A 72089-nucleotide genomic window follows, 5' to 3' on the forward strand; every position below is an offset into this window, starting at 1 on the left:
AATTCTACCCAACAAAATTATTCTACTGTAAAAAAAGAACTTCTTGCAATTGTACATTGTGTTACCAAATTCCAAAGTGATATTTTAAATACTCATTTTCTCATTCGCACTGATTGTAAAACTGCAAAAGATATACTTGAAAAAGATGTGCAAAACTTGGTTTCGAAACAAATTTTTGCCTGTTGGCAAGCCATTTTGTCATCCTTTGATTTTTCTATTGAACATCTTAAAGGTTCTACTAATCACCTTCCTGATTTTCTCACCCGTGAATTTTGCAGGGAGGGCTACACTGATAGGTTTGATCCATCTGAGTTATCATTACTTTTAATATTATTCAATAAGAATAGAGCAATTGAAAATCAAATAATGAATACCAATACCATACAATCCAAAGGAAAGGCTCCTATGGAAACATCCCTAGATATTGTTCCAATACAATCCCCTGACAAAAGCTTGACTCCATATTCACCTAGTATCCCAAATAGTCCATTAAACTATCCTCAGCACTCTAGCCAAATACCATCATTTCCACAAACTCCATTGTTCATACAATCTCCAACCATACGAAAGCCTACAAATTCAAACAGATCTCCATTTGAAAATATTCCTTTTATAGTTGATGCTATCATTGAAAATGAACACGCTTCAAAAGACCCAAATACAGTAGCTAAATATTACTTATGCAATAATTTTAACCCCTCTAATGGTATGAAAACCAGAGAGTGGTTTGAAATGATTTTACTTAAAACTGGTTCTATATATCTCACTCATTATTTTCATAAAAATTCAAAGATCATATCATATTCAAAGATGCAAATACGGAAGATACTCAATTTCAGTGAATGGGGCTCAGACCCTTCGCGATTTAGAAATTACAATCTCCCGATTTTCGAAATAAACATTACGATACTCTGACTATATTGATGCTTGGCATCGCGTTCTGACCATCCAGAACCAATATAATTCAGACACCTGGTTCCTCCAGTTTAAAATGGTGGTAACCGAACCAGTTCCTAATTGGTTCCTAAACTGGTTTATAGTTTGGGGATCTCTCTCCCAAATAATGCCGGAAACCCTCAAAGCCTCTCAAAAAATTCTTTATAGGAATACTTAAGAAGCATTACAAAAAGAAGAGATACAAAGCCAAATTAAACAAATCAAACAAAAGATTGAACACGAAATTTGTAGTGAAATTTCAAATGCTTTTTGGAATATGAAAAAACATATTGTAGGATTGCCATATGAAATTGAATTTTAAGAATAAAAAATACCAACCAAAGCAAGACCTGTTCAAATGAATTCTACTTTACTAGAAACATGTCAAAAAGAAATAAAAGAATTATTGGCCAAAAATTTAATAAGACCAAGTACATCTCCTTGGAGTTGTGCTGCATTTTATGTCAATAAAAATGCTGAAAAAGAAAGAGGTGTGCCCAGGTAAGTAATAAATTATAAACCATTAAATAAAGTTCTTCAATGGATACGATATCCAATCCCAAATAAAAAAGATTTATTAGATAGATTAGCAAAAGCCACAATTTTTTCCAAATTTGATTTAAAATCAGGAACTGGCAAATACAAATAAAAGAAGAAGATAAATATAAAGCTGCATTCAATGTACTGTTCGGACAATACGAATGGAATGTAATGCCATTTGGCCTAAAAAATACTCCATCAGAATTTCAGAAAATTATGAATGAAGTATTTAATCCATATTACAAATTCATGATTGTATATATTGATATATATATGTATATATATAGAGTAATGATTCAATGCAACGGTTGTATTATAGTATAATGCAACAACACTTCTAGATACCATGTTTGTGGTATTTGTATCTCTTCATCTCAATAATCAATCCCCAAAAAAAAAAGTTCAATTTGAACCCTAGATATGGCCAAGATGAGTCCCCTCCAAAAACGAATCTAAACCATTTATTTTGTGAATTTCACTATTTTAGTCTTTATAAACTCAAAATCATTTTTTTATTTTTTAACATTGTTCATCTAATGATAATAAAACCATCCAAACAAATTGGAAATAAAAAAATCCTTCTAAGGCTTAGATCTAAGCATCTCACAAAAATGAATGGCCTATATTAGTTGGGCTAAAAACATACTTTTTAAGTTGTGTTTTCAATTTTTTATTTTTTTATTATTATTTATTAGAATGAAAAGAGTGTATATTTCAAATTTTGGATCAAACAAATGGGCATAAGATGGTGTTTTAAGGTTATTGCATCATATTGCTATATAACGGTTGCATGAAATCATTGCCATATATATATATATATATATATATATATATATATATATATATATATATATATATAATGGAAAAAGTTAGGATTAGCCCCCACCAGCTAGTATGAACATATGAGTCAAACGTTCCAGATTGATTCTGGGCAGATCTAACAATCGTGGATGTCCAATAGTGTTTGAATTTTATTTTTTTTATAAATATCTACATCACTTAAAATTTTAAGAATATGTTCATTAAAAATAGTTGAATCTTCAAAAAATATCAAAAAAATATTTTACGTGAATAAATTGACCAAACTACCTTGAAAAGTTTCGAGTGCATTTGGTCGTTTTATTTTTCGCGAATAATGTTTTTATATTTTTATTAGGTGCACCTTGATGAGAAGAACAACCACCTAAAACTTCAAGTAATTTTAATTTGTAGAAAATAAATTAAAATTAATACACGAAATGAGGTCGTGACCGTCAGATCGGCCCAGATTCAATTTAGCCCATTGGCTGACACTATAGCAGTCAGCCTGTGGGCTGACAGCATCCATTCCCACACATACACACACACACACACACACACACACACACATATATATTTATGGATGAAACATGTTGAGATTAGTCCACTAGCTCATATGAACATATAAATCCAATGGCCAAGATTAAATATGGGCCGATCAGACGGTAACAATCTCATTTCGTGTTTGAATTTTAATTTTTTTTTATACAAGTCCAAATAACTTACAATTTTCGGCGTGTATTTTTTTCATCAAGGCACATATAATAAAAATATTTTAAAAATAATTCATAAAAATAAATTGATCAAAATACCCCTGAAATATTTAAAGGGTATTTTTTGTGAATTTATTTCTCGTAAATTAGTTTTTTGATATTTCATTATATTATAATATTTTTTAGTAACGCACGCCTAAAATTTCATGTTCTTTAGATATTTAGAAAAAACATGAAATTTCAAATATGAAATGAGGTCGTGACCGTCAGATCGGCCCAGATTCAATCTAGGCCATTGGGTTTATATGAACTCATATGTTTATATGAGTTAGTGGGTGAATTTCAGCATTTTTCATATAAAATGTTGGGATTAGCCCATTAGCTCATATGAACATATGAGCCGAACGGCTCAGATTGATCGATCTAACAGTCACCACCTCATTTCGTATTTGAATTTTATTTATTTATCTTAAAATCCGAATAACTTGAAATTTTAGACTTCAATTCTTCTCATCATTGTACACCTAATGAAAATATTTGAAAAATAATTCATAATAAACAAATTAACCAAAATACTCCAAAACATTTTAGGGGTAATTTGCTCAATTTATTTATTGCAAATTATTTTTTTGATATTTTTATTAGATTCTTCTATTCTTTAAAGATACGCGCGTAAAATTTCAAATTATTTGGAACCATATAAAAAACATTAAAATTCAAATACAAAATAAGGTCTTGACCGTCAGATCGGCCCATATTCAATGTGGGTCGTTGGGCTCATATAAATACATATGTTCATATGAGCTAGTGGGCTAATCTTAGTATTATATATATATATATATATATATGGAAAAACTAATATTCAAACATTACTGGACATTCGTGATCGTCGGCCCAGATTCAATCTGGGACGTTGGGCTCATATGTTCATATGAGCTAGTGGGCTAATCCCATTTTTTCCCTATATGGAAAAAGCTGGGATTAGCCCACTAGCTCATATGAAGATATGAGCACAACGACCCAGATTGAATCTGGGCCGATCTGACGATCACGGATGTCTGGTAGTGTTTGAATTTTATTTATTTTTATAAAAATCCAAATCACTTAAAATTTTAGACGTGTGTTTATCAAAAGTATGTGAATCGTTAAAAATTATCAAATAAATATTTTACATGAAATAAATTGACCAAAATCCCCCAAAAAGTTTTAGGGGTATTTTGGTTATTTTATTTTTTACGAATAAATTTTTTTATATTTTTATTAGGTGCACCTTCATGAAAAAAATGTACACCTAAAATTTTAAGTGATTTGGATTTGTAGAAAAAAAAAATAGAATTCAAGCACTACCAAAATTATGTGATCATTAGATCTGCCCAAATTCAATCTGGACCGTTAGACTCATATGTTCATAGGAACTAGTGGGCTAATCCCAACATTTTTCATATATATATATATATATATATGTATATATATATATATATATGTGTGTGTATGTGTGTGTGTGGATATGTCTTTATATATATATATATATATATATAGATATATGTGTATATATATATATCCACATATATGTACATATAGGGATTTTCTAGTTAGAATCTTTTGTGAATCTCTTTTTACCCCCATTACCCTCATATTAAACGAACTCAAAGCCTATATAAAAGGGCATTTCTGACTTTTAATTCAAAATTTTAAAAACAAATACAAAAACGATGGAATTTTGAATTTTGGCACATCCCCTCTCTCTCATACGTCTCTCCTCTCTCTCTCTCCCTCCCTCCCTCCTTGCCTTCCCCATCCTCTCTGCGTCTCTAACCATTACGCCTTGCCCTCCCCCATACTATCTCTATTGGGTACTTTCTTATGTTTCTTAGGCAATTGACATAGTATCGGCGAGGGAAAGGCGTGACAGTTAGAGGAGAGAGGATGGGCAAGGCAATGAGATAGAGAAAGGAGAGAGACATGTAAGAGAGGGGGGATGGGCCAAAATCTTTGAATTCTCTCGTTTTTTTATTTGTTTTTTAAATTTTGAACTAAAAGCTCAGAAATGCCTTTTTTATTTGTTTTTTAAATTTTGAACTAAAAACTCAGAAATGCCCTTTTATATAGGCTTTTGGGTTTTTTTAATATAAGGGTAATATAGGTAAAAAAGAGGTCCATAAGGGATTTTAACATGAACTTATAGTTTTTGGGGGTTGTTAACTTAAAAAATCCCTCTATATATATATATATATATATATCAAATTGTTAATTGAAGGGATTCATTGATATTGAAGTTAATGTCCAATGAAAGAGATCGAAGTTAATATATAATGAGAGATATGAGATAATATAAATGATTCAACTAAACATCACTATCATCACCATCCAAGCTTTATTACAATTAATTTGGGAGATGATTCAACTATACATTAAAAAAAATAAGCTACGCAACTTTCTTTTTTTGAGTAATTCAGTGCGGAAGACTTACCTGTTTTTTCAAATAGTTTAGTAGTTAGTTTTTTTAAAGCGGTAGTAGGGTGGTGTCTGTGGGAATAGAAACCACAACGTGGTGACTGATGTGTAGCGGTGTTACCTCCACGACCCCGCTCCCTTTCCCAGCTAAGCTCTCATAGCAAGGCGTGCTTGAAAACAATTAACCAAAACTATCTTCCACCTCTAACAACCAACAAGAGCATTTGTTTCATGGAAAGCGCTTCTCATATTTGTTATCGAGAAATATGATGTTGTTTTGGAAGTTATTGTTTCTAATAATTCTAAAAATAATGTTAAATGCCCTTAATTTAGAGAAATTATTTAGAAGAGACTACTTTGGCGGCTGGCTCTTACACCAATCAACACGCCTAAAAGTAATGGAACTTATGACGATGCAATTGACATCCATATTACGATTGCACTTAAAACTAAATTCCATCCAAACCGCAACATTATTTTGATTGTTTAGCCAAAATTCGCCATTTTAAAATGGACATCCATCGATGATCTTATAGCTTATGTAAGCAAACAATAAATCAACAGCTTTCTCGAGTATTTTGCTTTGGTGAGAGGAGTCAAATTTGAGATGTAGCGTTGCTAACTCGATTCCTAATTGAGAATGGGGTTGTGTAACACCATTTGTGTCCCAGTTAAGATATAGGTTTTTATTCTCACCTAACGTATTAAAAAACCATTAACGATTTAAAAAAACGAGTAGAGACTCATCATCCCCACTGAATTACCTAAAAAAAAAAAAACTCAATTGCTAACCACTCAAGCCTAAGTCCAATTCCTAAGTTTCCTGGGTACTAATTAGATCTTATTTGTTTTATAAATGGTGGGCATGAAAATTCGATGTTCGAATGGAATTTATTCTTTTATAGAAAATTCTGATTCTTTCTCCCAGATTTTGAAATGTCCAAGCCTGATTTACTAGAAATTAAGATATTATAATTTTAAATAGCAATCTATCGTAGGGGTAAATCTAGGATATGTTCGATAGCATATAAATCTTTTGGCTATAGAAATGGGGCAAAGAAAAATAAAGCTGCCCCCGTGAATCCAAACTTGATACTGAAATTTCTCTGTAATACTTATTGATAAAACGCCTCATATCGGCTAACCAAATCACAAATTGTTTCCCGGAAACTTTCTTCAATCGCTGCACATTGTTAAAAATAAAGGATATTTATCAAAATATGCTTAAGGGCCAGTTTGGATGCAATCAAAATTGCAATATTATTTTCAAACGATAAGAAAAAAAAAAGAAAAGAAATTGAGATAGCAATTGAGAACCGTTTGGATAACCTATTTTATTCCCCAACAAAAACGCTAAGCCAAATTTGCCCAAAAAATGTCAGCGAGAAAAAGTTGAGGGCTCAATTTTTTTTTTTCTTCCATCTTCGCGCACCTTCCCATTCTAAGTCGCTTCCCACTTAAAAAAGCCCTTCTCCCACTTTCAAGCAGCTTCTCCTTCCAGCTCTAAGTCACACTTAAAAAAAAAGCCTCTCCCACTTTCAAGCAGCTTCTCCTTCTCACTCTAAGTCACACTTAAAAAAGCCTTTCTCCCACTCTCAAGCAGCTTCTCTTCTCTCATCTTCAACTATGCAGATCCTATCTATCGAGTTCGACTTTTTCTCTCTCTAAAAATTGAACCTTTTTATCTTTCTCTTTCTAGAAAGCCGCACCCTAATTTCATAGAGCATTTCACAGAGCTATTTCACAGAGTTCTCCTTACCGGTACTAGCTCGACTTTTTCTCTCTCTAAACATGAACATTTCCATCTTTCTCTCTAGAAAGCCATTTCACAAAGCTCACCCTACCATTTCATACGGTTGCTAAGCAGTTGTACTGTTAGATTCCCTTCTCTTACTCTCTCTAAAAATTCAGGGTTTTGCTCCATATCTATAGAAACTGTGATTTTTTGAGTCTTTCGATATCTCTAGGAATGGTTTTTTGAGTATACAGATGGAGATGTTTTACAACCTCAAAGCATTTGCATAGGAAGGTTTGTAAAGGACATGTCACCTCTTTTATCCATCTATCAACTTTTTCTCTCTAATAATAATATTTACTCTCTCTATTGATAATATTGAACTTCTCCCTGCTGCTATTTTTTTGTTTATAATAATATTTACTCTCTCTATTAATAATATTGAACTTCTTTTTTGTTTATAGACATCCAAACAGTCTACCAGCATAATAAAATAAAAAGATAATGTTTCTAAAGGAAAAAAATTACATTTTTTTTCGATGTGTGAGTATTTGTTTTTTTTGACATCCAAACTGGGCATAAATGTTGACCTATTTAACATTCCAACCCCCCGGTTTAATTTGATAAACTTTAAAACTGATTTTGATGCATCATTTGATGGGCTATTTAATATTTGACAATTGATGACTTGAAATCAGATTTAAGAAATATTACATAAACCCCACAACCTTTACCGTTATACGTAGACACATCCCACCCCTGGGCAGGTATGAATTTTCTTTGATCATTTCATATGAAAATGCTCCTCTCAATCAAACACAAAATTTTAAGTTTAAGGCAACCTAGGGGAAAGTTCTTGGAGTCGACGATGGTCTTACCTTCCAAAAGTCTAACTGGCCTTACACTTAGATTTATTTGTTCATTATTGAAATGGGTATTTTCGTCCAAAATGACATCAAGAAACTCACCCAGGAGGCAATGCAAAAGAAAACAGTAACAATGTTTATAAGGTGAATAAAAAACTATTGGTGGGTCCATGGACAAGAAATTTGTTGAAAAGGGGATTCATGTAATTTTTCCTTGATTAAAAAACATGGATCGAATGTTAAATGGTTGAAATCTTCCGTGTAGCTTAATAGATTATTCTAAACAAATATCATGACCATAGTCTCTCACGTGTTTTATCTAGACTCTAGAGGCATCTGCCATATTCGACACCATAGAAGTGTAGATTCTTTTTTGTATACATATGTATAAAGCACATTGGATTGCTTCTAATTTTTTCTTTCTAATTTTGAGTGGAGGATTAACAAATCCTACTGTCCCATTTGAAATCTGAGAAATGATGTTAATGTAAGTTTTTCTACTGAACCTTTACTGCACTCATGGAATACATTCATGCCCTCATTCAATATATTTTTTAATTCTTCAGGAAACAGAATTTATACCTTGTATATCACCCTATTATGGAAAGTCCTTCCCTTCATGTGTTTAAATTTAAAAGCCAAGTGGTCTTTGTCAAGTTTCAATGAATTGAGCCTAAATTAAATAAAGTTAGCCCCCCCCACCCCTGCCCCCAACACCACACACACACACTTATACACATTCATATAATCCTTTATTTGATTGCTGTACAGTAGAGGACTATAGCACAAAATCCATAGCTTGTCCATGTTAATCAAACCAACAAAGCAGTACCTAAATTAACTACCACTTACAACACATGTTTAAAACCAAAGAAATAGAACAACACAATAGTGAAAGTCACAGTGGCCTCTGTGCATATTGTCCCTTGGTATCTTTGCTAATGATGGCCAAAACAATCCATGATCCTCTCCACCAGCTCCCCTGTTGCTTTCCAATACTTAATCCTCCATGTTTTTTTGAGAGCCAGACCACAAAAACTCCCCAAAAGCCTATGAAATAACTCGAAAACAGCATGCCATACCAAGCCTACCTACTCCACTTTGCTTCTCTCTCCTCCCCAACCTCAACCTCAACCTCCTCTTGAGGATCAGAAATGCAATTCTTTCCTGTTGATCCCCCACACAAGAATGGGTTCCCAGCAAATACAAAAGGAGCCAATGCAAGTGTGTCAAAATGTGGAGAGGATGGTATTTTCCCACTAAGATTGTTATAATACACATTTATCCAACTCAAAGAGTCTATTGTAGTGAGGCTCAAGGGGATCTGTCCTGATAATTGGTTGTGGCTGAGGTCCAAAGATCCAAGGCTCAGATTCCCAATACTCTCTGAAATTTGCCCATCCAAATGGTTTCTTGAGAGGTTCAACATGGATAATACTTTTAACGACCCCATTTGTTCAGGAATCACACCATCAAGCCCATTATTAGATAGGTCAATTCCTGTGCGATATGAGTATACAGAGGTCAAATTATAATGTATTCCTTTCATAGCAAACTCCAGTTCCATATTCAAAAGCACAAGATCAATCAAGTACCCAAGAAGAATTGCAGGTGTTTGTTTGATCAGGCCTTCAAAATTTTTGAGATTTGATGGAATGGGTCCCTCCTGTGTATTGTTTGATAAGTCCATGAACTGAAGCCCGTGCAATTGGGTTATCTCAGTAGGAATACTTCCACTAAAACGGTTAGATGTTAATACGAGGACACGCAATTCTGAGAGATTACCAATGAAAGGAGGGATAATCCCATTGAAAAAACTGTATCCCAAATCCAAAAACTCCAAATCTTTTAGGTCTTGTATAACTTTTGGGAATGACCCATGTAAGTAATTCTTGCCCAAACGAAGCGCTTTAAGTTTCCTTGCATATCCAAGTTCGAAAGGAACCTCTCCTGTTAAGTTGTTCTCTGCCAGGTTTAAAGCAATGAGGGAGGTGCAATTTCCAAAAGTTGAAGGTATGGTGCCACTCAAAAAGTTCTGCAACCAGTCTAGGTTCATGATACCATTGTTTTTAGAACAAAGGGAGTGGGGAATTGCTCCAGTGAGTTTGTTTCCTGAAAAGGAGACATACTTGGCATTCATTAGTTTCTCACCCATTTGGACAGGGATTGAACCACTAAACTGATTGTGAGATAGATCAAAAACCTCTATGTTATTGGGAGGCAGCGGAAGGTTTCCATGGAAACTATTATGTGCAAGATTCAGATTTGAAGGTATGTATGGCATTGCAAGACTGAAAGAAAGTGGAAGGGTTCCATAGAGATTATTGTTCGAGAGGTCCAAACTGGACAGTCGTGGAAGTAGCCATAACCAAGAAGGAATGTTCCCAGTCAGGTTATTGTTTGACAAGAACAACACTTGGATGTTTTTCATATTGAGAGATGAAGTCTGGAATTTTTCCTCGTAGATTGCATGAAGATAACCACAACACACTTTGCTTACTTGGCTGAAAGGATTTTGGCATCTCCATATGATCTGTGCTTACTGTTAAACCATTAAAAGCCATCCCAACTTGTGTAGGACTAGAATTGACGAACAAAGATTGGAGAGAAACATTACCTTCTAAGGAGTTGCGAGAGACATCAAAGGCTTCTAGCCTTGTGAGGTTACCCATGCAACTAGGAATTTTCCACTAAATTTGTTGTGTGTAAGTACTAATGTTTGCAAAGAAGACAGATCACATATAGTCTAGGGAATTTGGCCTTCAAGGCTATTCTGATATAAGTTTAGTGCTTGCAGGTTCCCAATATGGGAAATAGAGGAAGGAATTACTCCCGTTAAGCTATTAAAGGAGAGGTCTATGTACTCTAAGTTTGAGAGGTTTGTCAGGTATGGAGGCATGGGTCCTTCAATGTTGTTGTTTGCTAGTATAGTACCACTAGAGAAGAAATATTTCCCATATTGTTTGACAATCCCACTAGTATTGCAGAATTGAAGGCTAAGGAATTGCAAAAATGGTCATGGATGATCAAAGAAGTGAGGAAGAGCTATTGACAGATCATGATTACCACCAGCATTGAGCATATGTATTTGAGGAAGGTGTTGAATGGAACCTCGAACATGAGAATTGCTAATATCCAGATCTGATAGAAAAGTGAGGTTCACAAGCCGAGGTGGGATAGTGGAGAAAAACAAGTTGAAACCAAGATATAGAGATGAGAGAGATGCGATGTTGAGGAGATGATTAATAGGAATTGGACCTGAAATCGAACAATTAGAAAGACTCAGTACTTTGAGCTTCGACAAAAGTGATATGGGCACAGCCCAGTCTTTACACTTTGCAGATGACGCAATGGAAAGATTAGCCCCATTCAGTGCAAGAAACCTAAGATCAGTAAGCCTTTCCAACCAAAACAATCCATGACTCGAGCAAGCCAGAAGAGACATAAGAATAAGGATAATCATGAATTATCTTGTAGGTTGACAAGTTCACTGAAATCGATGACCTACATCAACAAAAAAAGCGCAAGAAAGATCTAGTGTGTGCAAGGAAGATAAATTACTCAGGCGGTTTGGAATTGCACCGGAAAAACCAGCATTCGATAAATTCAGATACTTAAGGCCAAGGAGGTCTCCCAGCTGATCCGGTATCTTAAACTGGTGAAAGTTATTCCAACTAAGATCAAGATACTCCAGGTACTTGAGGCCAGAGAAAAGCAAAGGAGAGATGCTCCCACTGAGGTCCCAAGTATCATCAGTAAGGGCAAGAAGCTTACCATTGGTCCGACGAACAAGGATTTGCGGATTCGGGTTTCTAAGATTAAATTCTGTGACATGGGTGGAATTATATCTTTGTGCACACCCGATTCCTTTCCAAGTACAACAGTCTCCATTTCCTTACCATGAAGCTAAGCGACCCCGATGATCTGTTGGGCCAGCTTTGAGGCTTAGTAGAGCCCTTCTTTCATTTGGGGTGCAAGCCCAACAACAGAGGAAGTGTAGTATTATGACTACAGCTAGTGTTGTTGGGCGTTGGATTTGCATGGTTGTTTAGACAAACACTCACTGTGAAGGCTTTCTTTCTCGGAATTCCTTATACATGGGGTTTGGATTTTTTCGAGTTTTATGCCCCACAGGCTTAGGAATTTAGATTGGAGAACTCTGTCTACCACTAAGCATTGGATTCATGTTTTAGCTACACAATACTAGGAGAAAGGCAACTGAGGGTTAGATCCAAGTTTCATGACATATTCCTCCAAGGATCATTTAATATATGCAAGTCAAGTGTTGAACAAGTGAACATACGGAAAATGGAAAAAAAGATATGATGTATGCTTACTGGTAGAAGTGTTCTTGTTGTCTGAGCAACCAGAGCTAGAAAAGAATTCAAAACTCGAATTTAGAAACACTTATGGAAAGTACAATAGAAGCTACCAATTTAAGAGTAGTGCACATAACATACTCCCACATGAGCACACTATACATCTAGTCTCAGGCAAAAGACTTTTTTAGGAGGATCTTTTCAGTTGGAAATTTTGAGATCCACCTTAGAATCCTCAAATGTATGTTAAAAAAAACACAAAAAGGGGAAATTAAAAAAAAAAGGATCTTGAGTTCTTCGTCACTTAGATCTGGCCATCAAAAATTAAATGGTCGGTCTTTATTCAGTTTTAGGGCCTTATTTTTCCCAGGCACAAAAGGAATGGCTGTGTGTAATATAATGCCACATAAGAAGCCTCCCCAACCATCATGAATAAAATGAGTCATCTGTACTGTGTGGTCCTTTTCATAAGAGTTGAAGTTTGACTTACTGTTCATTATTTTGGCACTAACTCAAATATGATACACTTAGTTAACGTTATCTCATTGTTATGGTCCTTTTCATAGGAGTTGAATTTTGTCTTATAATCCATCTGTTACTCGTCTGAGTGGCTGGCATTATACTCCCGCAGGAGTATATTGTCTATTTAGTCCTTCACTCGCATATCACCCCGAGTAGAAGTAATTTTAGGATTCTAAATTATGGGGAAGTAACCTCTTCAACCCATAGATTAAAATTGGCTACTGTCCGGTTCTGGTTTTGGTGAATCAGTTGGATATTTAAAAAAAAAAAAAAAAAAAAAAATTATATAAAAACCTAAAAAATAAGGGATTTTGTTTGTAATGCATTTTTTTAATGTTTTTTTATCATTTTGATAAAGATTGGAAATTGTTTTTGCTATTAATACTCCTTTGTTTGTAATGCGATTCTTTAAAATCTATTTTCTTCATTAATTTTCAACTTCATTTAGATATGTTTTGTTTAATCGTGCTTTAAATATACTTTTCAAATTTTTTTAGATTTTTTTATAATTATTAACACTTTTTTGACTACCTGTTACTTATCCAATTAGGCCGGTAGACCGGCCCGCATACCGATCAAGGTGGTTGAACTGCTTCTGGCCCCATGTCCTCCTACACTGTTTTGAAGAACCGAGTTGGTCTTAGACAAACCCACGCTGGGCCCGAGTTAGCCGGCCAAGTCCAAGTCAACTCAACCCGGTCCAGACGAGAGCCATTCGGCAGCCACGTGTTGCGCTTCTTCGATGTTATCCTGTTTCTAAATCCAGTTCTTAAAGCGAGCAAGTGGGTCAGTTTCTTGATGTGATTTTCCGCAACTTCTTGTGTCCTTTATTTTGGTTTTTCTTCAACTTCTTCAACCCCAGAAGAATGCTCATCTTTACCAAGAGATTCTGAGCGCTCCTCTCTCTCTCTCTCCTCCTTTTATGGAAATATGATGGAAATTCTCTCCCTCTCTCTCCCCATCTTTTCCAGGAAAGTATCACGAAATTTGGGCCTCACGTTATAAAATTTGGGAAAATACTGCAGTTGTTAGTGAGCCGGTGTACCTGAAATAATGTAAGCCCAACGGGTCACATAAAATTTGGGCCTCAGATCATGTTCCATGTTTGAATTTTATTTACGTTTTTAAGCTGCCAAGTCAATTGAAAAATTGGGCATAACCTTAAAAAAAAAGAAGTAAAGTTGCTGCTTAAAAAAATTTAAATAACCTTTTGGCAAAAAAAAAGCATATTGTAGCTAAGAGAAATTTATCCAAATATATGTGAGGGTTAAACTATTTAACATTCAATTCATTCGCAACTACTCGACGTAGGGCCAGTAATGGGATGGGCTTGGGCAGGCCTACTTCTAGCCCAGCCCTAGTGCCTATAGAGCTGGCCTAGGCCCCGTTGGCCCGAATCGAACCAAGGAGACCCTGGCCTTGGGTTAGGCTCGTCCCATCCCTAGCCTGCCCAAGCTAAATGAAATAATGAAAAATACTAAAGAAGAAAATTGAAAAAAAATGACCATGCTCGCCCAACCCATTGCTAGCCCTAATTCCAACTCAAGACCATGCATATTTTTATAGGTATACTTTAAAAAAAACAAATCAAACATTTGGGTAGTTTGTTAAATTGTGCATCTCTCATAGCTCATTTAGTTATTCTTTCACATCTTCAAATCACTTGAAATTTTAATAATGATAATGGTAGCATATTGTACATATTAGACAATACTTTGGAGGATTTTTTCAATTTAAAATTTTGAAATCCACTTTAAAATTAACGAAGAGCCTTTTTTTTCAAAAGAAAAGAAAAATAGATTTTAAGTTCCTCAACACTTAGATGTGACTGTCCGAAAAATGGACAGTCCCAATTGAATCTTAAAACATTATTTTTTTATAATTTTATTGTTATTTTTATTTTTTTATTTATTTTTAAGGTTGGCCACTTGGTCAAGGAGTTTACATCCAAAAATACTTTTAAATAGCATTTCATCCCCTCTCTTTCTATATATATATATATATATATATATTGAGAGAGAGAAAGAGAGAGGCATACTATAGTACCAATAGGATATAAGCCCTTCCATGGCCAGCATCGTTGAGTATTCTCTTAGTTTATTTTGTTTTATTGTGATTTCTACAAGGTTTGTTAGTCTGTCTGTTTCTAGTGTGAGCATTACATCTAATAAAACATGATTACTCTCTCTCTCTCTCTCAAAAGACTTTGAAAACCCCAAAACCAAATTGATAAAGAAAGAGCTATCAACATACAATCATAAAAATTTTTAGTAACTCATCACTTCAGTTGGAGATTGCAAGATATATAGTACTTTATTTGATTGCTGTACAGTGGAGGGTTGTAGCACAAAGTACATTGCCTGTCCATGTTAATTAACCGAACAAAGCACTACCAAAATTAATTACCACTTACAAAACAAGTTTAAAACCATAGGAAGTGAACAACGCAATAGTGAAACTCACAGTGGCCTCTGTGCATATTTTCCCTTAGCATTTTACTAATGATGGCCAAAACAACTCATGATCCTTTCCACCAGCTCCTCCATTGCATTCCAATACTTAACCCACCATGTTTCTTTGAGAGCCAAAACCCCAAAAACTCCCCAAAAGCCAATGAATTAACTCAAAAACAGCATGCCATACTAAGCCCACCTACTCCACTTTGCTTCTCTCTCCTCCCCAAACTCAACCTCCTCTTGAGGATGAGAGCTGCAATTCTTTACTGTTGATCCCCCACACAAGAATGGGTTCCTAACAAATACAAAAGGATCCAATGTAAGTGTGTCAAAATGCGGAGAGGGTGGTATTTTCCCACTAAGATTGTTAAAAGACACATTTATCCAACACAAAGAGTCTATTGTAATGAGGCTCATAGGGATCTGTCCTGATAGTTGGTTGTGACTGAGATCCAAAGACTGAAGGGTTGTCAGGTTCCCAATACTTCGTGGAACTTGTCCATCCAAATGGTTTCTTGATAGGTTCAACATGGATGATTCTTTTAACCACCCCATTTGTTCAGGAATTTCACCATCAAGGCCATTATTAGATAGGTAATTTCTGGGCGATATGAGTGTATGGGGGGTACATCATAGCGCATTCCCTTCATAGCAAACTTCAGATCTAGGCTCAAAAACACAAGATCAATCAAGTACCCAAGACGAATTATGGGTGTCAATGTTGGGTTTATGTGGCCTTTAAAAGCCTTTTGAGTGCTTGTAAAATGAAATAATATAGTGAAACATGAACTCAGTGGAAGTGTGGTCCCTTGTGAACCATACCATGCAAACGATGTTTACAGATATCGGACTGTGCATGACGATCTAGGCCAATCGGTTGAGAAAAACCCATGTTATCTGGGCTTGAAGAACAAACTAATGAGGGTTCATAGGTTAGCCCTTAATGAGGTCGGAGAACATGCTTAAATGAGTGAGCCAAGAGACTGTGTGACCCTTTTATGTGATGGTGGCCTACAGAGATGGGGGCCAAAACCTCATCCATGTGCCATCACACGGCATGCATATCGATAGATCGTTCGGAAAAGCCAGAAATCCACCTTTTAAGGTGAAGCGTATGCATGTACGAGGGATACCTCTATGCACCATAGGAGCTGTGGTCGCATCAAGTTTAGGTGACATTGACTTGTCTCTAGGGGAGGACTTGAAATCCACAGACTGAGATTGCGACCCCTTGGCTCATCAGCCAGACTTTGGTGATCTACTAATGAGCCCCTGCTTGGACTATGGGTCATGGGAAACACTGGGTCGGTCTGATAAAGCAAGTGTGGTCCGTAGTTTACAGTTGAAGGTGGAGTGTCCCATGATGTTTGATTCAATTCCTAAACCATATGGATTCATTTCCCATCAAATTAATTTAATTATGTTTGTTTTACAATAATGATTCTTTTAGAATTATTATTTGAGTTTTTACGAACATTTGGATATTTTATTTATAATTTTTAGATTTATAAAATTAAAGATATTAATTTTATAATGTTTTAATATTCATTCAGAATTATTTTATTAATTTTAAATGCATAAAAAAAATAATCATAGGGGCTCATTGCATACATGGGCCCGCCATATTTTTAGAAGGTGGGGCCTACATGTGACCCCCACCTCTTACTATTTTCTATTTTATGGAAAGTTTTGTTTTGTAGTCTATGTGACTTTATGTTTTGGTAACTTTAAATTATGGCATGTGGTCAAATAATGGATTGAGTATGTATTGACCATATATTGACTTAATATGGAAGTAGATATTGACTTGATATATCTTTGACATATTTTATGAGAAATATTGGTAGAGATGTGCTATTTTATGGAATGCACAATATTTAATTAAAACTAATTTAACTTATTTTCTATTGATGGGAAAATGGTTTAGGAAAGGGGGATAAGGGTTCATGCACCTTCCAAAATGTTGATAGTGAAAGTGGATGCAAAGATTAGATCAAATTTTCAATCCAAAAAGCAAGGCAAAATGGACACCTTCAACAAACCACTTGCTAAAAACCAAGCTAAGTGACTAAGTTCCAATCCTTTTACATAACAATTACATTCATTTCTAGCCTTGTATAACCACTGTAAATAAACTCAAACACCAACCCCTTATGGGGTAATTACATATAGAGCAAGACTAGCTTACTAATTACATTTTCATAGCACAAATTGCATAAACTATGTCCCAAAGCTTAAATATATCATGCAACTAACCTAAAAAAAGTTCTAAAGAATAAAATCAACTAAACAGAGAATTATAATGCCAAATTAAAAAAGGGAAGCCGTGTTTCGAACCCCTTTTGCTGAGGCCACGCAATCGGGCCCTACAAGGACTTAATTTTGTCCCTAAGGATTGTACAAAATGGTTCAATCTCACAAGAGTGTCTAATCCAAATGGAAAGAAGTTACACACCTTAAAATAACTTCTTAAGATCCCAACACACTGGCATTATCATCCAAAATAGAATGAAAAAGGTTTGAAACGAATCAGATAAAGATCAAGAGAGTTATGACCAAACTACATACGGTGGTCCCTCGGACCACCAAAACAGTCTTGTATGGAAAGATTATGAACCCCCATAGGTAAAAACGTGATGAAAAAGTTATGAAAATAGAGTGACACTCTGTGACTAAATTATTTGATGGGTTTAAAGTAAAATAATTAATGGATACTATGCATGATCATGGATTCTCACGCATATAGGCTATAACTCATGAAGGACCACATTATGAATAAGCATGATGAAAAAGATGTTCAAATGGGGATTCTAAGATCAATGAAACTTTTCTAAATTCAAAACTTCAGCAACTATAGATGCCAAGGATATGTTCTTAAGAGAAACAAAAATCCAATGGAGTTTACCTTGAGCATAAGAAAGGAGGACCACCATCAAGATCGCCATTAATGGAACTCTAAAAGCTCTCTCTCTTCAATTTTCTCACGCAAAACCTTAGAAGAAGGAGAGTAGCAACAATTTTCCAAAATAGTTCAAGAGTTGAGCTAGTTCGGGTTTGACATCTCATGATGTGCTTTTATAACATGGGTGTAACTTTGGATTCAATCAACACCCTTGATGCACTAATCCAAAGGCGCATGAGAGGCTAATGTACCTAGCCACCCATCCCTATCCAACCACTAGGATGAAGGGATGAGATTTCACATCATCGTCACTCACCCTAACCCTAAGTTATGCCACTTTACTATTTTTTCCTGGGCCCATGTTTTTGTTCCAATTGTATCCAATATGGTCTTAGAAAAATACCCTCAGTTTTTTTTTAATAATGTATTAGAGTAGATAGCCATCAAGGCTAAAGGGCAAAGAAGTAATTGGTAAAGTTCACACATGTATAGATATTTTAATTTATCAAAGCCAATCACTTTATAGATCTAAAATTTCAAACCAATCAATTTAAAGATAATGTCTCATTCACACGTGTGTATTTTTCAAATCAAATTTGAAAATGCATTTTCTCTTTAATATCAAATAAATATATTAATTAAAATTTACACATGCCATGCATGACCCATGTGTGAGTTAATTAAGACATGTGATACAAAGGAGGCCTTAATCTATAACATTATATAATAAAATATAACAATATATAACAAGACACCATAACACAACCCCTTATAAAACAAGCAACAAAATACCAATCTGGTCCCCTACCTAGGGATCAATGCCCAGCTAGGTGGTGATCTTCGTGAGAGGTGTGGGGTGCCATGTGGCAGCCCTATGGCCACTCGGAAGCCAGATGGCACGACCAGGTCAGGACTAAAGTGGAATTTCAATCAAACAATATGAAAACCCTCATTTTTTTATCAAATAAAATTTCGAAAAATTATCTAAAACTCATAATAAATATTTAAAGTATTTTTGAGCAATTATAAGGTTTTTCTCATCATTATAAAATCGGACAAAAGACATAGTGAGATCTCAGGCTAATAACTATAGGTATCGGAGTACTCCATTGGGCTAGTCCCGAATGATGTTCCGTCGAGTCTCAGCTCGACTCAATAGACCTATGTTCCATAGTCTAAAGTTGTCACACCCCAAGAATTTACAATACTATTATTCCTGAGATGTGCCGGACAAAACATATATACATCTATTGATAGGACAAATTTACAGTGGCGAGGTCTTACATAGTAAGTAAAGAAAGCTAGCACAACAACAGTATCGTATAACGAGAATGATGTGCTTCTTCTAAGATAGCTTTCTTTACACTCTCATCATTTGGGACACAAACCCGGCCTTTGAATCTTAGCAAATCCTCACTACATATAGAGAATTCATCTCTCTGTCCTTGCTTCACCTCTTCTATAATTGTTATAAGCTGAGGGTCTTTCTTTTGTGCCAATCCCGAATCTGTTGGATTAATTGGGGTTCCGCCTTAATGTTGGCAATCATACTTACCACACCATTAATGGACGGAGTTGGATGCCAATCCACTATTTCCTCTAACAATCGCATTTCTTGGATCATTAGATGAGCTAAGACTCCCGTAGATTTTCTACTTAGAGCGTCGGCCACAACGTTAGCTTTTCTTGAATGATAATGGATTGTACAATCATAATCTTTTAAGAAATCCATCCATCTTATCTGCCGCATATTTAAATCCTTCTGAGAGAAAAGGTATTTCAAACTCTTATGATCCGTGTATATTACGAATTGCTCACCATATAGATAATGGCTCCATATTTTCAAAGCGAATACTATTGCAGCTAGCTCCAAATCATGAATTGGATATTTTTTCTCATATTCTTTCAACTGTCTGGATGCATATGCCACTACTTTCCCATATTGCATTAATACACAGCCCAAACCTTTATGTGAAGCATCATTATAAATCACAAATCCCCCACTCCCCTCAGGAATAGTTAAAATAGGTGCTGAAGTTAATCGAACTTTTAGTTCTTGAAAACTCTCCTCACATTCACTAGTCCACTCAAATTTGACATTTTTCTGTGTCAATCGAGTCAATGGGATTGCGATTCGAGAAAATCCATCTACAAATTTTCTGTAATATCCTGCCAATCCCAAAAAGCTTCGAACTTCAGTCACATTACTTGGTTGTTTCCAATTAACAACGGCTTCAACCTTTGAAGGATCAACTGATAGACCTTCCTTTGATATGACATGTCCTAAAAATGTCACTTGTTCAAGCCAAAATTCACATGTACTAAGTTTGACATACAATTTATTTTCTCTTAATATTTGCAATACCATTCTTACATGCTGCTCATGTTCCTTCTGATTCTTGGAATAAATTAAAATATCATCGATGAATACCACAATAAATTTATCCAAAAAGGGCCTAAAGATTCGATTCATCAAATCCATAAATGCAGCCGGTGCATTAGTTAATCCAAAAGGCATAACTAAAAATTCATAATGGCCATACCTTGTTCTGAAAGCTGTCTTGAGTATATCTTCACCTTTAATCTTAAGCTGATGGTATCCAGATCTAAAATCAATTTTTGAAAACACTTGTGATCCTTGTAATTGATCAAATAAATCATCAATCGTAGGTAATGGATACTTATTTTTCACTGTCACTTGGTTCAACTGTCTATAATCAATACACAATCTCATAGTCCCATCTCTCTTTTTGACAAACAGTACTGGAGCACCCCAAGGTGACACACTGGGCCTGATAAAACCTTTATCTAATAATTCTTCCAATTGTTGTTTCAGTTCTTTAAGTTCTGCAGGAGCCATTCTGTAAGGTGCCTTAGAAATTGGTGCTACCCCTGGCAATAATTCAATGGAGAATTCAATTTCCCTGTCAGGCGGTAATCCTGACAATTCTTCAGGAAAAACGTCGGGAAATTCTCGGATAACCGGAGTGGTATCCAAATTTATTTCTTCCTTCCTATCTTCTTTGATATAGGCAAGAAAGCCTTGACACCCTTTTCGAAGGAGGCGATTAGCTCGAATACAAGAGATTAAATATGATGGGGAGTCTTCTTTGACACCATTGAAGTAAAATACTGGTTGATTCGGAATACTAAAGGTAACAATTTTCTTATAACAATCAATACTTGCATGGTATGCAGAGAGCCAATCCATGCCTAAGATTACATCAAAATCTTGAATTTCCAAGAGTATTAAATCAACCAACAGTTCCTTTTCTTCTATCTTTATTACACATGATTTGTACATTATATTGGTGTTAATTGAATCTCCCATCGGTGTGGCTACCTCTAGAATGTATTCTAATTGTTCTGGTTCTACCTTTAAGTGACATGCAAAGTGTTGTGACACAAATGAATGAGTAGATCCAGGATCAATCAAAACATGAGCTACTTTTTGGAAGATAGTAAGAGTACCTTGGATCACTGATTTTGAGGCCTGAGCGTCTTGCTCGGTAATCGCAAATACTCTTCCCTTCATCTGAGGCTTCGGAGCTATCTCTCCCTGCTTTGGAAGCTGTTGTGTCTGTAAGTTAGGACATTGTTTAATCTGGTGTCCCAATTTTTCACATTTAAAACAGGCTCCGGTATTCCAATAACAAGGGCTTGATCCATGATTTTTCCCACATTTTCTACATGGTTCTATTGGGTTTTGAAATGGCGAGGGCCTTGGCTTCTTGTTTGGCCTTTCAAACTGTTGTCGATTAGATGATGTAGGTCTAACATGACTGTTCTGATTTTTTGTCTTTTGGTAATCTTCAAAATCTTTTTCGACAATTTGGGCACGATCCACTATTTCAGCATAAGTTCTTAATTTCAATACTGATATTCTGCTTCTAATAGCTGGCCTGAGACCCCTTTCAAATTTCTTCACCTTTCTTGCCTCATTATTAATCATATGCGGTGCAAACCTGGCCAATTCAGTAAACTTGGCCTCGTACTGTGCTACTGTCTTATTTCCTTAGATTAATTCTAGAAATTCCATTTCTTTTTGGTCTCGAATAAAATCTGGGAAATACTTTTCATTAAATGCCTCTAGAAATACTTCCCAAGTCAAGGTTTTATTTTCTTTGACTAATACTCCTTTTGCCATTCGCCACCAGTGTTGTGCCTCACCTTCTAACATAAAAACTGCCAAGGCCACCTTCCTATCATCAGGACATTCCATAACCTCGAATATTTTTTCCAATTGCATAATCCATCCCTCGGCTTCCAGTGGGTTTACAGCACCCTTAAAAGAAGGTGGGTTTAATTTCTTAAATTGTTCGATATTGCTCCCACCATTTCCTGTAACTAACTGCTTGGGTGGATTGTTGTTTTCCATCTGATGTTGCATTAAAGCAACCATATTTTCCAAGGCTTTGTGAATTCCTTCCATATTAGCTTCAGCTATTCTGGATCTTGACTTTATCCCGATCTGTACACACAATAAATGTGATTTTTAAGTATATTCTTTTTTTTTTTTTTAATTTCCTAAGGATCTTAAACCTATTGCTCTGATACCATAATTGTCACACCCCAAGAATTTACAATACTATTATTCCTAAGATGTGCCGGATAAAACATATATTCATCTATTGATAGGACAAATTTACAGTGGCGAGGTCTTACATAGTAAGTAAAGAAAGCTAGCACAACAACAGTATCTTCCAAGGTTGATCTTGACTAGCACTCAAAATGAATCCGTAGTTATCCTGAAAAAATGTTTACCATAGTTTGATGAGTTTGGCTACTCAGTAAGTGATCATCATAATCCTAAAAATAATCATGATTGAAAGATATCAATATTTTTCAAAATGAGATCTATTAATAGAAATGCATCAACAATTTCACTTTCAATAATTGCATAATTAAGTATAATCCGAGTAATTGAAATGCTTATAACACTTTTAACGACAATACATAATTCAAAGGATTTCACAAAATACCCTACTGGCGTCCCAAGTAGGTCACATATATACCCCATCAGCGTCCTGATGGGTCCACTTAATCCCTATCGGCGTCCCAGATAGGTCCACTTAATCCCTGCAGGTCCACTTATACCTCACCGGCGTACCGGATGAGTCCACTTAAACCCTACCGGCGTCCCAGATAGGTCCACTTATATCTCACCGGCGAACCGGATGAGTCCACTTGCATACTTAAATTATTTCTAAATCTCTTTAAACATTCGAAAGCAGCAATATCATGTACTCAACATATCACTGAAACCATTAATATGAATTTCACTTAAACCATTAATAACAGTCACTCTCTATAACATTTCAAAAATAACCAATCAAATATTTTAGGCTCAAATTTAGAAAGGTAGCAGTTTGTAAAGGCATTCTAGCATAATTGCCAATTTAATATGTATAGAAAAACTCTTATAAAAATTCAAGAATACGAAATTATCACAATTTATGGAATATCAATTCACAAATAAACATTTCACAATAATACTATAATCAATTGAAAACAATGTCAATTTTTAAATAATAAGGCAGTCATTTGCACATGAATTTTACAATTTCTAAATATTCAAAACAGTAGAAAGAAATATCACAATTTTACTAAAAGCAGAAATATCACATTTATTTCTAACAATAGACAAGAAAAATAAATAAATTTATTTTTCTAATTTACAGCATTCAAAATTTCTAACATAAATAAAATATCACAATTTTTATTAAAAAGATTATTTTTCAAGATAATGAGGTCACGTGCGCATAAAATTTATCGCGCCTAAAATTCATGATAATAAGCAGAAATAATTATTTCATTTTATTTTTAAAAAGAATGGATTATTTTTCGAGACAATAAGGTCACTTACACATAAAACTGATAAAATAAAGATCCTAGACGGAAATATCACTATTTATTAAAAATAGACTATTTTTCAGGAAGACGATGTCACTTACCCACAATTATTTGAGAGGGAGCTTCCGATAAAAATTTTCGGTTCGAGAGAGAAGTTCACTGTGTTTCGACCAGAGAGAGATCTCAAAGTTTTGTTTTAGGGTGGGAGTGCTCACATCCCCTATTTAAATTCTTATAACGTATTATTATATTATTTTCTTACGCTCTACCTCATACCTGAGGTGTCGCGTTAAAAGCAAACGTTTATCGTACGAAAACCACGTCCGCTAAAGGATGCTGCCAGCTGCAAGCAGCAGGAGGCAAAAGCGGGGAAAGGAAAAAGTAAAGGCAAGCAAATGTTAATTCAAAGCAAAAGTTTTTGAAAACAGTGATGGTCCCCAATGACCATCATACTCAAACAGAACATCACCTATTTATAAACATATTTTCTCCTTTTTTCTTTTTTTTTTTTTTGAAATTTTAGGATTGTTACAAAAGCACAGACATATAATTGGTCATATCAAAGCCACTGAGCCACAACTTCTGATCATTCGGCTCTCAATGGATTACAGTGTACCCCTGTAGGACATGATCCAACTCAATTACAGGGGTCCTCTCAAAGCGCATGTGCACTGGCTCTTCCAAACTCAGATAATACATTTGGAAGAGTAGCTTCCCGTACGAAATGAAAATACACATGCCATGCAATGGTCTCGTGTCAGGATACAGACTTATGTCCCATAAGTCTTGACCATTCCATACAGGGCGAATACTCAATCGCTCCCACTGAATGAGAGACTACTGAAATTTAGGTCTTGATAGGTCATATTTCCAACGTTCTTGAGGCCTGAATTCGTATATCTCTCTCTCTCATTATCGTTCACAATAAATCAAAGCATGCAAACTTATCCATGGATTTACCATTCATAAGCAATAGACAAAGTAATAACAACTATGTCAACCTCCTTAAACCCATCCCATGCACATGCCTCATAAAATCATTTGCCCCCAAGCCTTTGGTTAATGGATCTGCATGCATAGCCTCAGATGGAATGTAACCAACTTCTACTTCACCAGCTGTTATCTCTTCTCTTACTCTATGATATTGATCTTTAATGTGCCTTGACTTGCTGTAGAACCTTAGTTCAACTACCAATACTATTGCAGCTTGATTATCATACATGTTTCTAATAGTTCCATGTTTTAGAAGGTTGAAGTTAAGATGATTCAATAACTTCTTAATCCAAATGGCTTCTAAAGTTGCGGAACTTAAGCCATATACTCGGCTTCCATGGTAGATAGGGCTATAATGTCTTGCTTCTTGGTGCGTCAAGAAATGGCACCACCCCCATAAAGAAATAGATAACCCGAATTGGATCTCGAGTCATCCGGGTCTCCTTGATAGTCAGAGTCTGTATATCTCAAAACTTTAAGCTCCCTCACATTGCCATAGGTTAATCCATAATCAAATGTTCCTTTCAAATACCTCATGATTCTCTTCACGACTTTCCAATGTTCTAATCCAGGATCACTTTGGAATCGACCAATCAAGCTTTGAGCAAAGTTAGATCGGGTCTAGTTCCCATGGTTAAATACATTAGTGATCCTACGACACTCCGAAACGGGATCCTTTCCATCTCATTTCTCTCAAGATCATTGTTTGGTTTCATATTGACATTTAATTTTCCTCTCCTTTCCACAGGTGTATCTATAGGTTTGGATCACTCATACCAAATCTCTCAAGTACTTTCTTGCAATACGTAGATTGAGATAATTGAATAGTGCGGGCTGCTCTATCTCTTATAATATGAATCCCTAACACATATGAAGCCTCTCCCTTATCTTTCATATTAAAATTACTTGATAGCATTACTTTTGTATCCCTTATATGGTCTAGGGTGCTACTAGCTATTAGAATGTCATCAACATATAAAGTCACGAAAGTAATGCTAGTCCCATTGGTCTTCTAGTATACACAATGGACATCCTCATTTGGTTTGAATCCATATTTAATCAGAGTTTGGTGGAACTTGAGGAACCATTTGCTTGAAGCTTGTTTGAGACCATAAAGTGATTTGTTAAGTTTGTACACGAACTTTTCCTTTCATTTCACAACAAAACCCTCGGGTTGGTTCATGTATATATCCTCTTCTAGGTTACCATTTAAGAAGGCGGTTTTTACATCCATTTGATGCAATTCTTTGTCAAGGTAGGCTGCTATGGATATGATCATCCTAATGGAAGGCATTTTGGCAACAGGTGAGTAGGTGTCAAAATAATCTACCCCTTCCTTTTGAGTAAAACCTTTTGCTACAAGTCTTGTCTTGTATTTTTCAATACGCCCTTCGGAGTTAAGTTTCTTTCTAAATATGCACTTACATCCAATGGATCTAAGGTTAGGTGGTAATCGGACTAACTCCCATACATGGTTCTTTATGATTGAATTTATCTCATCTTACATGGCTTCCTTCCATACCTTATTATCTGGACAAGACATAGCATGTAGGTAAGAATAAAGTTCATCATCGAGTTCATCACTAATCCTCTCATAGTCCTCCCCAAGGTAAGTGAAAAAGGTAGGTAGTCTCTTTATTCTCTCACTTTGCTTAAGTGGGATGGTTTCAATTTCTTTGTTAGGCCGAAGCTCATGGAAGTCTACTCTCTTTTGGGTTGATTCTCTCTCAAGGAATTTATCTTCAAGGACATGGGCATCAAGGCTTTCAATCACATTACGATTCAAGAGGTTATAAAACCTAAAACTCTTTCCATGACTTGGGTATCCTATGAAAACATATTTTATGGTTTTAGGATAAAGTTTGGACCTATTTTGGGATGATATGAGAACATGGGCTGAACACCTCCAAACCTTGAGGTGCTTTATTGAGGGAGGTCGGCCCATGAAGAGTTGGTAAGGAGTTGATTGAATTACTTTGGTGGGAGTCCGATTAAGGATATATGTGGCGGTTAGAATCGCCTCCCCTTAAAACTCTAATTCTAGATAAGAGGTACTCATCATACTTTGTACCATTTGAACTAGGGTCCTATTCCTTCTCTCGGCAACCCCATTTTTTTCAGGTGAATAAGGCATGGTGGTTTGGTGGACAATCCCATATTGGACACAAAGATCTTGAAAGGCTTGGGAGGTGTATTCCCCACCACTATCTAATCTAAGGTTTTTGATGGTTCGACCTAGTTGGTTTTCAACTTCCACTTTATATTGTTGAAATTTGGTTATGGCCTCACTTTTGTTTCTCATGAGATAGGTGTGATCAAAACGGGAATGGTCATCAATGAATGTTATGAAGTACCTCATGTGCCCCATGGTAAGCACACTTATAGGTCCACACACATCCGAGGTGATTAGTTCTAAAAGACTAGAGACCCTTTCGACCTTTTGGTGGGACTTCTTTACCATCTTTCTTTTAAGGCAAGCCTCGCATCTATTATGAGAATCGATATTCATTTTATCAAGCAATCCTTCTTTCATCATAATATGAATTCTTGATCCCGATGCTTCAAGTGCTCACATCCCCGTCCCCACGTCTTATCACAACCGTCGATTTGCAGGTAACTGGCCAGCCCGCCACCTCTACACCCTAAAAAGTGACTCCTTCTAAGATTAATGTGACCTAACCTTAAATGCCATAAAATAAACATTTGTAAATCATCATCCATGTAAACAAATTCCTTTTTCATTTTGATTTCATAAACCTAGTGGGCTATAAAAACAAAGTCTCCATTAATAGAGCCATCATGCACATAGGCCTATTCCTCTTTGAACAAGAGCACAAACCCGGCTTTACTCATCTTGGAAACCGAGATGAGCTTCTTCCTCATCCCGGGTGTATAGAGGGTGTCCCTATGCATGAGAGTCTCACCATTAGTGAGCTCTAACACATAGTCCCGTTTTCCTGAGAACCTTTCCATTTGATTTCCACCCATATAAAGATTATGGGTACCGGGTTTGACATCATAAAACTTTTTAAAGCCCTTCATAGAATTTGTCGCATGGATAGTGGCCCCCGAGTCAAGAACCCACACATCTACCTCCTCATTAGCAACAAAGTCTCATGGACCACACAAACTCTCTCTTTCCTTGGTCCTCCACCAGTATTAGCTTGAGGCTTACCAGTATTGGGCTTAGGAGCAAAATGAGGGTTTTGTGGAGAAGGAGGATACTTACAAAACTTTTAGGTATGCTCGTATTTCTTGCATCTAAAGCATTACACCTTCGAATAATCTTGGCTTAAAGACCAAACCGACCTCCCACCTACCATCATGGGTGTGGGTGGTAGTTTAGGCCTAAAAGGCATGGCGCTAGCATGATTTGGTGGGTAGGCATGGGTTTTAAGAGGGTAAGGGCTAAATAGATAAGGGGAGTAGGATTTTCCCTTTTGCTTCCCCGTCCCTTTCCATTTTCCTTTTCCCTTTCTTTTTTTGTTCTTAGCATTATCACTCTCACTCACTCCCACATTACATGTATTCACCATAGAAGAGTTAGGAAGAGAAGAAGAGATAGGAGTAATGAGTAAGGGAGTAGAAGAAGATGAGGGTTGATGAGATTTTACCATATGGACCATGGAAGATGGTCCATCCATTGCTATCCTTCTTTGCTCTTCTCCTTCCATGAAAATGCAATCTTCTCCACTATTGTAGGCACATCTTTTGCCATCAAATTGGCCACAAAGGTCTTCCATGAGGGAGAGATCGAAAGCACATACATTGTCTTTTGTGTCACCTCATCATATGAGTGATCGGCTCTCTCACTCTCTCTTATACAACTCTTGAACTCTCTTAGATGACCACCCACTTTGGTGTGATCATCCATTTTACAACATACGAGATTCCTCATTCTAATGATCCTTTGAGCTTCATTAGGTGTGTTGTATTTATTTTCATGCTCTCCATGATATCTTTAACACATATGGAATTCTCATACTCCTTAACAAATGAATCACTCATGGGTGCAAAATAATATTCATGGCACTTTGGTTTTTGTTATGCCATGTCTCATATGCATCCTTAACAACTTGAGGAGCATTGATTGCATGCGGATTAGGTGGTCTAGAATTCAATAAAGACAATAGACCATTTTCCTGAAACACATAACCACTTTTCCTTCTCTATTCAAAGAAGTTGGTTCCATTGAACCTCTCCTCCTTAACCAACTCGGTGAGTATCGAACGGGCTGCCATGGGTTCTTATTTGGAACTCTATAATCCCTCTAAAGACCCTAAAAGTGGTTGTAAATGAGCCTAGCTCTGATACCAATTGAAAGTGGATACAAAGACTAGAACAAATTTCCAAGCCAAAAAACAAGGCAAAATGGACACCTTCAACAAGCCACTTGCTAAAACCACGCTAAGTGAATAAGTTCCAATATTTTTACATAACAATTACAACCATTTCTAACCTTGTATAACTACGATAAATAAACTCAAATACCAACCCCTTATGCGGCAATTACATATAGAGCAAGACTAGCTTATGAATTATACTTTCATAGCACAAATCACATAAACTATCTCCCAAAGCTTAAATACATCATGAAACTAATCTAAATAAAATTGTAAAGAATACAATCAACTAAAAAGGGAATTAGAATGTCAAATTAAAATAGGAAAGCCATGTTTCGACCCCTTGTGCTGGGGTCACGTAATCCGGCCCTATAAGGACTTAATTTTGTCCCTTCGAATCGTACAAAAGTGGTTCAATCTCATAAAAGTGTCTAATCCAAATGGGAAGAAGTTGCACACCTTAAAATCACTTCTTAAGATCCCAACACACTAGCATTATCATACAAAACAGAATGAAAAAGGTTTGAATCGAATCAGATAAAGAACAAGAGAGTTATGGCTAAACTACACACGGTGGTCCCTCAGACCACTTAAACAGGGAAAGATTATGAACCCCCATAGGTAAAAACGTGATGAAAAAGTTTTGAAAAGGGAGTGACACTCTGAGACTAAATTATTTGATGCGTTTGAAGCAAAGTAATTAATGGATACTATGCATGATCATGGATTCTCATGCATATAGGCTATATCTCATGAAGGATCACACTATGAATAAGCATGATGAAAAAGATGATCAAATGAAGATTCTAAGATCAATGAAACTTTTCTAAATTCAAAACTCCAGCAACTATAGATTCCAAAGATATGATCTTAAGAGAAAAGAAAATTAAATGTCGTTTACCTTGATAAATGCACACTATGGACTTAAGCATAAGAAAGGAGGACCATCATCAAAATCACCATTAGTGGAATTCTAAAAGCTCTATCTCTTTAACTTTATTTCACAAAACCTTAAAAGAAGGAGGGTAGCAACAATTTTCCAAAATGGTTCAAGAGTTGAGATAGTTAGGGTTTGAGATCTCATGATGTGCTTTTATAACATGGTGTAACTTTGGATTCAATCAACACCCTTGATTCGCTAATCCAAAGGCACATGAGAGGCTAGTGTACCTAGTCACCCATCCCCATCCAACCCCTAGGATGAAGGGATGAAATTGCGCACCATTATCACTCACCCTATATGCCACTTTACCATTTGTTCATTGGCCCATATTTTTGTTCCAATTGTATCCAATATGGCCTCAGAAAAATATGCTTAGTTTTTTTTTAATAATGTATTAGAGTAGATAACCACAAAGTCTAAAGGGAAAAGAGGTAATTGGTAAAGCTCATACATGTGTAGATATTCTACTTTATCAAAGCCAATCACTTTGTAGATCTAAAATTTTAAACCAATCAAATTAAAGATAGTGTCCCCTTCACACATGTGTGTGAAGATATTTTTCAACTCAAATTTGAAAATGTATTTTCTCTTTAATATTAAATAAATTAATTAATTAAACTTCACACATGCCATGTATGACCCATGTGTGAGTTAATTAAGATATGTGATAAAAATGGGGCCTTAATTTATAACATTATATAACAAAATATAACAATATATAACAAGACAACAAAACACAACCCCTTATAAAAAAAACAACCAAATGCCAATCTAGTCCCCTGCCTAGGGATCAGTGCCCAACTGGGTGGTGATCCTAGAGTGAGGTGTGGGGTGCCATGTGGCAGCTCTATGGCTACTCGGACGCCACATGGCACTACTATGTCAGGACTAAAGTGGAATTTGAGCCAAAGATTATGAAAACCCTCAATTTTTTATCAAATAAAATTTTGAAAAATACTCGAATTCACAATAAATATTTAAAGTCTTTTTGAGTAATTATTAGGTTTTTATTATCATTATAAAATCGAAAAAAATGTATATTGAGATATCAGGCTAATAACTATAAGTATCGGAGTACTCCATTGGGTTAGTCTCGAATGATGTTCTACCGAATCTCAGATCAACCAAATAGACCTATGTTCCACAGTCTAAAGTAGAGACACATAATTGGTTATATCAAAGCAGCTAAGCCAGAACTTCCGATCATTCGGCTCTCAATGGATTATAGGTGTAGTCTTGTGGGACATGATCCAACTCAATTACAGGGGTCCTCTCAAAGCACATGTGCACTGGCTCTTCCAAACTCGGATAATGCATTTGGAAGAGTGGCTTCCCGTATGAAATAAAAATGCACATACTATGCAATGGTCTCGTATCAGGATACAGACTTATGTCCCATAAGTCTTGACCATTCCATAAAGGGCGAATACTCAATAAATACTTGAGTTTTATTTTTCTCATTTGGATTCTCCATGCCCTGGTAGATTGTAGCTAAACATGAGGCTAACCTATAATATCCTGACTAAGAGATGACCCTCACACCTCCTTGAGAAATTGCTTTCTCAACAAGTGAACTCTCGATGCCTTATGCGTACTCGGGGTAAAAGAATCAGGAATCCATTTCGCAAGACGCCAAGATTTCAATCTCTCAATTGCTCCCACTGAATGAGAGACTACTAGAATTTAGGCTTTGATAGGCCATATTTCTAATAGATGGCACATCTATTGATTGGATGGCTCAGATCTATCACCCCACAAGTCACCCTTGATAGATTATAGATTTATGGCTAAGGGTTTTTAGGGTTAGCAAAAAGAAAATCCATATCTCTCAAACTAGGTTGCTAAGGGAATTTACCTAGGGTTTGAGTTTGTGATCAAAGGGGTTCATGTTTTATTGGTGTGGCTTGGCCTAAACTTGCTTTCCCGGTTTGAGATTGAAGCAAAATCATTGATCCTGTGCAATCGAATAGTGGTAACTTGGTGTGGGATGTAAGAAGCCCGATTGAGGTAATTTTCGACACTCTTCTCTTTTATTTCTTGCAATTTTATTTTTTATTCTCAAGCACAATGCATAGTTATTTCATTGGCATTAAGTTTTAAGATCCTATTTTTATTGCCATGTTGATTTTATTTTGAAGCATATGTTGTTGTAATAAGACCATTTGTAAGTGATCTTTTGCTAAAACAAAAGGGGTGATATAAAAAAAAAAAAAAAATTATTCCCTCGTAACAGATCACATAGGTATTTTTTTCATTGGTATCAGAGCTAATGATACTTGATGCCATTAATTGTCTTTTCTCTTTATTGAGTCTAGATCAACCTTGGAAATGAGATATAAGAAAGCTAATGACCTTTGTAGTCAAGTAATACCCCCTGATTAAAAAATTATTGGAATATTCAAACACCGAAAAGGCACTCTGCATAATGGGTATTCTAGGCTATTTTGGATCAATAATATGAAGAAGATAATGATATATTTTTATATAATATACTCAGTGATATTGTGTGTATTTGAGATTAGGATCTACTTGCAAAATTTCATTGGGAGATCCTAAGGGAAGTGAGAGTTATGGAATCATCAATGAAGGGTGTCAGTTCTGACCCTGCAAAATCTAGGACCTGTCTATTGAGTTCCGTAATTTTTCCCACCAATCATATGATATTATTTTTTGTCAAAATTTTACAGTTACTCAAAATTGAGTCTAGATTCAAACGAAAAATGTTTCATCAAGAAAGTCCTTATGGTTTGAAAGATATGATCAATTTATTGAAGGATGCGCAAATGCTGTTTTCTGCAACGAAAGAAGTCATGATTTTATTTCTATACTTAACAGAATGTTTTATAGTCCACACTAAACTTTTAAACTTCCATTCTGAGTCTATTTTCTAATAAAATTTATTTGAAAGAGAAATATCTTCGGGATGAGAGGAATAAAAATTTTGGATTGAAGAGATATCATCCCGAATTTTCTGCAATTTGGCATGTTCTTCATTGAGACATGAATAACTATATTTATCAAGCCTACTTAACAGAGTCATATGAGGCTTGTAGAAATATATGTGTTATCATTATATATCTAATTTCAAACAAAATTGGTTTGAAATGAAAACTACATGAGGGTGAAGAGAAAATAGAATTTTATTAGACAATGTTCATCATGAAATTCGACAATATGATTTAATTTGTGATGTGTATGTCACCTTATTTATTTATCTGAAAAAAGGCATTATTTGGGATTCACACTATGATGTTTTGATTTGATTTTGAGTATAATTTTCAACACTAAAAATTTCAGGAAGAAATTCTTTGAGAATTGAGAGAAACAATTGTTTATAGAGAGGTGCTCAACCTGATTTTCTGCTGAAAAAATTGCATTGTGACTTAAATGTCACTAAAACGAAGACTCACTAAATGGTATGGTTTAGGGATGGAACTGAACACTATATTATATTTGTTAGTCTATTTCAATACTCAAAAGTATTTGGGGAGAAACACTTTATAAGTTGAGAGATATCGTGTTTTTATTGTGAGATGCTCATGTTTTATGCTGCAGTAAATTAAAAAATGTGGCATGTTAAGGCACATATTTGGATTCTTACCTTTGGAGACCTTTTTAAGGCTCATTTTAAAGGTTTTATAGTGTGCGTTGAGTAAGGTCTATTATAGTACAACTTTAGAGAGATGTAATATAGAGTTGACAAGATAAGACACTCGATATGAAGAATGAAGGGACATATAGAGAGACGTGGTGGTAGTATAGAAATACTAAATATTAGTGGGAGAATCAAAATTGTGATATTTGAAATCATGGGATGAAGAAGATTATTTTTTCATGATGTGAGCTAAGGAGAATCCAAGTGCCAAAAAGATGGATACTGCATGACATGTGAAACTGATGACCAATATATTCTCCATCAGTTGCACGCTCATTCAAGATCATAAAAGCTTGTCAAACAAATAAAAGCAATGAATTAAGAAAGCCCAGGTACCACACTACATGGTTTTGACGTATGCAATCTATCCCACATTACATGGTAAGGTCATATAGGGAAAAAGGATTCAATATCTTTTTATTTTATATGTTTTGGTTATATTTTGGCTAATTGTTTTATAAATATGTATGGAGTGTATAGACATTAAGTGATAGGTGCTAACAAATTTGAAAGAGCCGGTTTTGAAAACTCTGTGTTTTTTTTTGCCTCATTGTGCTTGAGTATGAACTACTTAAGGTAGTGATACATATGAAGATGTAGTTTGATCGAAGGCTTTAAGCCTAAGTATGAAACACGAGAGATGAGTGTGACTCATTCAAATATGTATGCACGAATAGAGTGTTCTGATGGAACTCGATCTTAGTGACCATCCTCTTAATAATGTCTATAACATGATGTGTTGGGTGTGATGATGATCTATTGATAAAGTCTCCATATTTGCCAAAAAGCAAATATTTTGTCAAGGCTTTAATAGACATTATTTAGTCATGCTTTATTTTTGATAAAATTATAAGATGGTATTTATAATTTATTTTGTGGCCATGTGGTTAGATGCCTCGATCTCGCCCTTGGGTTAGAATGACCTGGTGGCACGTGTCTGGGGTTTCAAGGAGAACCTGGGACTTGAGACCGCTCTCTCGGGAACCTTGTTATGAAACAAGGGCAGGTACACCAACCGGTTACAGAGGAATTAGGTGTGAAGCTGGACACACCTAACCTAGGTCCGTAACTCACTCGGGTTGACTCGCGTAGGCTCCCTCTTAGATCACGATGGAAAGCCCCTAGTCCTACAACTGGTTCAAAATCGCCTCCCTTGACCTGTACTTTCTTGTTTCTGCGATCACACACACATGGTAAATTTTACAAGACAAGTGGGCCAAGGGACCCCACCTTGTCTTTGGGCGAATGCAAACGAGCGTGCGCATTCAAAAGAAGAAGGAAAGAATAATATGATAGAGATTGGGGTGATTGATAGAAAAAGGAGGAAGAAATAGAATGGGGAAAGAGAATAGAAGAAAGAGAAGTTTGACCAGATGACTAGACTCACACAGTGGCTAGACCAGTACAGTATTGACTTGGTGTGGTAGTAAGATGGGCACGGTAACTCAGACCTGCACGACGGCTTAACTACTCGTCGACATAACCAACACCAACCAGCCTAGCACGATGGCTACTTTGACGTGGCAGCAAGATGGACATGGTAACTCAGACCGGCACGACAGCTAAATTGCTCGATGACGAGACTACCATGACAGTGCTAGACTTAGCATGTCCCTTGGTCAAACGAGAGAGAAGGAAGAAAGAAGAGAGAAAAGAGGGAGAGGGAGAAAAGAGAAGAGATGAAAGAGTAAGCAAAGAATAGTGAAGGAGAAGGAAGAAAAGCAGAGAGAGAGAAAGAGAGAGAGGAGAGGAGAGATAGAAGAAGAGAGAAAGAGAAGGAGAAGAGAAGAGAAGAAAGAGAGAGAAGGAGAAGGAGAAGAGAAGAGAACAAAGAGAGAGGCGAGATAAGAGGGAAGAAAGAAAAGAAAGAAAAGAAAGAAGAGGAAGAGTGGAGAGATAAGAGATAGGACAGAAGAGAGAGAAAAAGAAGAGAGATTAAGAGAGAAGACTGAACAGAGAGAAGAAGAAGTGAAGAAGAGAGAAAAGAAGAAGAGAAGAGAAGCGAGGAGAAGAAGAAGAGAAGAAGAGAAGAGAAGCGAAGAGAAGAAGAAGAGAAGAAGAGAAGAGAGGAGAAGAGAAGAGAGAAGAAGGGGAGAGCGATAAGAGAGGAGAGAAGAGAAGAGAAGAGAAATGAGAGTAGAGATAAGAGAGGAGAGATGAGAAAAGAAGAGAAGAGAAGAAAAGAAAAGACAGAAAAAGAAGAGAAGAGTAGAGAGCAGAGATAAAGAACATAAGAGAGGCAGAGATAAAGAGGAAAGATGTGAGAGAACAGAAAGTATGAGAGAGAAAGAGAAGAGTAGGGGAGAGGAGAGAGATGAGGAAGGAAAGAAGAAGATAAGAAGAGGGAGAAAAGGAAGAAGAAAGAGAGAAGAAAATCACGGGAGAAATGAGGGATATGTCATGAATGGCGATGGTCATTACTGTTCATGTCAAGAGGGAGAGGAAGAAGGTAACATGGACGGCAATGGATTTTGCTGTCCATGATAGAAGAGAGAGAAAGAAGAAAGGAGCATTAACTGCGATGGGTTTCACCATCCATGATAGAGGAGAGAAAAAGGGCGAAGGAGAGAAGAAACATGGACGGCAATGGGGTTCCACTGTCCAATGCAGAGGAGAGAGAAAAGGGAAAGAAACATGAATAGTGATGGGGTTCTGCTGTTCGTGATATGAGAGAGAGTAAGAGAGAACATAGACGATGATGGGTTCTGCTGTCCATGATAGGGGAGAAAGAGGCAGGAGAGAGAAAAGAAGGGACACACTCGGCTATCACCATGCGTGTCAGAAGAGACTCAGACACGACCCATGCGTGTCAGAAGAGACTCAAACATGACCTGGCCTGCCACTTGGGAAAGGGCCCGGCTCCGTGCCTTTGTCAAAGAATAAGAGAAGAAATTTCATGCGTGGCAATGGGCATTGCCGTGCACAATATGGGGAAGGAGGAACTTAGACAGAGGCCCGCCCTACCACTCGGGTTAAGGCCCAGCTCACTATGTTCATTTCAAGAGATCAAAAGAGAAGGAGAATGTCATGCTCGACGATGGGTATTGTCACGCATGACTGAGGAGGAGAGAGAAAATAAAGAATAGAGAGAGAAAGAATAGGAGAGAGTGAAGAACATGAAAGAATGAAAAGTGAGGGAGAGAGTAGAGAGAGATAAGAAGAAAGAAAGAGAGGGATTAGGAAAGAAGAGAGAGATAAAAAGGAAAGTAGAGGGAGAGAAAAAAATAGAGAGAGAAAAAAGAGATTAAGAAAGATAAGAGAGAAGATTAGGAAAGAGAGAGTTAAGGAAAGAAGAGAAAGATATGAAGAAAGTAGAGAGAGAGATAGGAAGGAAAGATTAGGAAAGAGAGTAGAGAGAAGAAAGGAGAGAAGGAAAGGGGAGAAAGTGGAGAAAGAAAGAAAGAGGAGAGAGAAGATTAAGAACGAGAGAGAAGATTAAGAAAGGGAGAGAAGACATTAGGAAAGAGAGAGAAGAAGATTAGGAAAGAGAAGAAAAGGAGGCATGCATGACGCTGCCACTGCCGTGCATGTCAAGAGAGAGGAAGATATATAGAGAGAGAAAAGCATGCACGGCACTGCCACTATCGCGCATGTCAAGAGAGGGAAGAAGAGAGAGAAGTAAGCAAAGAGAAGCATGCATGGTGCTACCACTGCCGTACATGTCAAGAGAGAGAAGAAGAGAGAGAAAGAGATAAAAAGAACCATGCACGGCGTTGCCATTGCCGTGCATGTTGAGAGTGAGCAGAGAGAGATAGAGAGTAGAGAAAAAGAGCAAAGAGAAAGAGAGCAAAGAGAAAAAGAAGCATAGGGAAGAAAAGAAGGAAAAAGAAGAGAGAGAAAGAAGACGGAGAAAGAGAAAGAGAAGCATGCATGACATTACCATTGCCATGCATGTTAAGAGAGAGAAGAAGAGAGAGAGAGGTAGAGAGAAAAAGATAGACATGCATAACTATGCATGTCAACAGAGAAGAAGAGAAAGAAGAAGAGAGAAGGAAGAAGAAGAAAGAGAAAGAAAGAAGAAGAGAAGAGAGAGGAAGAAAGAAGAGAGAGAAAGAAAGAGAAGAAGAGGAGAGAAAAGAGAGGAGAAGAGAGAATTACATTGACCTAAGGGTACCGAGCTCTTTCTTCTCTCTCCTCTCTCTCTCTCTTTAAGATATGCCCACAATCTCAATATAAAATCTAAATTTTATTCATCCAGTTGAAGGTCATTTACAATGAGACATAACACGTATTTATAGAGTTGGGCCCAAAACATGGGTAGATGCCCAAAACTTACCCTAATTGCTAAAAGTATAATTTATTTGAGTTAAAATAAAGTCTAAAAATGGGTAAAAAATTATGGTTTTGCCCCTGTCTTACAATACACGAAATTCTAAAACAGTCCCTACTGCAACCATGGAACATGTTTGATTTTTCTAAGATGATTCGGGGTTGCTCTGGCGCCCGCATGGCCAAAGATGATTACTTTCTCGTTGGACTCGAAATGACGCTCAATTTGATACTAACTTCGAGCCATGAATTATGTATTGAAGCCATGATCATGCAACTTGAAATTTGTACGAAACTTGAATTTCGATTGATAGTGCGCTTGTTACTTGATGTATTTCCTTGGTTTCTTTGCTAAATTGTACTGAGCATGTCATTCACTTGTTTATTGATGTATTTCTTTGGTTTCTTCATTGAATTGCATTGAGCATGTCATCACGATGGCATTGCAACAAACACAGCACGATCACATGCCCGAATGAAGATTTTACAATTTTGGATTTTTGGTTGAAATCTAGATTCCAGCTGCCAAAATTTGGCAGCAATTTTAATGTCATCGTACATGAAATCTAGCTGTTCAGAACCCACGGGGTTTGGCCATGTGGTAGCCTTGGGCCTTACGCACGCAATGCAACTGATTTCGCGTCGATCGGGTGTGTGAAGGCAGTGATATGGTCACTCAAGTGAAACGCGCTACTGCTGATTTTCTTTAACTCTTGTTCTCGAATCTTCATCTTATGTCTAGCTTTACTCCCTGCTCGAACATCGTTACGGGACATGCCATATATCAAAACGCTTGTCTTGACGAGACAAAAATGCTCGTAAAATTTAAGCGTGACTCGACTCATAACAAGGGAGGTATGAGTCCTGAAAGTTACTGGTTGTGACTATGAAAATCAGTCCCATTTAATGGAGACTCGTGCAGGGAGGGCGCATGGGGATAGTGTGCGGCCTACCCCTCTTTAATATTTTACCCATAACTTCATCCTGGAGTGTCTGTTTAAGCTGAAACTTGACCTTTGGGGGTTTTCGACCTTGCGGTGGTCCCATAGCCATTTGATACTCAAAAAATAGGGTTCTAGTTATGGGGTCCGTTTCAGGCTGCAAGAGGCTGATTTTTCTGAAATTGTTTCTTTGTCTGCACTGCCTTAGACACATCAGATTGTGATGAAACTTAGTAGTTGGTCTTTTGGGGTCCTTAGAAAAATCCTCACCCATTCCGGGGCAATTTTTAGACTGTCGAAAATTTCACTGTAAGGCAGGGTTTTATTGACTGGCTTCTCTTTTATTCCGCATGGGGGACCCAAGGTGCTGAAAAATATCTTCTAACACCATGAACTTGACTTAGTAGGAAATTAAAAGTGATTACGGTAAAATGATTTATGAAGGCTAAGCATGTATTTTAAAATTAAAATTATTTGAGAAAAATCTAAGTCTATGAATATGGTTTTGAGAAAACTACAATGTCTTGCTAGGTCCACTAAGTCTTTATGAAAATAATTTTAAACTGTTATACTAATATAACTATTGCTTGTGAATGCATATATATATAACAAGTCAATATTTTTTGTTAAAGAGAAAAACAATGTGTCTTGAAGGTATTTATAAAATTAGAGAAAAACTGTCATGCACTAGTTTTTAAATACTCATGTGCCTTGACCTAGGTTTCTAGTTATTTAAAATCCTTGATTACCTAAGACCTTGAACTATAGGGAATGTTGAAGGAAGGTCATCATGCTAGGCTTACTTGACACATGTTGTGTTGATTAGATAACTTGGTTAGTATAGATTTACTACCAATATGACTAGTGTAGATGAACCTTTATGGTTCATGAAGGTTTTGCATATTATGAAACCAACGGGTATTGAATTACATATTGCATAAAACTTGTTATGCTACCTCATAATATAGGCATAAGAATATTGAGAATATATATATATATATATATATGTTATATGTGCAATAATTGAGTGGGAGGTGCTACAGTCCCACATTTCTTTTAGTTGCTTGGATATTCAGATATACGGGTGCAAGCTATCTCATGGATCCAGATGATACAAACTCTACACTTGGATATGTGTTCATCCTTGGAGGGGCTACAGTTTTTTGGAAATAAAAAAAACAAGATGCGGTGGAATTGTCCACCATGAAGGCAAAGTACGTGACGTGCTGTTTGGCGGCCAAGGAGGCCATAATTTCTTAATCGACTTGACCTTCATTCTGTACGTTGTGAGACAATAAGGATTTTCTACGACAAAACGATAGTGATATGCATGTCAAAAGAGCCACGATTCCATAAGAGCTCAAAGCATATAAAACTATGTTTTTATCTCCTGAGGAATGGGGTGAGATTGAGAAAAATCGAGATCTAGATAAACTAAATATTTCAGTGGCAGCACCTTCTAGTATTTGATAGGCCAGATAGAACAACAAACTATAACGTTGTTCACACATAAAACCTAGATGTGTGGTGCTAGTTGTATGGCTACAAAAAGGAGTTATTTGAAGAACTCTTTTGAGCCCATGAACATACGACCCCATGCGATGAAGGTACGTGATGGTCTTCTACGACAACGGGTCTATGATTCGTGATACGATGTGAAAGATGGGCTACAACCACTTTTGGGATATAATCTGAGCAATAAAGTGGAAAAAATGTTACCTTTATAAATCCCCTTGTGAAAGGACTGATGGAGAAAGCCATGATTAATGTATTGAGAGAGAATAAGTGAAAAATGCTTGAGAGAGAGATAGGGATGAGAGAAAGTAAGGAAGAGAGAATGTAAGACCTTCAAAGGCCAAGTGGGAGATGTTGAATTTACATGGCCTTTAAAGGCCTTATGAGTGCTTATAAAATGAAATAATATAGTGGAATATGAATTCAGTGGAAGTGTGGTCCCTTGTGGACCATACCATGCAAATGATGTTTGCAGATACCGGACTGTGCTTGACGTTCTAGACCAGTCGGTTGGAAAAAACCCATGTTAACTGGGTATGAAGAATAAACCGAGGAGGGTTCATGGGTTAGCCCTTGATGAGGTCGGAGAACATGCCGGATGAGTGAGCTGAGGGACTGTGTGATCCTTTTGTGTGATGGTGGCCTATGAAGACGGGGGCCAAAACCTCATCCATGTGCCATCACATGACATGCATATCGATAAATCGTTCGTAAAAGCCAAATCCACTTTTTAGGGTGAAGCGTATGCATGTGCGAGAGATACCATTATGCACCATAGGATCTATAGTCACATCAAGTCTAGGTGACCTTGACTCGTCTCTGGGTAAGGACCTGAAATCCACAGACTAGGATTGTGACCCCTTGGCTCATCGGCCAGACTTTGGTGACCCGCTAATGAGCCCTTGCTTGGACTATGGGTCATGTGAAACACTGGGTCCGTCTGATAAAGCAAGTGTGGTTCATAGTCCACAGTTGAAGGTGGAGTGCCCCATGATTGTTGATTCAATTCCTAAACCATATGGATCCATTTACCATCAAATTAATTTAATTGTGTTTGTTTTATGATAATGATTATTTTAGAATTATTATTTGAATTTTTATGAACATTTAGATATTTTATTTATAATTTTTGGATTTATAAAATTAAAGATATTGATTTTACAATGTTTTAATATTCATTAGAAATTATTTTGTTAATTTTAAATGCATAAAAAGAAATAACCATGGGGGCTCATTGTGCACATGGGCCCACCATGTTTCTAGAAGGTGAGGCCCACCTGTGCCTCCCATGGGTGGCACGCCCCACCTCTTTCTACTTTCTATTTTTTGGAAAGTTTTGTTTTGTAGTCCATGTGACCTTATGTTTTGGTAACTTTAAATTCTGACATGTGGTCAAATAATGGATTGAGCATGTATTGACCATATATTGACTTAATATGGAAGTAGATATTGACTTGATATATCTTTGAAAGATTTTAAGAAAAATATGTGTAAAGATGTGCTATTCTTTGGAATGCACAATATTTAATTAAAATTCATTTAACTTATTTTCTATTGATGGGAAAATAGTTTAGAAAAGGAGAATAAGGGTTCATGCACCTTTCAAAATGTTGATAGCACATCTATGGAATGGATGACTCAGATATCTCACCCCACAAGTCACCCTTGATCGACTATGGATTTATGGCTAAGGGTTTTTATGGTTAGCAAAAAGAGAATCCATATCTCTCAAACTAGGTTGCTAAGGAAATTCAACTAGGGTTTGAGTTTGTGATCAAAGGGGTTCATGTTTTATTGGTGTGACTTGGACCAAACTTGCTTTCCCTATTTGAGATTGAACCAAGATCGTATGGTGGTAACTCGGTGTGGGGTGTAATAAGCCCGATTGAGGTAATCTCCGGTACTCTTCTCTTTTATTTCTTGCAATCTTATTTTTTATTCTCAAGCACAGTGCATAGTTATTTCAATGGTATCAAGTTTTAAGATCTTGGTTTTATGGCCATGTTGATTTTATTTTTAAGTGTATGTTGTTGTAATAAGACCACCTGTAAGTGATCTTTTGGCAAAACAAAAGCGGTGATATAAAAAAAAAAAAAAAATTTCCCCAGTAAAAGATCACATAGGTATTTCTTTCAGTTAGTTTGATTAGGCCTTCAAACTTTTTGAGATTTGATGGAATGGGTTCTCCAGTTTATTGTTTGATAAGTCCACGAACTGAAGCCGGTGCAATTGGGTTTTCTCAACAGGAATACCTCCACTAAAATGATTGGATGTTAGCACAAGGACACGCAGGTCTGAGAAATTACTAATGAAAGGGATTCATTGATAATGAGAGAGATCAAAGTTAATATATAATGAGAGAGATGAGATGATGCATATATATAACCACGATTCAACTATACATCATTATCATCCAAGCCTTATCAAAACTAGTTGGGGGAGGATTTAGTTATACACTAAGAAAAGAAGCTATATAACTTTCCCTAGCAAGCTCTCAAAGCAAGGCATGCCTGAAACAATTAACCAAAACCATCTCCCCCCTCTAACATACAACGAGAGCATCAAGAGCATGTTTGTTTTGTGGAAGCGGCTTCCCTTATTTGTTATGGAGAGGTACAATGCAGTTTTGGATGTTGTTGCCTCTAATAACTTTAAAAATAATGTTAAATGCCACTAATTTAGAGTAGTTATGCAGAAGAGACTACTCACCAATCAACACGCTCAAAAGTAATCGAACTTGTACGATGCAATTGATGCCCATATTTCAATTGCGCTTAAACTAAATTCCATCCAAACTGCAACTTTATTGCATAAAAGCAGTTTCAATTTTGATTAGCCAAAATTCACTATTTTAAAATGGACATCCATAGATGATCTTATAACGTTTGTATGCAATAATACATCAACTTTGGCTTTCCCAAGTACTCTGTTGGGGGATGATTCAACTATATACTAAAAAACAAAGCTACAAAACTTTCCCTAGCAAGCTCTCAAAGAAAGGCATGCTTGAAACAATTAACCAAAACTATCTCCCCCCTCTAACATCAAACGAGAGCATCAAGAGCATGTTTGTTTCATGGAAGTGGCTTCCCTTATTTGTTATAGAGAGGTACAATGCAGTTTTAGAAGTTGTAATCTCTAATAACTTCAAAAATAATGTTAAATTCTGCTAATTTAGAGTAGTTAAGTAGAAGAGACTACTTTGGCAGCCGCCTCTTCCACCAATCAACAAGCTCAAAAGTAATCGAACTTGTGCGATGCAATTGAAACCCATATTACGATTGTGCTTAAACTAAATTCCATCAAAATTGTAACTTTATTACATAAAAGCAGTTTCAATTTTGATTGATTAGCCAAAATTTGCCATTTTAAATTGGACATCCATCGATGATCTTATAATGTTTGTAAGCAACAATACATCAACTTTGGCTTTCCCAAGTACTCTGTTGGGGGATGATTCAATTATACACTAAAAAAAGAAGCTACACAACTTTCCCTAGCAAGCTCTCAAAGCAAGGCATGCCTGAAACAATTAACCAAAACTATCTCCCAATTCTAACATCCAACAAGAGCATCAAGAGCATGTTTGTTTCATGGAAGCGGCTTCCCTTATTTGTTATGGAGAGGTACCATGCAGTTTTGGAAGTTATTGGTTAGGTGCTTCGATCTCGCCGTTCGGATCCTTTGAGGATCGTGTGGCATGCATCTTGGGTTTTGAGGGAAGACCCAGGATGTCTTTGAGATCGCTCTCTCAGGAACCTCATTCGAGAACAAGGGCAGGTGTTACCAATTGGTGAGAGAGGAAATTAAGGTGGGTTCGAGACTTACTCGGGCTACCTCGCATGGGCGCCCTATTAGATCACGAAGAAAGCCCCCCAGTAATAAAACTGGTTCAGAATCACCTCCCTTAGCTTGTATTCTTCTGTTTTTTGCAATCACACACATATGGCAAAGGTTTTAAGATAGGTGGGTCAGACCTCACCCTTTTTCTCTTTGATGAACGTAAACAAGCATGTGCATTCGAAAAGAAAATTAAGAGAAGAAAGACGGGGGAGAGAAGAATTCGACCGAACGGGAGGATCAGAGCGGTGACTAAGCTGGTGAATAATTGGCCTGACGTGGTAGCAAAACGGGCTCGGGAACTAAGACTGGCTCACAGGATTACTACTAGATGTCATTACTAGTATCGACTAGCTAGACACGATGGTTAGTCTGTCGTGGTAATAAAGTGGGCCAAGTAATCCTGACACAACAAAATTCGGCTAGACGACATGAATACCATAAGAGGCTAACCTCAATCCCCTCTTAGTCGAATGCAAGAATAACAGAATGATGGTTATGAGGAAAGAATAAGAAATGAGGTAAGAGAAGAAAGGAACAGAAGGAAGGAGGGAGAAGAAAGGAAGAGAACAGTATGAAAGGCGAGAGAATGAAAGAGAGAGAGGGAAGGAAGACACAATCGGCGCTAGGTATTGCCGACTGTGTTAGAAGGAAGAGATAAAAAATGCAGTCAGCATTAAGCTTCACCGACTGTGTTATATCGAAGAGAAGAGAGAGAAAATGCAGTCGACATTAGGCTGTGCCGACTGTGTCAGAAGAAGAGAGAGAAAATACAGTCGGTGCTAAGCTTCATCGACTGTGCTAGAAGAAGAGAGAGAAAATGCAGCCGGTACTAGGCTTCATCAACTATGTCAGAAGAAAAGAGAGAAGATGCAGTCGGCGCTAGGCTTGCACCGGTTGTGATGGAAGAGAAGTAAGAGAGAGAGAGATCGAGCCGACGTTAGGATTCACGAACTGTGACAAAAGAGAACGAGAGAAAAATCGAGCTGACGCTAAGCTTCGCCAACTGTGACAGGAAAGAAAGAGAGGAAAATCAAACCGGCCCTAGGTTTCACCCACTGTTACAGAAGAGAGAGAGAAATCCAGCCGGTGCTAGGCTTCGTCAACTGCAACAGAGGAGAAGATAAGAGAGAAATCCAGCCGGTTCTAGGCTTCACCGACTACATTAGACGAAGAACGGAGGGAGATAAAGATGAAAATAAAAGAGAGAAATCCAGTTGACACTAGGCTTCGCCGACTGACTTCAGAAGAGAAGGAGAGAGAGAAATCCAACTGGCACTAGGCTTCACCAACTAGCTTCAGAAGAGAAGAGCGAGAGAAATCCAGCCGACGCTAGGCTTGACCGACTAGCTTCAGAAGAGAAGGAGAGAGAGAAATCCAGTCGGTGCTAGGCGTTGCCGACTGCAACAGACGAAGAGCGAAGGGAGATAGAGATGAGAAGAAGAGAGAGACTAGAAAGAGGGGAGGAGAGAGAAAGAGATAGAGATGAGAAGAAGAGAGAGAAAGAGATAGAGAAAAGAAAGGGGGAAGGAGAGAGAAAGAGATACGGATGAGAAGAAGAGAGGTAGCGATAGAGACGAGAAAGAGAGGAGGAGAGAGAAAGAGGGGAGGAGAGAGAAAGTTACCTGCTTGAAGGTTGATCTTCTCTCTCCTCTCTCTCTCTCTCTCCAAGACATACTCACAAGCTCAACCAAAATTCAGAATTTTATTGATTGATCCAAGAAGAATGAATCCATACTTTGTACAATGAGGCACTGCCTGTTTATATAAAATTCGGCTAAAACGTGGGTGTATGCCCAAAAACTACCTAGAATTGAAGATAATTACAATTTAATTGAACTTAAAAAAATTCTAAAAATGGGAGAAAAAGGACTTTTTTTCCCTTACCTAACAATGTGTTGAATTTCAAAACAGTCCCAACTGCTACCCGAGAACTTGTGTGATTTTCCGTGGCTAGCCTGGTGTCGTTATGATGCCCGTTTGAACAAAAGATTATTGTTTTCTTGTAGTGCTCGTCATGACGATCATTTTGATACCAATTTCGAGCCATGAATCTTGTTTTTGAGCCATGATCATGAGACTTGAATTTTGGAAGAATCTTGAAAATATCGGATCGTTTGTGTGATCGTTCCTTGATGTTTCTTCATGACTTCTTCATTGAATCACACTGAGCATGCCGTCACGATCACGTTACAATAAACGTAGCTTGATTTCACGTTCGGATGAAGATTTTGTTGTCTTGAGTTTTTGACCGGAATCTTGAAATCCGGCGGCCAGAATTTACAAGAGCTTTGATGCCTTCATGTGTGAAATCCAACCGTTCATCGTACGCGAAGTTCGAACCAAAGATAGCCTCGGACCTCACGCACATAGTGCAATTGGTTTCGTGCAGATTGGGGCACGCGAGCATCGTGATCTGACTGGTCGAATGAGGCGTGCTGCTACTGAATTTCTACAACTTCTTTCACGGATCAGCAACTTTCATTTAGTTTTTCTCTGCTCGGGAGTCGTCACAAGGCGTACCACATATCGAATTACTCGTCTTGTTAAGAAGAACATGCTCACCAAATTTGGGAGCGTTCCGAATTGGAACGAATGAGATACATGCTGCCGTGACTATAAAAACAACCACCTTTAATGGTGTTTTGATGCAGTGAGGCCACACGAGAATAGTGTGCAGCCTACCCCTTTTCGGTATTTCACCCATAACGTTGTCTTGGAGTATTTGATTAAGCTGAAACTTGACCCATAGAGGTTTTCGACCATGTCGGATCCAATGGCGGTGGTTCCACAGCTGTTTGACATACCAAAATTATGAATATAGTTACAAGGTCCATGTCAGTGTGCTAGAGACCGATTTTACTGAAATTGTTTCTTTGTGTTCACTACCTTTGACATGTCTAATCGTTATGAAACTTGGAAGGTGGTCTTTTGAAGTGTTGATGAAGATATTGACTAATTCTGGGGCCATTCTGAGACTGTCAGAAATTTTCACTGTTTTATAGGCTTTATTGACCTGCTTCCTATCAGGGACCAAGGTGCTGAAAAATACGTTCAAACACTTTACCCCGCTGAATGTTGTGCTTCAAGAGAAGCGAGAAGGGCAATGATTTGGAAAATTTCCTTGGGATTTTACTTTTTTTCTTCCTAGCCACAGGACCACATGAACACTGAGGAGATTCATGTAACGGTGTAATTAGGATGCTCAGACGTAGGGATTCATTGTTCGCGGGTCTGTCCGTGGAGACTTTAAGGAGAGAAGAGACTTTTTAAAGGGATCTTGTTGAAGTCCTCACCCTCGTGGGGACCGTTTGTGATTCATGAAGCTGAGGATTTTGTACGGACCTCGTGCTTATTGACTTGCTTCCTATCAGGGACTAAGGTGCTGAAAAATACGTTCAAACTGCTTACCCCGCCGAATGTTGTGATTCAAGAGAAGCGAGAAGGGCAGTCATTTCCTTCGAATTTTACTTTTTTTCTTCCTAGCCACAGGACCACATGAACGCCGAGGAGATTCATGTAACGGTGTAATTAGGATGCTCAAACGTAGGGATGTATGGTTCGCGGGTCTGTCCGTGGAGACTTTAAGGGGAGAAGAGACTTTTTTGAGGGATCTCGTCGAAGTCCTCACCCTCGTGTGGACCGTTTGTGATTCATGAAGTTGAGGATTTTGTACAGACCTCGTCAGTCAGAATCAAGCCCGTCTGAAAATTGAGTGCCATGTCGAAGGACATTGTTCATATTTGGTCTATGTTTTGTGTATATCCTCTAGTGTTGAGCCACGTTTCGAGGATTACATGAATGGTATGCTGAAAGGCCTTGCGTCGGCACTGTTTGCTTCATGCATTAGACATTCTTTGGCGAGTAGGGTACCTCAATTTATCAAGGTGACTAACTTTGGGTACAACCACCCCTACCCACTGCTTTGCAGCTACGACAATCATTTGACTTGCCGTAGTAAAAGTTATGACTGACCAGTTATTCCTTGGTGAGTAGGGTACCTCAGTTTATCAAGATAACCACTTTGAGTACAACCGCCCTTACCCACTGCTGTGCAGCTACGAAAAAAATCTGATTTGCTGCTCCAAAGTCATGGTTGACTTAGCTCCCTTGGGGCATCTCTGGCATCTTGGAAGTGTGTTTATAACCTCGTGGGAATAATGTTATTCCTCATGAGACTTGTCTTGCCGTCTTGGTGAATATTCTGTCTTCCGAGTTCTTTTGCAACTAGACTCAGGCTGTCGAAATCTTTTTCTTAGAGCTCATATTTTTGGAGTCCTGGCATTGTAACACCAGGGATTTTCTTCTTTTGAGTGAGGGTTGAAGTCGCCTGTTGAGGTGAGTGCTACATCAACCTGTTTATTGGTCCATGCGTCCTGTGCAAATTTTAACTTGAATTTGGGAAGCGGCGCCATAGAGACGGTTTTCACCAACTTCTTTTTATTTTGGGGCTCTTTTACCCATGACATTTCGGCCATGTCCACCATTTTCTTCTATTTTTACTCACGGTGCCCTTTCGGGTTTTCACTGTGCCCGTTTTTGTTTTATTCACAAAACTCTTTTACTCATGGTTTCGTGACGATGCCCATCCATCATTTTTACTCATAGCGTTCCCTTGTTAAGGTATGCACCATGCTCGTTATTTCGTCATTTTTTTTGTGAAGGCGTGTTTAAGGTCATGCCTCCGGGACCTGTGTGAAACAGTTTAATGTCATGCGGCCAGGACATGCACTATGATTTAAGGTCATACAACTGGAACATGGTGGTGATGATTGACAGTCTGTGGAGGCCATGGAGTGTGTATGATGGTGGTTTGACTCACTTGGGGAAATGGCATTAGGCTACATATGAAAGATGGATGATGCATGAAATGTGAGCACGGGTGAGACTCACTGGTATTTACCGCATAAAATTGAAGCTATTTAACGATGTAGATCACTCATATCGGACACTTTAAACTGATAAATAAAAAGGAAAGCAATTGTAGAAAAGGTGGGACAAATCGAATTCAGATCTGCCCAGAAACAAGCAGATCTGCTCTCAGATCTGTGGTAGAGCCAGCATGGTCCAAGATATAAAAAATATGAATTTTAAAGCAAATTAATCAAACTCAGATCAAGATTAAGTAAAGAAAACAAAGAAATAGTAGTAAAAGGGGTAGTAATATTACCAGATCGTGCCGGATGGCCCGGGCTTCTAGAGCCTTTGGGGCTCGCCCGTATCAAAATCGGCTACTCTTGCCCTTTTGGTTCAGATCTCGATCAGCAAGTCTCTGGTAGGGAGTTCTATCCTAAGGGTATATTTGGGGTTTCTCTCAGGAGGCCGAAGCTCCCTGACGCAATTTCCAGGGTTTTCTCTCCTATCGTTCACTCAGGTTTTTCATCTCTAACGGTTTCTTTTTCTCTGCTACGGTTTCAGTTTCTCTCCTTAGTCTCTTGTCTCTCTCCCCAAATTTCTCTTTTTCGAACTCTCTCCTCCTTGGTTTCTCTCCCCCGTTCCCCTAAATGATCCCCAAAAGACATTAAAAAGGGGGAAAATTTGTTGGGGAGAATATCCTTCCGTAACCCACTAAAGGCTTGGTCAAAACACGTCTTTTAAGAGGTCTCAGATCTGGGAGGCACGGGGCGTGTCTTTGGGTGGCATGGGGCATGTCGTCCAGGCGGCATGGGGTGTGTCGTCCGGGCGGGATGGGTCGTGTTGCCTGGGCAGCACGCCCCGTGTCTTCTAAGGCTAGGCAGCACGAGTCATGTTGCTTGGGCGGCGCGCCCCTTGTCGCACAAACCAAAAGTCCTACAAATTCAAAAAGTTCTTTTCAAGTGTGTTCTTTAGCCTCTTGTAAAGTTCTCAGAGAAAATTTGGGTCAAAACGGATTTTTTGTGCTATATTTAACAATTTTTTCTGTAAAAAAACTCGTTAAACAGGGTGTGGCGGGTTTCTGGTCTGACAGAATGGTTCAGGGTCCAAGGGTAAGTTGTGTGACTTATGGATTTTGGGTTCACCAAGTCAATGTGATCCTTAGGGTTCAGAAAAACCATAGAATTTGTCAGATTTAAAATAGGATGTCTACAGTTGCCCCTCTTGGGCACTCCCTGTCTTTCGAGGGACAGGCGAGTGGCAAAGAAGTAGACACTCTAGCATTCCATGTCCTTCATGGGGCAAGTGAACGTCAGAGATAAAGCATACATTTTAAATTTCGTCCTGAAGTCATGTGGTCAGGGGGCGTACCAACTATCCCTCCAAGTCATTGCGCTCACTGAGCTTACCCGCCTAGGGCATCTTCCTCCTAGGGTTTTTGACGTTAGATGTCGATGAGTTTCACAAGCTTGAAACTCGAGTTCGATTTTCTGGTTATGCCACTTAACTTCAAGGGTTTTCACAATTTGAATTTTTAACCCTAACATTTTCTTTGATCTCCTTAGGGTTTTCTAAGGTCGTCTATAAGGAAAGGCTTTCTATTGGAAGAGACTTGTCTGGCCGAATCGGAAGTGAGAGACTTGAGGCAGCAATGCGGCAATCACAATATTCATCATATACGGGTGTCCAAGCTCCTTTGTTTTAGAAAATGTTTTAGAATTTTTGAAAGTTGGGGAGATTTGAAGTAGAACCCGGAGCAGGGACATGTTACGATTTTAACAAAGAAATTAAAGTTTTTGAAAACACAAGACATATAGTGAAAATTTTGAAAAGAGAAAAATATTTTGAAAAACAAGGTTGGTTAGCAATTTTAACTCCTGCAACCACAGAGCCCTCTAAGCAGGGTGGTTGTGCTTTGAACAAGGTGGTTGTTCATTGAACACATTGAACAGGGTGGTTGTGCCCTGAACAACATTGAATAGTGTGGTTGTGCCCTGAACACATCTGATATTTTACGTCATACAGGGCTAGACGTTACCTATCTCGGCTCTTTTACATCGCATGAGTTTGACGTTGAACTGGATATACCTGAACTTTAGCATCATATCAGGCTAGACATTTGAACAGGGTGGTTGTACCCTGAACACATTGAACAGGGTGGTTATGCCCTGAACACATTGAAAAGGGCGGTTGTGCTCAGAACACATTGAACATGGTGGTTGTGCTCTGAACACATCCGGTATTTTACGGCATACAAGGCTAGACGTTACCTGTCTCGGCTCTTTAATGTCGCACGAGTTTGATGTTTTTCCTGTCTCAACTCTTTAATGTCGCACGAGTTTGACGTTTTTCCTGTCTCGACTCTTTAGCGTCGCACGAGTTTGATAGTTTTCTTTTCTGTCTTGGCTCTTTAAAGTTGCACGAGTTTGACGTTTTTCCATTGAAACATGGTGGTTGTGCCCTGGATCGGACTTTGGGTGGCCGGTACGGGTAGTGTCGCCAAGAAAAAAAAAAAAAAAAATTTTTTTTTTGGTTGGGCAGCATAGGTCATGTTGCCTGGGCAGCATGTGGCGTGCCGCTAAGATTTATTTATTAATTTTTTTTTGTAAATAAAATTTTGGCGACTCGGACTGTGTCGCCCAAGTTTGAGTATGAATTGGGCGGAACGAAGCGCGTTGCCCCCAAAAAAAAATTTTATTATTATTTTTTTTCGACTTCAAGGTTATCCAAGCCTGCTATTGGCCGAAGTGGATAACTATAGGAGGCATTTTGGGTCGGGTTTCCTTTTTTTTTTTTATAAAAATCATCCCTCTCTTATTCTTCCTTCATCTTTCAAACTCAATTTTCTTCCTCTCATCTTCATCCTCTCTTTTTTGCATCATCTTCCTACTATTTTTACATATTTTTCTTGCTCTCAACTTCAAGCTTTCAGGGTTCCTAAGAAGGACAACGCGATCTCCAAGGGAAAAGGAAAGGTTCTCGAGTGGGTTGACAATGAAAGAGAGGAGGAGGCTTTGCCACTTTTCCCTAGGGTCAGGCACGTCCTTGAAGGTCTGCCCTCTCATATTTCGCAGGGCCTTCGATCGAGTGAAGTTCTTCGACGTGTCAATGACTTCCCTGTTATTGGGCCATGGTTCCGGGATTAGTTTCTTTTCGCTTGGCAATGGCCGGAGATCAAGGCCCTTCTGGCCTCAATCTCGATGATAGGCATCTTGAACATGGCCACTTGCCATGTGAACTTTCTACTTCTCAAAGCTCTTGCTGAAAGGTTTAACTATCAGGCGAACACTTTCTTTCTTCATACAGGCGAGACAACGTCAACTTTGGAGGAAGTTGTCAGGATTTATGGCTTGAACTTGGCCGAGATTGCATATCAACCCTCCATTGCCACTGATGACCACTCTATCATGGGTGTGCGCCTGTTGGGGGCTGCTTATCCTTCACATGGTCAGTGGGTTTGTATGGAGTTACTGGTCCGGAATCAAGAGCAATCTCGAGTCGTCGAACAGATCCGTATATTTCTTTTTGTGCTATTGGGTTCCGTTCTTTTCCCGAGTGGTCGTAAGACGATTCACAGTTCCCTTATTCCTTTAGTCCATGCTTTCTAAGAACGAGCGGGTTATACTATTATTTCGACCGTGTTGGCAGGCATACCGGGGTCTTCACGATAGGGTCACGTGAGGTGACCGATTTATTGAGGGCAGTGTCCTGATTTTGCAGGTATATATTTTAACATAATTTTATTTTGCCCCTGGAACTCGGTTTTGAGGACAACATCCTGATTTTCTACAGATTTGGGCTTATAAACATGTCGTTGTTGTCCGTCCTCCTCGATCAACGACGACTGTATCTGCTGCTCTAGGACTGGCCTATGTCAATGACACCACTCGACCCCAAAATGTTAATTATTATCGCGGGATTCTTGACGAGTTGTCGTCATTCAATTGGGTGATCAGGGGTCTCGAAAATGCCTTATTCCGGCAGGGCAGCACTTTATAGAGGGGTACTTCTCTCAGAGGGTGCTTCGTCAGTTTCGCCATATTCAGAATTATACCTCTTTAGGAGAGGCGATCGATCGTCGCCCTATCTTTCCGCTTCGTCGGCATTCTTCAACTCTTTTGGTCAAGGCGAGTTTGTCGTGGAAGGGAAAGAAGTTATCTTTTAGCGAGGGGCTAGCTAAGCAAGACAGGCCCACAACTACTTCGAACTATGATTCTTGGTGGGGACGTGCCTGCCCTCTTCCACTGTGCCTTAAATTTTGAGACTTCGTGTTGAGTCTTCTGCTCCATCTCAGGATCTCGGGCCCCATTGAGAAGATAATGCCTCTTGTTCAAATAAACGAATCAAGTCGAATGAGGACGCATCTGACATTAGTTTGGAAGATGTTGAAGCTGAATTGGCTCGATGGGTGGCCTTCATAGCGGAACTCAAGGAGAAGGATGTTGATCCGAAACCGAACATTGAATAGTCAAACATATTGTCTTTTTCTTTACATTTTTTTTTTTTGGCATGAATAAGTTTATCCAATGATCAACACTATTTTTCAATAGTTTTGTTGAAGTTGGTTAGGAATTTCGGTCTCAAGAGTAGATTTGATCGTGAGAATGCATGTAATGAAGCCATTTTCAAGGGGTGAAATTGTGATCTATCCAGAATTTTGTTTTGTATTCTGATTGATTTCCTGAGACGGTGGAATCCTCTTTTATTTTTCAAAATTTTCCAAAATTTTTTTTTGATTATAATGGGATGGGCAACACGGGCCGTGTCTCCCAGGCGGCAAGAGGCGTGCCTCCCATGTATATATATATATATATATATATATATATATATATATATATATATATATATAGGCGACACGGATCATGTTGCCTAGGTGGCACGAGACTTACCGCCCATGTAAAAATTTCTTTATTTATTATTATTTTTTTATTAAAGGGGTGGGCGACATGGTTCGTCTCGCCCGGGCGGCACGAGATGTGCTACCTATATGTAATTTTTTTTTTTTTAAGGTAAGGTGGGCAACACAGGTCTTGTCGCCCATGTATTTTTTTCTTTTTAAATAAAAAAAATGAGGGGGGCGACACGGTGCATGTCTCCCAGGCGGCACGAGACGTGCCGCCCATAATTTTTTTCTTTATGTTAATGAAGGTGGGCGACAAGGTTCGTGTCGCCCGGGCGGCATGTCATGTACCGCCCGTGTAAATTTTTTTTTTTTAATAAAAAATGACATGGGTGACATGGTGTCCGGCACGTCACAGATGTGCCGCACATGTAATTTTTATTTTTTTATTTATTTACATTTGTTAAAGGAGGTGGGCGACACGATTCATGTCGCCCGGGCGCACGTCACGTGCCGCCCATGTAAAGAAAATATATATATATATATATATATATATATATATATATATATATATATATATATATATATATATATATGTATATTTATTTATTTATTTATGTTTTACATTTGTTTTTTTAAAGCTGAGGTGGGCGACATGCGGCGGGCCGCCAAGAATTATTATTATTTTTTTTTCAAAAAAAATGAGGTGGGCAACACGGTGCATGTCGCTCGAGCGGCACGAGACATGCCGCCCATGTAATATTTTTTTTTCATATATATATATATATATATATATATATATATATATATATATATATATATATATATATATATATATATATATTACAACCTCTCGCATTTCATGTTGTTGTTTCAACAGAATTTAGCCAAAGATGAATGTCACGAGCTTAAGGAGGATGTGAAGGGTCTTATGGACAGGTGTGGTAGATTGTCAGGGCTCCTATTGGCTGTCGCTGGCAACCCCTCTTTAGCAGATGTGAATCCTTATGTGAGGGTTCCATTACCTTCTTATGTTCGGAGTCAGTCACAGTCTCGAGTGTCTACTTAGATGACGAGGGGCCCGAGGCAGGTTCGACTGAGATTGGAGGGAGAGGCGAGCAGTCGTACAGCAGGGGTCGGGGAGGATTCAGTACCAAAGAAGTGAGCTTCGTATTTTTTATTTTTTATTTTATAAGAGGCCATTATATACCTTGAAGTACATATAAATATATGGCTCTCCCCTTTCTCGTTTATCTTGCCTGTTCCCATTCTTTCGCCCCCTCTCTTCTCTCTTTTTTTGTTCTATTTTGTTTTTTTTATATTGCCCCTGTTAGGGGGTCTTTTAACTTGTGCATGTGCTATTGATTCGTCGATGCATAGTGGAATATTTTCTTTGCACACACTTTTCAAACTGAAATTTCACAAACTCAGTCCCCTAGTTGTAAGGTCTTTTATCTCGAATTTCCCACTATTGGGTCATCATACGCATACACAGGGATGAGCTTGCCTCAGTTTGGCTCAGGGGAACTAGTCGAGAAAAACAAAATGCTCCCAGACTAGCCAATTTCGTCATTGGCGAGGTTCACCCATCTCTGATATGTGGTAGTTGGTAGTTATAGTCTTACAACCATGGAATGCCTAAATAGTTTTAAGGCTTCATAATATGCATAGGAAGTTGGCCTCGAGAATGAGGCCAGATTGACTAGCAGTTTAGCCTCTTGTAGTGATGGAGGAAGTCTTTTCTAAAAGGGTTTTGTTTTTGAAAATGAATAATTTAAAAGTAAATTTAAATTTTCCAAAGGGACGGGTCTCACAGTTTTGCTACCTGTGGCCCTTTTGGTGGTCATTTTCTTTGTTATATTCTACCCAAAGATGATGAGAGGATTCCCTTGTGGGATCGTGAGAACTTAGAAATCACGAAGCTGTCTTTTTACCTTTGGAGCTTTCATCCTCTGCTTCGTGGATCCATGAAGAGTTATCTGGATTCTTGCCGGGCTTTCCTCTTGGGTCTCGACGTTTTCTAGGGTTCGTCGAGATCACTTCGGTTTTCCATTCATGTCATCATCCTACATCTTTTTGAGTTGGTTATGTTGGGAACCTACAGGGTTTAGGAGGAGTCTTCATCCTCAGGGTCTGCTTGTGCAGTATTATTGGAACTTGCAAGTACTTGTTTGTACTTGAATGCATTGTATCGAAAGCTCCTTCTTGGAGATCTTTTTATTCTTTTTACCCGTGGTGTGTTTTCAAGTTTTCACCATGTCCATATATATATATATATATATATATATATATATATATAATTTTTTTTTTTTTTTTTTTTTTTTTTTTTTTTTTGTGATGCCTTTTTAGGTTTACATCATATTTTTTAGCACGTTACAGGTAGTATTTTTTGAGATACATTGCATTAATGGGGTCATTGAGTTCGTACCCCTCATGATTTTTGCCCTTATAAAAATTGCCTGTATGCACTCGGGTAACCACGAATGGCCCCTCCCAATTAGGTTTGAACTTGCCTAAAGGGTGTGGATTTGTCGGAGTGTGGAAGATTTTCTTGAGTACCATATCTCCTTCTCTGAATTGTAGAGGAACAACTTTTCTTTGATATGCCCTCTCGGCTCTACGCTGGTAAGCAAAGATATTCTATGTTGCTCGTTGTAGTTTTTCATCCAAACTAATGAGGGCAGCGATTCGTGCTTCGACCTTTTGTTCCTCATCTGAATTTTTATGAATAAGGATTCGGAGAGATGGTATTTCAACTTCGATAGGTAACACTGCTTCCATACCATAAACCAATGAGTATGGGGTCATGTCAGTAGGAGTCTTCTTAGTTGTCCGGTAGGCTCATAGGGCACCATTTAGCTTTTCGTTGCAATCTTTCCTGCCTTCTATTATTTTGTCTATGATTCTGAGAAGTCCTTTATTTGTGGCTACTGCTTGTCCATTTCCTTGAGGGTAGTAAGGTGTGGAGAATTTATGTGTTATCCTAAACCATTTGCATACCTTAGTGACCTTTTCATTTTTGAGATTGGATCCATTGTCAGTGATGATTGACTCAGGAACACTGAATCTGAATACAATATTATTCTTTATGAAACGTGCAACATCTTGGCCTTCAATTTTAACAAATGATGCGGCCTTCACCCATTTGGTGAAGTATTCCGTAGCCGTTAATATAAAACGATGACCGTTTAAGAATTTTGGTGATATCATTCCAATGATATCAAGACCCCACATGGTGAAGGGCCAAACAGACGGTGTTGAGTTGAGTGATACGGACGGTGTATGGATGAGGTCTCCATAGAGTTGACATTTGGGACACCTCTTAACAAACTTCCACCAGTCTTTAGCCATGGTGGCCCAATAATAGCCTTGGCCCCTGATTTTCTGAGCTAAGGCAGCTGCCCCAGAATGACCCTCCTTCATTATATAACTCTGTTAGTACTTGGTCAATTTCTGGCTGATCGAGGCACCATAGAATGATGCCATCGAAGGATTTCTTAAACAAGGGGGTCACCTCTTATCAAGAATCCCATCGAAAACCTTCAAAGGGTTTCTTTATCCTTTTTGTTGGCTCCTTCAGGGTATAACCTATCTTTCAGCATGGACAGAACATCGTGGAACCATGGTTTTACCTTAACTAGCGCATTTGAAGCCACGAGAGACACTTCCCCATCATTCTCATTTTCTTGCTCTAATTCCTTTTCGATCCTTGGTGGGAAAGGGTCATGTTTGTTCCTGATGTAGAATGGGAGCGTGGTGATTTCCGGGGGAATATCGACTATTGTAGAAAGGGTTGCATGGGTGTCGGTGAACCGATTATTATCCTTACTCACGTGCTAAAAGGTGATTTTCTTAAAATGTGGGATCATCTTTTCCACCTTTTCTTGATAGGGTTTGAGCGTTTCTTCTTTCACCCTCCAAATCCCTTGAACTTGGTTTATGGCGAGTGAGGAGTCACCAATCACTGGTATTTTCTGGATTTTCATTCCCATGGTATTCTCAAGCCCGGCTATTAAGGCTTCGTATTCAGCAACGTTATTGGTACATGAGAAATTCAATCTGATGGTTGTTGTCATTAAAATCTTCTCGGGTAAGCATAATATGACTCTTATACCTGACCCGTATTCGTTCTTTGTACCGTTGAAGTATAGCTTCCAAATCGAGTCTTTAATTGTGAAGAGGTTCTCATCAGGGAGATCCGTGTTAATGAGAATATTGTCTGACAGTACATGTTCAGCTAAGCGGTAAGCAATGGCTTGTCCTTTGACCGATTTTTGAGTGACATACTCGATCTCGAACTCGCTCAATAACATTCTCCACTTCGTCAAACGTCCATTGAGGACTGACCTCTCTAATAGGTACTTGAGTGGGTCAATTTTTTATATGAGCTTGACAGAATGAGATAAGACATAATGTCTTAGTTTCTGCATGGCCCACACAAGTGTTAAGCATTGTTTCTCCACATCCATGTATCTTGTCTCATAATCGACCATGTTTTTGCTGATATAGTATATCATTTGTTCTTTTCCATGGTCATTATATTGTCCTAACATTGCCCCCATGGTGTTGTGTTTCACTGACATGTATAGGAACAGGGGTTATCTAGGTTAGGAAGACTAAGGATGGGAGGTTTTGGTGAGGTACTCCTTGATTTGATCGAACTCCTCTTGGCATTCATTGTCTCATATGAATGGGGTGTCCTTCTTAAGGAGTCTATTGAATGGTGCGCACTTATTCGCCAGTTGTGAATTGAAATGCCTTATGGCTTGTATGCGACTTTGAAGCCCACAGATTTCTCTGATGTTCCGGGGAGGAGGCATTTCAATGATGGTTCGTATTTTGGACGGGTCCACCTCAATGCCTCTTTGGCTTACTATAAAGCCTAGTAATTTGCCAGATTCAACTCCAAAGGTACATTTTTGTGGATTGAGTTTGAGTTGATGTTTTCGGAGTCTTTCGAAAATGGTTCTCAGGTTGGTGAGATGATCAGACCTGATCTTTGACTTGACCAGAATGTCGTCAACATAGTCTTCCATAATGGTATGCATTAGATCATGGAAGATGCTAGTCATTGCCCGTTGATAAGTTGCTAGTCATTGCCGTTGATAAGTTGCTCTTGCATTTTTGAAACCAAAGGGCATGACTTTGTAACAGTAGGTTCCCCATTGCGTTATGAATGACGTCTTGGTTTGGTCTTCTTCTGCCATAAGGATTGGTTATAACCTGAGAAGCCATCTATGAATGACAACATCTCGTGACCCGCAGTGTTGTCGACCAAGGCATCTATGTTTGGTAATGGAAAATTGTCTTTGGGACATTCCTTATTGAGGTCTCTGTAATCGATACACACTCGGATCCTCCCGTCTTTCTTGGATACGACCAATATGTTGGCCAGCCATTCTGAGTAATCGACGAGGGTAATGAATTTCACCTTGAGCAGTTTGTTGATTTCTTATTTAATTTTGAGCTCAAGGTGGGTCTTTTGACGTCAGAGTTTCTACCTTACAGGCTTTGCCCCTTCGTTGAATATTAGGTGATGTTGCACCAATGTGGGATCTAGCCTTGGCATATCATCGAATGACCAGACGAAGACATCGCGATATTCCTTGAGAAAGGAAATCACATTTTTTCGCTCCTCAAAAGATAAGGAGGTTCCAATCTTGGTTAACCTTTCTCAGTTCCTAGGTCTACGTCAATCATCCCTTCGATGATAGTCGTTGGGTCACCCTCAAACCTCTTCTTGAATTGCTCAACATGGGAAGTAAGTTCCTCAGGTTGAGAGATTTCTTCAGACTCTTGACTCTCTTGATCTTCATCTTGGTTGTCCAATTCATCGTCTTGGGTATTATGCACCGTTATTGGGCTACCTTGAGTGAGCGCCATTTTTGAAAATTATTTTTCATTTTTATCAGCTTTATCATGTTTTGAATTTTCCACGATTTTTTAAATGTCGTAAGAGGTGTCCCTTATGGGATTCGCGAGATGGCGACCCTGTGCTTATTCATTTTTTGGCACCGGGACTTGAAGGTGTTGCTGGTATGCTTCCAGCAATTCTCAAGATAAATGAATGATCAGCCATTTCTATCCTTGGGTTGGTGTTGGTGGATGAGCACCCTTGGCTGTGTTAAAGTCAACTATGCACACCTCCTCCAGATCCAGGTTAGCAAATAGGTCTTCAATTCTTAGTCTTTGTGCGTGCTGAGATGTGGGAGAGGGACTATCCCTTGTTGGGGATTCGAGGATCACTTTCGACCGTTTTGGAGGACGGACATCAAAAGGATCGAGGCTTTGAATGCCTCCTGATATGACGCACGGAGGACTTGAAGGCTTTATCTGGCTTTGAAATAGGGTGAGAGTACACCCGAGCCCTCTTCGAGCCCTTTTCCAGTTTTGGCTTCAGGTGATGCAGAAATCGCTTCCTTTTCGCCTTGCTTTTGACTTCCTAAACCATAGCCAAGTTGGAAGCCTTGGGAGAGGAGCATGGGTCAAGCTTCGAGGGACCCGTAGCCGTATCAATGTTGGCATGGGATGAACTCCTCCATCGATGCGGAAGTTTGCAAAATTTGAGGAATGGGGTCGCCGACCTTTAGGCATAAAGTGGCACAATCAGCTTGCTCAAAGGAAGCGAGCAGGATTCCCCGAGCTCGACCCCTACGGCTAGCTTTCCACTATGTGTGTTAGGATTAAGAAAAGGGGGGTCGGCACAAACCTTTGCAACACCATTTTTTGTTAGAAATTTTGGGCATTGATGTAGCGTGGAGGCGACCATGAGGTTTTCATAGTGCCAATGTCTTCCTAACAGCATGTTGAAAGAAGGTTTTATGTCCAAGACATAAAACTTTATCGACTGAATGGTGGGGCCAATCTTGAGTGTGAGAGGCAATATGCCCTCAGCCTGTCTCTTGGTCCCATCATATGCAGTGACGGTTAACTGACATGGTTAGAAGTCATCTGGGCTTTTACTTATCTGCTTCACCATTTTCATAGGGCATATATTCAAGGATGCCCGATTATCAACCAGCACTCTCCTTATCTCATATCCTTTCATGAAAATAGTAATATGAAGAGGCTGAACGTGAAAGCGATTGACATTAGTCGGGATGTCTTCATCCATGCACACGATTGGCGTTGGTGCCATTAGTTGGTTGATCATACTGCACAACTCATTTGGTTGTGTGTTGCTCTTAGCAAGAACTTTTTCAATTTGCGCTCTATGTGCCAGTGAATTCACAAGCAGCTCCAAGATGGAGATTTGAGCCTGAATCTTCCCAAGATGAGTCGGTAGATCATAGGTGGCTATGGATCCTTGAGTTATTTTATTAGGTTAATGATCTGCAACCCCTGCTGGTGGTTTGGCCGTTGAAGTGGCTCCCATTCTTTCATCAAGAGTGTCAGCCATCAATTAGATGGGTTTAAACACTCGACCTCTTCGGGTTGAGGAATCAACTTCGTCAGCTTGGAGCTCGATAGGGTCAGCCCTAGCGAGAGTAATGGGAGACCTCGGGGTGTTGGCCCCTTGTTTGGAAGATGATCCTTTTTCATCAGCTTTGATCATGTCAATCTCGAGGGCATCATATTCGTCATACTGGTCCCACATAGGTGGATCATCAGAGTTCGGGGATGAAGAGCTTCCTTTAAGAAGACTCAAAAGATCTTCTTCAACTTCTTGGAGATGATGGTCACAAGAAAATATGAATTGGCTGGGATCATCTTCTTCGTCTCCGTTTTCAATCATGTGAATGATAACGTCCTCCTTTAAGTTACTCGGAGCTCCTGTTTCTTCGATCGTTGTGGCCGTATTTTTAGGGAGAGGGTTTGTGAATATACCCATCTTTTGATTAGGTTTTTCAACAGGTTGAATTCTAGGTCCGACAATGATGTCACCCCTATTAATCATCCCTTGAATCACCTGCTTCAAGTAGAAACAATTTTGGGTATCATGGGGATGGTTCCGATGCCACTTGCACCATCTGCTCTTATCCCTAACTTCAAATGGTGGTTCAGATGGTGGCGGGAGTTGAACCATGTTTCTGGCCAGCAACAGCTCCAACACCTTTTCTAACAGATCTTTGAGAGAGGTGAAGTTGTCCTCTCGCCTTCTATTGTTACTTTGAGCATTAGCTCTAGGCGGACCCCTTCGATTTTGGTTCCTATTGTTGTGCTGGGTGGTTGAACCTCGAGCCAGTCCATTTAACCTGACCGGAAGCTTTTCCCTTATTGTTGCCCTTATTTTTATTCTGGGGAGTCGTGATGGGTTTGTTATCAGGCCTAGTACTGAGGAGTGTCCCTCTTGCCCTTTCATGTCACGCCACCCACTCGATCATGGAGTCAAACGAGTGGGGAATAAGTCCTTGGCTGAAGAAAGTCTTGCATTCAGGAGCGGCATTTTCCAAGGCCATAGAGATTTTGGCTAGGTCTGTCAGTGGGCATTCTATGACCCGAATCGCTGCCTCGCGAAATCGAGGGATAAAATCCTCAAAGGATTCTCCTAGATTTTGCTTCATTGCACTGAGCTCACCCAGGGAGAGAGATCTTAGTGTCGATCCGCGGTAGTGAGAGACGAATAGGTTGAACTTTTCATCTGGAGTGATGTGTGATTGAGCGGACATTATTCTTGGATGCCAGTTCAAGGCCTCGTCGGTCAATGTTTGCAAAAATATGGCCTTCAGTTCGTTAGGCATGTCTCGCAAAGCTCTCACGGAGAGGAGATACGCGTTGACGTGGGCATCTGGATTGCTCTTCCCGTTAAACTTGTTTCTAAATTCTGGGATAACAAATCTGAGGGGAAGGTCCTCCTTGCCTCCAAGGGTGTTTGGGGGTAGAATATCATGCATTCCCATTCTTACAAGCATATCCTGCATCGTTTTTAAAGTGCCTTCTTATTGGGTGTTTAGCATAACAGTTGGCCCACCGGCTGGTGGGTTCCCAAGCATGGACTGATGATTCGAGATTTGGGTATATGTTGGCCTGCATGGGCCTGAGATTGATGAATCGTGATCACCGGGGAGGTTTGATACATTTGCGCCTAAGGGGTGTACTGACCTATGGGAGTCACCATCGGTTGCAAAAATTACACGGTTTGTTGGATCGGATGAACTAAAGGGACCGATTGAAGAATCAACTTAGTCGGTTGTGCTAAGGGTTGACCAATACTAAGTTGGTTTGGCATCGTCTCATGAGCTAGGGCATGAACAGTCTAACCTAGGTCAACTAGACTTTTGAGAGCACCTTGGACACCTATCTCGCCTAGGAGTCAGTTTGGGTCAACATTTCTACCTTGTACAGTGTTCAGGACATCATGAGCTGTACTACAGTGGCTCGAGGTAAGGTTGGATCCCCTAAACTTAGGTGGGTCTTGGTCTTGAGATAGTTGGACCTTGGGGTTATCTCGGTTCGAGTTTTGGAAATTGGCATTAGATGCTGCATGAATTTCTTCCCTCACTCGACTCCTACTTTGGTTGCTTAAGACCCCTTGCAATGCGACTCCAGGTCAGACCCCTTGACTATTCAGAGTCTTTCGAGTTGAATCAGCCTTTCGGCTCACTCTAATTTCAAGATTAGAAGTGGATGCTTGAGACTCTGTCTCTAACTGAAGACCTGGGCGTTGGATAATGGATTGGCTGCTTGAGGTCTGTTGATAATTCCAAGGGATTGCGACATACTGGTCCCTGGGTTTAAGCATATTAGGCTTAGAGTCGGTTGTGGAGTGATCTTCATAATCGCGATGAGTAATCGACATGGTGACTCTCTTTGGCAGGGTTCTAAAATCTGGACTTGGGTAAGAGCTAGACTTGACGACTTAGGGCAGACCTAACCTTATTCTAGGGGCAAAACTTTAGCTGAGACCGAGGCTAAGACTAGACTAGGACCTAGACTTGCTAAACTCCCTGAACTAGGGTAATCCTAGTCTAGCTCTAGAGGAAACTCTAAGCTTAGACCTATGCTAGAACATAGACTAAGATCTAGACTAGATGGGTGCGAGTCTCGGCTCAAACCAAGGGTGGGTCTAGGTTTGGACCAGGGTGTGAGCCTGGTTCGGACCTAGACTGAGCTGGGTGCAAGCCTGGGCTTGGACCTAGAGAGTTTTGAAACTTAGACCGCATGCGAACTTGGACTGGATCAAGATTGAACTAGGAACAAGCCTTCGGCTCGGACTAGAGGGGGCCTAGGTTCAGAACTGGGTATGAACCTGGTTCGGATCTAGGGCAGGCTGGGTACAAGCCTGGACTTAGACTCAAAGAGTTTTAATGATCAGACCAGGCCTGGACCTGAACTGGATCAAAGATGAGCTAGAGATGAGCCTTCGGCTTAGATTCGGACCATGGCGAAACCTGGTTCAGACCTGGGCTAGGCTGGGTATAAGCTTGAACTTGGACTTAGAAGCTTCAACTCGGACCAAAAGTAGGTCCAGACTAGGATCTAATATTAACTAATCAGGAACAAGCAATCAAGCACATGAAAATGTTTGACCTAGTTTGATTATGGGCAGGCTTGGCTTGAGAGTGGGTTCCTAACTGTTGAAATGTGGCTAAGCTGATATAGGTCCGGACCTCCTGTTATAGGATGTTCACCAGGTCCTACTATACGCGGAGTTGCTTTGAGGCAAAAGATTACGGAGGGGCGCTCACAATTAAAGTTACACGAATCCCAACCGCCTCGGCTCTCAATGCTAAGTTCCCCTCACACCGTTAATGTGGATTTTGGGGGTTTTTGAAAATTTTGTTTTTTGGTTTTCTGCGATTCCCGGTTGGTGTGTGCTAGAGTGTGTAAAGAAGCATGCAAATGAAAATAACGTCAAGTACACAGGCACACAATAAGAAAGAAAACAAATGAGCGGTCGACGTTGATCGCTCCTAACGATTTGCGCTTCGAGGCGAAACTCGCTCAAGGCACAATATAGATGGAGGGGTGAGGAACCCCTAAGATTGTATGGTCAAAGCGGTGAAACTAGGCGCAATTCGTGCTAAGTCAAGCATGACCCGAGTGGAGGATGACTTGAACGGGACATGATTCAGGGAGGGTGCAAACAACCCTCAATCAGTTTTTTTTTTGTATATATATATATATATATATATATATATATATATATATATATATATCTTTTTAAATTTGATGAAAAAAAACTAAACTAAGTAAGAATTAACTAACTAGAATGAAATCAGAAAGTTAAGAATAGAGCAGACCTACCTGAAGAAAAATATTTTTTTGATATTTTTTTAAAAATTTATTTTTAGCCACAAATTGGTGAAAAGCACAAAAAATTATCTGGAACAGGCATGTGGGGTCCCATAATTTTTCTGGGACCTCTGTGGTAGGGTGGCACGGGTCGTGTCGCATTTATTTTTATTTTTATTTTTATCTTGTTGATCTCGATGAAATGAGGCTACTGGAACGTGCAGAAGTAGAAAAATCAAATTTTTCTGATGAAGTAAAATTAAAAAAAAGTGAAATAGAAGAACAACAGATAGGGCAGACCTGTATCAAGTAAAATATTTTTTTGGTATTTTTAAAAATTTTATTTTGGTCTGAAATTTTTGAGCAGTCAAAAGAAAGGCCCATGACGCAGCCGGCAAACTTTCAAAAATTTTTGAATTGGTTTATAGGGGGAACTAGAGAGTGTGTCACCCTGGACCTGGGCAGCACGGTCCTTGTCGCCTGGGTGGCACGCCCCATGTTGCTTGGGCGGCACTCCCTGTGTCAACTGGGCGGCACTCCCGGTGTCGCCCAAAACATTTATTGTGTTTAATTTGCAGGAGTTTTGCGGTTAGCACTAGGGCTTTTCGAGAAACAGAAGAACTCCGACGTGGGTAGTTTGTAGGTGGGAGAGGTGGGAAGTGTAGCGGTGGGCATTTCCGCAGGTCTTGGGAATTTTTCGGGGAGTTTTAAGGGGTTTCCCGGGGGTTGTAGTGATTTTTCAGAGGTTTTGGTGACTTCCTGGCCAAAAATGCGGCAGAGGAAGTCTTTCAGTGAGTTTTTTCGATCGTGTAAAAGAAGTTCTGGTGGGAAATTGAAGGGACAAAATGGTTGCAAGGAAGGTGAACAGTCGTGGGAGTAGAACTTTCGCCCTTGGGAATCGTGCGACCATTAAGGGGGTGTGGAAACTTAGGCCCCAAAAAGAGGAGTCTCGGAAATGAACAGTCGTGACAGGACCGGCGCTAATAGAAGTGCAGCCGGCGTTGGGGCAACCAACGCTGATGGCTTAGAAGCGTAACTGGTGCTGCTGTTGATCCTCAAGAAAGGCAACCGGTGTTATGAGTTTAGCCGGCGTTAGCCTTTGGAAGACACAGTCGACGCTGACTTCAGACGGTGCTCATCAACAATGTGGCCTGCCATGATGTGGGAAGTAATGCTCGCATGTGGCAGTCGTGCGGGATTTGCGATGTTCAGCAATGAGCTATGCACGACGATGTTCATGGGCCAACAAAAAGTGGTGAATGATGGTAAGGCGTGGCTTGTGGTACCTGTTGGAAGCCAAATCCTCCAGGACAACAGTGAGGTCCATGTTGTTTTGTGGAAAGGCATCCAATGTGAACAGAGTATGCTTTCCATCATAGGAAAGTTCCTTGCCAAGTCTAGTCTGCCTTGTATGTTTGATACACACGTCAAATGAATCCTATGTTGAATATTTGATGTACAGGTCAGGTGAGATATTTGACTTGTATGTTTGATATACACGTTGGATGGACTGAAGCTAACGTCTTGGAGTGGCTTCGTTTCGTCTTCTGGCCTGAAACCATCCTCTTGCTCGTCAGATGAATTGAAATTAGCTCTCTAAGTGGTTTCGCTTCTTCTTCATGAGGAGGACTTTTATTTGGTGCGTTTGCTTCTTCTTTTTGAGGGGAGGAATTCTTTCGGCCCTTAACCATCCTCTTATCATCGGATGCAAGAATGAAACTATAGATTTTGGTTTGTAACCGTCATCTTATCCTCGGGTGCAAAAGACTTGTAATCTCCCTAGAAATGGGCTTCTTTAGCTTGTAACTCGTAACTCATTTTTACTGCAATAAAAAGAGTTAGAATTTGTTTTTGACTGTCTTTGCTTATTTTCGCATCGAGTCTCTTTTTCTTGAATATGCATTATGAGTAGTACTTCTTTAAGTAGCGTCCATTGATAGGGGGCATTGCTTCCCTTCCTTCAGGATGTGCCAGTATGTAGGCTCCGTTAGGCGAGAACTTTTTTACTATAAAGGGACCTTCCCACTTAGGTTCAATCTTCCCTTTACTCCGGCCATGCATTACAATAGGCCTCTTAATAGCTAAGACTAGATCGCCACGGGTGAATGAGCGGATCTTGACAGACTTGTCCAAAGCCCTCTTCATTCTCCCTTGGTTGAGTTCAAGGTTCTGTTGAGCCGCTAGCCTCTTTCCATCAAGTGCATCCAATTATTGATACCAGAGCTTGACTCTCTCATCTTCGGTTATTCCTTGGTGAATAGCAACTCGCAGTGAAGGGATTTATATTTTGAGAGGTAAACTTGCTTCACCCCCATAGAGTAGAGAATAAGGAGTGGAATCAGTAGCATTTTGCGTAGTAGTGTAATAAGCCTACAGTGCTTTAGGAAGTTTCTCATGTCAGTTCTTCCTTGTTTTTTATATTGACTTTCTTAAAACGTTGCACAGAGTCTTATTGAAAGCCTCATTTAATCCATTCACCCTAGGGTGGTACATAGTCGAGTACCTCCATTAGAAACTGAATTGGTTAACTAAGCGATCGATGTGATGACTCCTAAATTGAGAACAATTGTCAAATATAATCTGATCAGGCACTTCGAAGCGATAGATGATATGATGTCGAACAGAGTAGGCCACCGTTGCCCCAAGAACCTGCTTGAGGGGGACCGCTTCAGCTCACTTAGAGAAATAATGTGTTGCAGGTAGGATAAAAACATGGCCCATTATGGAAGGAGGGTCAATTGGCCCTACAGTGTCCATACCCCATGGTGAGAAGGGCCATGATGCAACCGTACGGCGTAAGGCCTCTGGAGGCTAGTGAAGCAGGCTGGGGTGTATTTAGCATACTTGACACTTTTTTACGTAGCTTAAGGAATCGACGATCATGGAAGGTCAATAGTATCCCAACCTACGTATTCGTTCATAGAGCTTAAAACCGAACTGGTGTAGTTCACAAATGCATGAGTGTACTTCTTTTAACACCTTGTTTGCTTCTTGGATGTCAACACATCTAAGAAGAATGCAATCAAATGACCGTCTAAAGAGAGCATCTCCTTCAAGGATGATATACTTGGTAGACATTCGACGTATGCTGTTGCGTTCGACACGATCTTCCAGGAGCTTGCCAGGTTTTAAGAAACTAGTGATGGGCTCTTTCCAATCTTCTAGCTGCTCAATTTCTGCGCATATTGGCTCAAAGAATTCTGGTTCTTGATTTCGATCCTTAGCTCATTGACTCCGTGCTATTCCTTGTTCAGTCTTGATTACTTCTTTGGCTGATAGAAGTGCTCCAAATGAATAAGGAGGGCACCCGAGGAAGATATTTCTCTCATCAGCTGCATCGACCTTGGTTCTTAGTTCGATGTGCCTGCATTCTACGACCCAAACAAGCGCAGGTCCTGATGAGGATAATTGAATTGTAGCGCTGAGTTTCGCAAGTGAATCAGCCTGCGAGTTTAGCCTCCTGGGGATGTGACTCAGGGATATGTCTTCAAACTGGGCCATAAACGATTTTGCAGTGTCGTGATAAGGCTTGAGAGTGTCTTTCCTTATATCATAGATCACTTTGAGTTGCCGGATAACCAACTCAGAGTCACCATAGATCTTGAGCTGCTCCAAATCTAGGTCGAAGGCTATATCCAACTCAATTATAAGGGCCAGATATTCTACTTCATTATGAGAACTGGCTTGGGTGAGGGAGAAAGAAAGTGGTAATACTCCTTCCTTCGGGGTTAAGAAGACTACTCCGGCGCCTCCTCGGTCTGATTGGAAGGCTCTGTCAAAGTAAAATTCCCAAGCATGAGCAAGCTCGGTACAAGATCCTTCTTCATCAGGGAGGTCGCTTGATAACGGAGATTCCACCAGCACAAGGTGTGCTACGAGAAAATCAGTTAGGGCTTGGCCCTTGATAGCCTTTTGTGGGACACACGTGATGTCAAATTCCATTAGTAGTAATGCCCATTTAGCAAGACGTTTTGATTGGCACGGACGTGTCATGAGAAACTTTACAGGGTCTACTTTTGATATAAGTTTTACTTCGTGATCAAGTAGGTAGTGGCGGAGCTTTTGTACTGCGAAGATCAAGGCCAAGAACATCTTCTCAATAGGGGGATAATTCTTCTCGGCACCTTGCATCCTACGCCTGAGGTAATATAATGCAGTCTCTTTTCCCTCTTCATTGTTTTGTGCCAACAATGCTCTAGTGACTCGTCTAAAGCAGTCACGTATAGAATGAGGGGTTTTACCAATACCGGTGTAGAGAGCACTGAAGGGTTAAGTAAATAATGCTTTATGTCGTTAAGGGCTGCCTGACATGCTTCATCCCATATGAATGGGGTAACTTTCTTTAACAGGTGTGTAATGGGTTTACAGCGATTTGAGATGTTCGAGATGAACCTGCGAATGTATGCCAGTTGCCTTTGGAGAGAGCGCAATTCTCAAAGTGTAGTTGGTGATGGCATCTCCTGGATCACCTTGATCTTGATTGGCTCAACTTCAAGCCCTCGATGTCTGACAATGAACCCCAAGAACTTTCCTCAACGTATGCTAAAGGCACACTTCAGTGGGTTCATTTTAAGTTGATGAAGGCGTCGTCGCTCGACTACATTTTCAAGGTCTCTCATGTGAGCATCCGTCTCTTCAGATTTTACCACCAAATCATCTACATAGAATTCCACTTCTTTGTGCATCATGTCTTTGAAGATGATCGTCATTGCTCTCTAATGGCCTCAGCGTTCTTTAATCCAAAAGGCATTATCATGTAACAGAGGACCCATTTCAACACAATGGCTTCTTCATCTTCAAGTGCCATCCTTATCTAGTTATACCCGAAGTAACCATTCATGAAGGAAAATATTTGACAGTGAGCCGTTGAGTCGATGAGCATCTCGGTGATTGGCAACGGGAAGTCATCTTTGGGACAGGCGGTATGGAGGTCGCAAAAGTCAATGCAAACCCTGATTTGACCATTTTTCTTCTTTACTGGAACAACATTTGCTAGCCATTTTGGGTACTTGACTTCGAGAAAAAAACCTTTTTGTTTGAGTTTTGTCACCTCGACGTCTACCTGCATCTCGAGGTCACGCCTGAACCTTCTCGATTTCTGTTTGACGGGTTTGATAGTCCGATCGATGCCAAGATGGTGAACAACTACTTGAGGGTCTAAGCCGAGCATCTCATGATAATGCCAAGAAAAGACGTCACAGTTTGGTCGTAATAAAGCAGTGAAGTTTTCTTTCTCCTCATGTGACATATTTGCTGAGATAAAAGTAAGCCTAGGGTCGGCTTCATATCCTAGATTTATTTCTTCGGGCTATAGCTTGACCGCCTTCCTCACATTCTTTTGAGGTCTCTTGCAACTCTTCCTCGTTATTTTCAGAGGTCTTTTCGTCAACATCAAGCGCAGAGACCCATGACCCTGACATTTTTGCTTCCAATAGGGCTCCAGAGTATGTCATGATTTCTGCGCCTTTCTTTAATTGAGGGACAGAAGGGTCAACCTCAAACATGGGAAGCCAATCAGGCTGCAGGAGCTTGTTTTGGGGTTCAACAAAGGTTAGGTGTGAAGTGTCCTCGTATGAATCATTCTGTCCTTGCACAGATGTATGCAGTGCTTGCTCTGCAATGACGTGCACTTTATAGGCTTGCATCATATGGAAAGCCTCTTGAGAATAAAAGCTTTGCACCCTCGATTCTCTCAGCCTCTGCTCAAAGTCAGGCTCAGGAGGCCATTGGGGTTTCTTTAGCTTTGACTTTTTGAGCTTGTTAGAAGAGGATGGTTGTGCTTTGGCTCGAGCTACCAGGGCATCAGCAACTATCAAGAATCCTGCTTTCAGGACCAAGGTCTTTCTCAATCATTTCCGCTGCGTCCTGCTTATGTTGGATCCTGCAAGTTCTCGGTCTAGAGCCTCAAAGTCGGGACATATCAAGATTGTACCTGCAGAAGATATAGAAGAGAAAGGATCAGAAGCAGCAGAAGAAGAAGGAGAAGGGTTAGAAAGTGGGGGACTTTTAAGGTCATTCTCCTCATTTGACCGATCTGGGCAGCTTTTTACGTCATCACTAGGGTTGGACAGGTGCAGGGGGTGTTTTAGGTCTTTTCGTTGGGGAGTGCTTTTAACATCGTCACCCTTATTGGACGTATGCTGAGTGGACGATGGCACGGGAACGTCTTCTTGACAGGATGAAGAAGGAAGAAGGATCATACCAGGGATGAAGTCCAATAAAGTTGGCAATGGAGGAAGGGGCCTGAGAAATTCCTGCTCAACTGTGGGTTGAGCGGCCTTGTTTCTTAGGCGAGTAGCCCTTGGTGCCTGTCACTTTCTGGTTTTATGAGGTGACGTTTGATTTGTCTTGTTGGGCTTGCGAACAACTCTAGCTTGGCGAACTACTTCTCACCTTAAGGACTTGAGTCTTCTTTAGCCATAGTAGACTATCCATGGTTGGGAAGTCGAGGATTCGGCGGAGTCCGAGTCATTGATAGGAAGGTCCTGCTTTGTGAGATCTTCTTGCCCCGATAGAGGAATGACTTGGGGATCACTTACGGGGAGATTGTAGAACTCCTGACACTCCCGCATTTTCTTTGTGAATATATCAAGGAAACTTGTGCATTGTGACAGGTAATGGCCTCTT

The 72089-nt window shown here is 39.1% G+C and overlaps 1 protein-coding gene across 1 annotated transcript; it reads right to left on the reverse strand.

The window, feature by feature from the left end:
• Positions 1-9129: 9129 nt before the first annotated feature.
• Positions 9130-15894, reverse strand: LOC18425337 (uncharacterized). The gene is made up of 5 exons (XM_088864632.1): positions 15540-15894; positions 11534-11867; positions 11332-11425; positions 10586-10732; positions 9130-10488 (listed from the first exon to the last, which is right to left on the reverse strand). Exons 1-5 carry the CDS (start codon positions 15892-15894, stop codon positions 9130-9132), a joined length of 2289 nt encoding a protein of 762 aa, XP_088720758.1.
• Positions 15895-72089: the final 56195 nt, after the last annotated feature.

This window comes from Amborella trichopoda, chromosome 4, assembly GCF_054954075.1.
Source record: "Amborella trichopoda isolate Santa Cruz 75 chromosome 4, AtrichopodaSantaCruz75HAP2 v2.0, whole genome shotgun sequence".
NCBI classification, from domain to species: domain Eukaryota; kingdom Viridiplantae; phylum Streptophyta; class Magnoliopsida; order Amborellales; family Amborellaceae; genus Amborella; species Amborella trichopoda.

Coding starts and splice junctions, on each gene's coding strand:
- LOC18425337 (XM_088864632.1), bottom strand. CDS start 15,894: ATGGGGTGGTTAAAAGAATCATCCATGTTGAACCTATCAAGAAACCAT. Junction 11,868..15,539: donor GGAGAGAGAAGCAAAGTGGA/GTAGGTGGGCTT, acceptor CCCATGTCACAG/AATTTAATCTTAGAAACCCG. Junction 11,426..11,533: donor GATGTAGGTCATCGATTTCA/GTGAACTTGTCA, acceptor TACTGATCTTAG/GTTTCTTGCACTGAATGGGG.